This window comes from Rana temporaria, chromosome 1 (genome assembly GCF_905171775.1).
Source record: "Rana temporaria chromosome 1, aRanTem1.1, whole genome shotgun sequence".
Lineage (NCBI taxonomy): Eukaryota > Metazoa > Chordata > Amphibia > Anura > Ranidae > Rana > Rana temporaria.
Window position 1 is genome coordinate 453,362,140 of NC_053489.1, and position 72,089 is coordinate 453,434,228.

The window sequence follows — 72,089 nt, forward strand, 5'->3', positions numbered from 1 at the left end:
CCGTAATTTTCCTTTCCTGATGGACTCCATGGCAGACGGAGTTCCCACCCTGAAAATTATGGAGTCGTGATAGTTACGGAACACTGGTACTATCGGTGAGTTAACTTTTATGGGTATGGGGTCCTATCACATTGGAGAGGAGGCGGGATTAACCCACACGTAGGCTGCCATGGAGTCCATCAGGAAAGGAAAATTACGGTAAGTATGATAATAAATTTTCCCTTTTCATAATGGGGTCTCTAAAATTAGAAAACTCAGTATGGATGACAGCTAAGCGTATAGCTTAGTGAGAGCAATTTCAGATGGTAAGGAGAAAATAAATAACATTTAAAAAAAAATATATGTTTTCTTTTTTTATTTATAGTGAGATAAATATGAAACATTGCATAATATAATTTCGTACTTTCGTTAGACAGTAGGTAGAACTTTAGCTTTCTTTTCTCTTATTTACAGACCCTACAGCCTCGTTGATAAAAAAAATAAAAATAAAAAATAAAATAAAAAGCCTGTTGTTTATGGAGATTAGCAGCTCAAGCTGAAATTTACAAATAGGCGAACACACATGTGCTGTCCCTTTAGATAACCCACAATGCTCTTAGGATCCTTTATCATGCCATGTATAGTATACATATTTGTCAAAGATTGATTACATATATTCTATAAAACATGAGTTAAAAAACTTCAGTCAGACTAAGTAAAATGTAAGGTAATGGAGGTTTTCTTTAGGAAGAAACCACAGACTAAGAAGAACAGGCTTTTCCCTGCCAGCATGCTTTGGAGAAGAACCTTACTCTCTGTATGGAAGCAGTGGTCTATCTGCAGCAGTCTGACACACAGGGGTCCTTCTTTTTAGCATTCTGGCAGAGGATTTATTTTTCTAATGAGGCTGTGCATTCTTTCTAGAGTGAATGAACTGTAAGACATTGAACTTTATTTGTTTTGGTGCACCTAAAATACATTTAGCTGATTTAAACTGAAAGTTCAGTTTAGGCTTGAATGCCTGAATTACCTTGTAAAATCATAGTTTTTCACAGTTTGCTATTAATGTTATTTGGCACCAAAATATATTACAGATGTACACAGATGTAGGGTCTACTAAATAATGGAGAGGAAAGAAAATCTTTAGAATGCACAACAGACTGATTATTTTTTCTCTGATGCGTAAGCATGCACATTACATCACTCAGCCTCTAGAGGAGCCTTTCTCACCCTTTTCAACACACAGGAACCCCTGAAATAACTTTCCGGTGTCAGGGAACCCCTACTAAAACGTATTATATCTACAAAAATTAACCCCTAACAGCTAGCTAAAATGATGAATGGTGTCAGTGGGAACTTGTCCGAGAGGCAGACGTTGCTCATTGCTCAAATTACCCCTAGCAATGTCTGGGGGAACCCTAGTTGAATAAACCAGCTCTAGAGGAAGATCGCCTTTCCTGATTTGCAGCAAAGAGTTTGGGGACAGGTAACATCTCCTGAGGAAACAGAACGGTATTTAGTACAAATCCCAGTGTTCTGGAACCATAGGGAATCCTGGGAGAGTCTATAAATGTGACTGTTACTAGTGGGCCTGCTCCCCTGGCCCAGGAGACATCTGAGGGGTCAGTCAGCAGTGGCTGTCCTGCTTACAGCCATACAGAGATACAGCAATCCAAGCTCATACAAGCAGTAGCCTACAGATCGACCTGCACCAGCACCAGAAGTTCGGTGGCACCCCACATCCCAGTGCCAGACACCTAGCTACACACCTGTCCTTAGTGGCTGGAGGCATAGAGACAGCCACATTGATTGCCATCTGCAGGTTTCCACCAACACTACTGCAGTCCACTGCGCACTCGCCAATCTAACCTACTTCTGATCTGAAGCCTGCCCATCCCACCTTCTTGCACTGGAGTCCTATCTTCAATCAGATTGGTGAGAGGGCCGTTTTCCCAGCCTTTACCCTGTTCCATTTCATATGTGGACACTGCCATCAGACATCTTTACTCCTCCCATCACAGTTAAGGAGATCTTGCTACCTTGCCCACACTGCATGCGGATCTGACACAATTGCCAGCACCTACATTTCAAGTGTTACAGGGTCTCAGGAAATTGCCAGCAGAAGTCACAGCCTCAAACAGGAACTAAGGGCCAGATCCAAAGCCCTGCAGCGCAACGTAACTTAACAGATTTAAGTTACACTGCTGCAAATTTCCTAAGTTAGGTATCGATCCACAACACAATTACCTGGAAATCTGCGGCGGTGTAACTCAAATCCGTCCGGCGCAAGGCGTTCCTAATTTAATGGGGCGAGTCCCATTTAAATTAGGCGCGCTCCCGCGCCGGACGTACTGCGCATGCTTGTGACGCAAATTTCCCGACGTGCTTTGCGCAACGTGACGTCATTTTTTGATCGGCGCGTAGCGTATTTCCGTATTCCCGTACGGCTTACGCAATCGACGTAAAATTTTAAAATTTGACACGGGAAGTACGGCCATACTTTACACAGCAGTACGCCTGCTGTGTAAAAGTAGGGCTGCTTTACAAAAGTGTAACTAAGCGACGGGAAACTAACGTAGCGGCGACGTAGCGAACGCGAAAAAGCTTTGAGGATCGACGTAACTCCTCATTAGCATACCCGACGCGTAATTTCGACGATGAATGTCCCCAGCGGCGGTCGCGGTACTGCATCTTAAGATCCGGCAGTGTAAAACTATTACACCTGCCGGATCTTCTGTCTATCTCTTGGAAACTGATTCTGTGGATCAGTTCCAAAGATAGAAACAGGGATACGCAGGCGGAACAGCAGATCCGCATGCGTATCTCTTTTGAGGATCTGGCCCTAACTTTTTCCCTGTATAGATATCTGTCATACACCCAGGAGTGCCTCTCCTCTACCCATAGAGAACTACTGCCTTCCTTCCCAATCCTGCACCGGCGGCTGTGCAGAGCCTGACTGCATTGGTGGCAAGCCTCCCTTCCACAGTCAGCACTGAACCCTTAGAAAGAACCACTATAATCCATACTGCTTAACCCAGTGGTTCATTGTTATCTGTTTTAATCTGCCTATTCATTGTTTCCTACATTAACTCTGCCTACTTTTTAACATCATCTGACTGTGTATTGCTGCTAGCCGAATGTTTGTGTTACTGACCTGAACTACTACTACTACTCTTAATATGACAGTGTTTATTGAAATCCTTGTTCATTGTCATTAATTCATGCTGGGTACTGAAGGTTACTGAACAATGTATGCAAGGTCAGGGCATTGTTAGAGGACAAGCATCACTCAGTGGTCCTTACAGGGGTAGGGCTACACTGATAAAAAGTTTCTTGCAAAGAAATACATTCAGGTAAAAACAGCTTGATGTACAGTATATTTACAAAACCAGAAAGAGATACCTGAAGTGCTATGACTAGATGCTGAGTTGGATAAATGCTGAATAGACTGAGCCCTATTGGATTTGACCATACAGCCATCAAGTAGCCGAATTGCTGCATGCAGGCTCAACTGGAACTATTCTCATGGGCACCAACTGTTCAACTGGGCTCCAACGCTACCTGACTGGGGAATTAGGACAAAAGACTGTCCATTTGTAGCTGTTACACAGATTTTCACCTATTGCTTAGACCCCTTTCACACTGGGGTGGTTTGCAGGCGCTATTGTTCTAAAAATATCATCTGCAAATTGACACTGCTGTGTCTCCAGTGTGAAAGCCCAGGGGGCTTTCACACTGGAGTGTTGCACTAGCAGGACGGTAAAAAAAGTCCTGCTAGCCGCATCTTTGGATCGGTGAAGGAGCGGTGTGTATACCGCTCCTCCACCACTCCTGCCTATTGAAATCAATCGGACACTGCTGGCAATGCACCTCTGCAGTAAAATCGCCCCGCTAGCAGCTGAATAGCACCACAAAATTGGCGGTAAAGCGGCACTAAAACCAGTGGCCCTTTACCGCCGACGCCGCCCCGCCCCAGCCTAGCCATTGTCCTAGAGTGCACTCTAGACTATTTATAATATTCTTATTCACATTGCAGATAAAGGATAAGTTCACATTTTTTAGAAAAAAATTATAATTGCACATATTTTTGCTGAAAAAAATGTGCATTTGTTATTGCTCATGCAGGAGCCTAGAAAGCATTCCACTGGTGATCAGCTTCGCAATGTAAGGCTTCTTCAGACAAGCCCTGCAGCTTTCAGTCTGCACCTCTAGTTAGTTTGACAGCTGCAGGGCTTGAAAATGAACAACTACCATACTTGCATTCAGAACTACAAGCCATCTGCTAAAATGGCTGATGGTAATTATAGTTCATTGTTCTTGAATTGTGACAGCAGGTCCCCTGCCCACTGTCACACTGAGGGAGGGGAGCAGGGGGAGAGGCAACAGAACAGAGAACCTACATTACCAAGTGGCTCCCTTGGGGGTTGCACTACATCAATGCTTCATTAGCCCAAATTAGTTCTTAATTACTCCTTGCTCCCTTTTTTTCTTATTTTGTGGGTGGTTTTTTTCACTCATATATGCACATTTTTCGTTTTTATACATTCTGTTTGTGAAGCATTAAAATACACAAAGGGGTTGATTTACTAATGACAAATAGACGGTTCAATTTGCAATGGGATTTTTCACAGAGCTTAGTGAATGTGGTGATGAATACACAATCACGTGCAAGAAAAAAAAAATACATGATTTTTATTTGCACATGATTGGGGGATGGAAGTTAGCAGAGCTTCACCTTATTCGATCTGGGGTAAATTCCCTTGCAAATTAAAAAAACGATATTTGCCTTTAGAAAATCAAGCCCATAAGCCTCTACTTTATTTGTAAATAGCATCATAGCTTTTTCATTTTAATTTGTAAATAAATGTATGCTTCATAAATTAATATAATTGAAATAAAATTGAATTTAAATTTGTAGAATATCTTTTATTACATTTGAAGTGTTATAGGCTAACTTGGTTTCCAGACAGAATACATTTTGGATACCATTATATTGGATGAATGGAAACCTGGCTCTGTTTTACGATGTTCGTTATCACTTAATTTCAGCGATTTAACTACATTGCACAACCCATATCCTGTTCAGTTTTCCATAGCACCTTGCTGGTCATTGTATTTGAAAACACGATCCATTCAAAACCAATCCATTGATTTCAAGCACAATCCATGTTATCTTTGTCTTGGGTCCCAGAGTACCTTGTCCTTGCATTGTGTACATGGTAATCTTTTACAGGGGTTTAGCTATACCCCTTCCAGTGTTTTTTAAGCAATTTAGACATTTAGACATTTGTGATAAGAAAACAATAGAACATTTACTATAGAACTTGTTTATTAAGCAAGATAAAAGTATAAAGCATGAATATATGGAATATCAATAAAATTAAAGAAATATATGGACTGAGGTACATCACTATAAAAAAGAACACTACATTAAAGCTCTTTATTGCCTGTAACTGACGCTATATCAAAGCTCTGAAACATCATACTATTAAGAATACAAAATTGAAAACAATGCTAAATAATTTAATGTGCATGCATATGAAAAAGGTTGAATGTTTTTGACAGTTTACTGTTATTAATTTTAAAAACAAATAAATGAGGATGACACCATTTAGTGTTATTTGTTTTCCTTTCTCAGGTTTATTTAATATTTCCTGCTGCTTAAGGCTTGTTTATATGACCCATATCACAATTTTGAAGTAGGTTCTAGTGCAGTAAAAAAGTACCAAGACTTTTATTGTATATTAATATTATTTGAATGTTTAACCATTTCAGCCCTGGAAGGATTTACCCCCTTTCTGACCAGAGCACCTTTTGCGATACGACACTGCATCGCTTTAACTAACAATTGTGCGGTCATGCGACGTTGTACCCAAACAAAATTTAAATATTTTTTTCCCCATAAATAGAGCTTTCTTTTGGTGGTATTTGATCCCCTCTGCGGTTTTTATTTTTTGCGCTATGAACAAAAAAAGAGCGACAATTAAAAAAAAAAAAGCAATATTTTTAACTTTTTACTATAATAAATATCCCATATATATATATATAAATATATATATATATATATATATATGTATATATATATATATATATAAAAATTCCTCAGCCGATATGTATTCTTCTACATATTTTTGGTAAAAAATCGCAATAAGTGCATATTGATTGGCTTGCGCAAAAGTTATAGCGTCTACAAAATAGGGGATAGATTTATGGCATTTTTATTATAATTTTTTTTAATTAGTAATGGCGGCGATTTGTGTTTTTTATCGTGACTGTGACATTACGGCGGACACATCGGACACTTTTGACACTATTTTGGGACCATTGTCATTTATACAGTGATCAGTGCTATAGAAATGCACTGATTACTGTGTAAATGACACTGGCAGGAAAGGGGTTAAACCCTAGGGGGCAATCAAGGGGTTAAGTGTGTCCTAGGGAGTGATTCTAACTGTAGGGGGGGTGGTCGCACAACAACATGACAGAGATCCCTGTCATGTTGCTAGGCAAAACAGGGAAATGCCTTGTTTACATAGGCATCTCCCCGTTCTGCCTCTCTGTGCCACGATCGCGGGACACCGGTGGACATCGAGTTCGCCGGACCCATGGGCACAATCACGCAGTATGTGGCGAGTGCGTGCGCCCACTAGCCCACAAATTAAAGGGGACCTACAGGTACACCCATTTGCCCACCTCTGCCATTCTGCCGATGTATATCGGCGTGCAGCGGTCGGCAAGTGGTTAATGTTTTTATGCCCCTGGAAGCCCCTGTTTGCCTGACACTTTCAATACAGTTTTTAATTTATAGCACCACCTAGTTTAACAATAATATTTAATAGTTTTGTATGAGAAATTCCATCACTTACTGCTTAGAGTAGAAGTAGTCCAACACAAATTGTGACTATTGACAAGATATAGACCGCCTTTTATTTTATAAATAATGATGTGGAAATTAAACCCTATCATGTTACTACATCGAAGTACCTGGTCAGAAAGAGACAATTTCCTTACAAATCCCCTTTACAGCAGATTGGTGTCACCAAGCTTCAAGTAGGCATCTTAAGAGTTGTACCTCTCTCATCACACCAAGATAAGTACATGTATATTGTAGTGTACTAGCTATCTTTAAAGTGTATCTAAACCCAAAAACAAACATATAGCAGAATACCAATTCTTTGCTCTCTTTTGTAAGGCTTTTTCCCTTTATTACTACCTGGTAATTATGCGAGTAACACACTTCCTTTCCTAGGGTGGCTACATTTACTCAGTCCACTGTCTCTATGGGGGAAACCATGGTTTGGACCCTAGGATGCTCTCCTGATATGGACGACAAACACTCCTTCCGCTTCCTATTTCCATTATATTGATTTGATGGGACTTAGAGACTATTAGGTAGATTCAGTAAGGCCTCGTACATACCACCGGATCCGCGGATCAGTTCCAGCGGATAAATCCGGTCGTCTGTACGGCCTAGCGGATATTTATCCGCGGAGATTTCTCGGCCGGATCGATTTCAAGCGGATATAAATTTCTTAGCATGCTAAGAAATTTATCCGCTTGAATCGGGTCCAGCGGATTGATCCGGTGGTCTGTACAGACTCACGGTCGGCGTAGAATATGTAAATGAGTAGATACGCCGATTCACGAATGTACGCCCGGCCGACGCAGTACTTTTACGCCGTTTACGTTAGAGATAGGCACTAGTTGGAATAGTAATGTTAAGTATGGCCGCCGTTCCCGCGTCGAAATTCGAAATTTTTACGTCGTTTGCGTAAGTCGTCCGTGAATCGGGATTTACGTCGTTTACGTCCACGTCAAAATCAATAGGCCCGTGCGGCATACTTAGCCGCAATGCACACTGGGAAATGTAGGCGCCCGGCGCATGCGCAGTAAGAAAAAACTTCAAAAACGTAAGGTCAAGCCTTATTAACATAAAACACGCCCCCCTTACACACATTTGAATTCGGCGCCCTTACGCCCGCCCGCTTTAGGCTACGCCGCCGTAACATAGCAGGCAAGTACATTGTGAATCATGTACTTGCCTCGCTAACTTACGGCGGCATAGCTTAAATGCCTTAAGCTACGCCGCCGCAAAGTTGCGGCAACATACCTGAATCTAGGTAAAAAGATTGGAAGGAAGATAATATTTTTTACCTAGATTCAGGTCTAGGCGGCCTATCTCTAACATAAACGGCGTAAAAGTACTGCGTCGGCCGGGCGTACGTTCGTGAATCGGTGTATCTACTCATTTACATATTCTATGCCGACCGCAATGGAAGCGCCACCTAGCGGCCATCCGAAATATTGCAATCTAAGATAGGACGGCGCAAGCCGTCGTATCTTAGATATGTTTAAGCGTATCTCTGTTTGAGCATACACTTAAACATAAGTCGGCGTAGATTCTGAGTTAGGTCGGCTTATCTACTGATAAGCCGGCCTAACTCTTACTGAATCTACCTATTTGTCTTTTCAGGTAGCAGAAAGTGACAAGAACACTGGCAAAATAAACAGGCCATTTCTGCACTTGCTGAAAATGTTCTTAGCCTGAAAAAAAAAAGAAAAACAAATGCAGCCACCACATCTAAGAACTGGTAATCTACAATGAATTACATTTTAATTCTTGGGTTTAGATATCCTTTAATAAAAAAAAAACTGCCATATTTAATTTGATATATTCTTTTGCACTACATGTCCTGCTGCATTGTTTGCCTCTAAGTGGATATACCTCTTGTTTAGAAACTTCCTATGTACCATTTCAACTACTACTACTACAGAAAAATCCAACAGAAAACAAATGAATAAATGTGCACATTACATTGTTAGCTACTTAGATAATCTGTATGTCACTTGTGTGAAATGTTAGTGTTTTGACAGCTTCGAAGTCCTAACTTCCCATTAAGGTTCTTGGAAATAATGATTCTGTAGATGGATATCATTATGCATAATAGGGGAATCTATACCATTATTTCCATGGGCAAAGTCCATATTAGTAGGATTTTCTCTTTGAAAGCCAAACATTAAGGTTTCATCCATGGGATATGGAGCAAATCCTGCAGCTGTGTCGAGTGTTTGTTTGGGGACATTGGCTGGGGTTACAGGTGATGGACCCATGCTTTGTCCTAATGGATTAAGTCCCATATTAGGAAGATTGATGTTGGGAAATTGAAGGGTGTCAACTTGGCCTGGTGGTATTCCATCTAGGCCAGGGTTGAGAGGATTCAAACCACCATTTATTGGAGGATTTTCTGCTGGGATATGTGCAGCTCCGCGACCTGCTGATTTTACACCTGCTCCAGGAGAATCGTCTTCTAAAGTAAAGTCTCCAGCCATGGCTGGGTTCAGTGGATTGCCTCCAAAACTAGGTCCAACTCCTAGTAATCCTGGGAATAAGGGACTCAAAGGATGTGCAGCTCCGGCGGGACCACCCTATAATACATAGTATTCATAGTAATATGTAGGTAATGTTTTCAAAATGCGATATACAGTTTTCAATATATACATATAAAACTCCATTACTACATGCCTCTGTCAGGATTTTATTGCTGCCTGTGCCCTCACTAGGGAGATTCACTTTCTCTATTTTCGATGGTGACCCATGTCACCAAAACAAGAATTTAAAAGAGATCTTTTATTGAAACAAAAGTGGGAGGGAGTAAAGGAAAATCTTCCCAATAGGACACAGACAAAAAAACCTAGAATAAGGCTTACCTATAGGTAGTGGAAATATCTCCTAAACGTGCGCCGTTTAGGAGATATTTCACTTGTAGTCTGCCAAAAATCCCAATGGCGCATGCACGGGGAAGAAACGAAACCAAGTGCCGTTTCTTCCCCAGCCTGTGCAGTAAATGGGCGCTCTCGTGCGCATGTGCAGGAGAGACGTCACTTGGCTCTGGCAAATCACAGAGCCGGAGTCGGCAGCCCGGAAGGAAGAGGGGACAGAAGATGGACGCTGCCTACACAGGGGACATCGCTGGATTCTTTTGCAGGTAAAAACGAGACTAATGAAAAGAGTCATAAATGATTTTACAAAAATTTGGACATGGTTGGGAGATTTGGAGAAGGCCTAACATATACCTGCAACAACAGAAATATGGGGGCAGATCCTCGTACAGCGGCGCATCTGTACACCGGGCGCAGCGCATCTAAGATACACTACGCCGCCGTAACTTATTTATTTTATTTTGAATCCACAAAGAATTTGCACGTAAGTTACGGCGGCGTAGTGTATCTCTGTCGGCGTAAGGGGGTATCCCAGTGCGCATGCTTGAAATTTGACTGGAAGAAGCCAATGCTTACGACGGTGACGTCATTCTACGCAAATTCCTATTCGCGAACGACTTATGCATACAACGTAAAAAATTCAAAATTGTACGCGGGAACGATGGCCATACTTAACATTGAGTACGCCACCATATAGCAGCTTTAACTATACGCCGGAAAAAGCCGAACGCAAACGACGTAAAAAAATGCGCCGGCCGGACGTACGTTCGTGGATCGCCGTAAATAGCTCATTTGCATACTCGACACGGATTTAGACGGAAACGCCACCTAGCGGCCACTGAAAAATTGCATCTAAGATCCGACGGCGTACTAAGACGTACGCCTGTCGGATCGATCCCAGATGCTGTCGTATCTTGTTTTGTGGATACAAAACAAAGATACGATGCGGGAATTTTGAAATTACACCGGCGTATCAATAGATATGCCGGCGTAATCCTTTTGTGGATCTGCCCCACGGGCTCTGTCATTGCTAGTTTCTTTCTCAAAATGCTAGTTACCTGGCTATATCCAGAGTTCAATACTTCTGAGTCCCCAGAACAAATGAACAGCAAATGAAATTTAGAGAAAAGTCAGAACACATTATCTGTAAGTACGGAAGTCAAAGCCACAGCAGGACAGCCAAGCAACTATCATTTTCAGAAGGAGATATAAGTAACACATGCTTACATGTGTCTCTTATGACAGTTTTTTCTTATTTCGTATTCAATTTGTTTTTATTGAATTTTTTAAAACATAAATATAATTTACATTACATTATCGATAAGCATACAAAAGGATTCCACAATTAAAATAGATTCAACATTTCATACACATAAATCACAACAATAAACAATTACATATAACACAACAATATGGGTCAATCCTGCCTCCTCCTGATCTTTTACTCTCTCCTCCACCTTTGCCCTCTCCTCCCCGTCTCCCCCACCCCAGGAACAAAGACAAGAAAGGAAAAAAAAAGGGGGGGAGGGGGGGACAGATTTTTCTTACGGGGACCTACCTTTTCATAGAAACTGACAGTTTATATTTTTTCAGTATTTGTGCAAAATTGTTATTTTAAAAATAAACATTTGTTAGAGGTGCATCCACTCAATGTGCAAAGCATGCTGGGCTTGTCAATAAGAAAGTCAAGGCACTACCTGTTTGTTTTCTGACAGCATCTCTCAATTGATTAATATTGCTATGATTATCTATACTTTAGCACAGAACATACACATCTATACACAAAACATACTGATTCCCTTTAAAGCTTTACTTAATTTTCACCAAATATAGAAAGAACATTCTGCTTTATATTTTTTATGTGTTATGGATGTTTTTTTGTATGGTTTACCAAAGACTTCCAAAAAAACTGACTACTATGAACATATGAAAAAGAGGGGTGTACTGCGCTAATTCGATAAATAGTAAAGCGACAACTAAAATGTTATACAACACTAATAATAATGATCAAAGGAAGAGCTGCGCTGTTGTAAGCTAAAATGTGACACTAGTGATAATAAAGTGATAGATAAATATCAATTAAAATTATGAAAATAGCATAAAAAGAAGGGGTTAATTCCTAAATTAGGTAGAAACCTGAGAATAATCAAGTGAATAAATAGCAGTCCGTGTGAACAAACCAAAAAAAAAAAAACCCCTTAGGCCCCGTACACACGTCCGAGGAACTCGATGGGCAAAACTCATTGTTTTGCTCGTTGAGTTCTGTGTGAAGCCGCCAAGGATCTCGGCGAGCCAACTTTCCTCATTGAACAACGAGGAAATAGAGAACATGTTCTCTATTTGGCTCGACGAGGAACTCGTCGGCTTCCTCGGTCGAAAGTGTACACACGGCCGTGTTTCTCGACAGAATTCAGCTCCGATCGAGTTTCTGGCTGAATTCTGCCGAGAAACTCGGTCGTGTGTACGGGGCCTTAGGAATACCATTAACAAAGCGTCAAAGGTAAAAAATTTGAATATAATAAAAATTAATGCAGAGTGTCCATATAAACTTAAATATCCCCAGTTTTCAACAAATCCAATAGTCCAGGAAAAAGTGCTGACAGGATAGTGCCTCCACCAAACAATAACACTGCCGCTTACCAGATGGACGTGATCTCTAATTATAGGAGATCAATATGCGCGTGTGGTTGATATCCCAGCCTGGCGCATATTGATTTGACTATTTAATTCGTTGAACACTGGGGATATTTAAGAATATATGAACACTCTGAATTAATTTTTATTATATTCACATTTTTTACCTTTGACGCTTTGTTAATGGTATTCCTAAGGGTTTTTTTTTTTTTTTTTTTGGTTTGTTCACACAGACTGCTATTTATTCACTTGATTATTCTCAGGTTTCTACCTAATTTAGGAATTAACCTCTTCTTGTTATCCTATTGAGGTCTCACAGACCTATTTACAGATATCATTTTTTTCACTCAGTCGTGGTTTCATAATTTTAATTGATATTTATCTAGCACTTCATTATCACTAGTTTCACATTTTAGCTTACTATGAACATATGTAGCAATTAGCAATGAATACTCTATTTTAGTACCTGCATTTCTTCCGAACTCATCATTCCAAGCCTAGCTGGCGGTAACTGTAAAATATGTAACACTTAGTTATTAAATTTGAGAAAATTGGTTATTAATTATCAGCAAGTCCTAGTTACATACTATGGGCCAGATTCACGTAGAATCGCGGCGGCGTAACGTATCGTAGATACGTTACACCGCCGCAAGTTTTCATCGCAAGTGCCTGATTTACCAAGCACTTGCGTGAAAACTTACGCCGGCGGCCCGCCGTGCTTTGCGCGAAGTGACGTCATTTTTTCGAACGGCGACGTGCGTAGCGTACTTTCGTATTCCCGGACGTCTTACGCAAGAAGATTTTTTTTTTAATTTCGACGCGGGAACGATGGCCATACTTTATACAGCACATACGTGTGCTGTGTAAAGTTAGGGCAGGTAAAACGACGACTAAAATTGTGACAGGAAACTAGACTAGCGACGACGTACCGAACGCGAAAAACCGTCGTGGATCGCCGTAACTGCTAATTTGCATAGCCGACGCTGGAATACGATGCGAACTCCACCCAGCGGCGGCCGCGGTATTGCATCCTAAGATCCGACAGTGTAAAACAATTACACCTGTCGGATCTAAGGGCTATCTATGCGTAACTGATTCTATGAATCAGTCGCATAGATACTCTGAGAGATACGACGGAGTATCTGAGATACTCCGTCGTATCTCCGCTGTGAATCTGGCCCATAGTTACATAGTTAATCTGATTGTAAGTCCATCAAATTCAACCAAAAAAACTGCATTAAAGCAGTGATATGTTGTTAAAAAGGGAGGCAGGGTTCCAAGATGGCTGTCAGAGCACAGAGCACCACAATAATGTCATTATCATCAGAAAGACTGAGGTTTCACTATGCTCTAAAATAGCACCAGGGACAGGAGGACATCACAGATCCTTCAGCCTGTACATTTAAAGGGTTATGAAATAGTTTTTAAATCCTAATATCCTTTTAATTTACAGTAGGGTGTATATCAGGGGTGACCAACCTTTTGAAGAGTGAGGGCCACTTAAGCGACTTGGTAACCGGTCGCGGGCCACAATAAGCGGAGCGGGTGGATGGCATGTCCGTGTCTGCTCTGCTATACTCCTTTTTTTTTTCCGGATTGTATTGGAGGTAGAACACAAGTAGAATTATGTCTGCCACTACTTAGGGGTGAATGGAGGATCCAATTGGTTGTACTGTCGGACTGATCATGTGAAAGGGGCCCAAGGCTGCTTTCACACTGATGTGTTGTGGTTTACGCACACCGCGGGTACAACGTAGTGTACCTTTGGCTTTCTTGCACTTTGCAATAGATTTCTATTATAATCTGCAGGATAGGTGCACTTTCAGAAAGCTCACCAAACTTGCAGGTAATAACAGAAGTCTATGGCTCTGTGCAGGTAACCTGCAGGTAAACTGCTCTGCACCTACGGATCAGTTTGAAAGCAGCCCAGTAACCACTGCAGAACAGATATGCCTATATATATATATATATATATATATATATATATATATATATATATATATACTGTGATTTTAGTAAAAAACTGACCTTTAATAACAGTATTCTATTCTATTCCATCCCAGAGTAGGAGGTCGTGGGCCACATCAGAGGTCTCCGCGGGCCACATGTGGCCCCTGTGCCACTGGTTGGGCACCCCTTGTGTATATTTTCCCATATGTATCCCAGTCAATATTTATATTCACAGTCAGGTACTGTTGTAGAACCTCTACGATTTTAATGGACAAGTGTAATTTTTGCCACCTTTTAAAAGCAACACAGCTGATTTTTCAGAATGTTTAACATATACCGTATTTATCGGCGTATACCGCGCACTTTTTTGCCCTGAAAATCAGGGCAAAATCGTGGGTGCTCGGTATACACCAATACCCGCTTTCCCGCGCCGAGTTTGAATACTGCGCCGACATATACCGAGCGCAGTACACTCGTGTATTGTCGGGCAGTCTCGGCTCCTCCCGCGCTGACGTCCTGGACGTACAGGACGTCAGCGCGGGTAGCCGAGCATTGCCGACAATACACGAGTGTACTGCGCTCTGTATATGTCGGCGCAGTATTCAAACTCGGCGCGGGAAATGAGCGGGGAGGACGCGAGGACGCCGCAGAAGGACGCCGGACCCGACAAAGAGGACACCCAAAGCCGCAGACGGACGCCGGACCCGACGAAGAGGACACCCGAAGCCGCAGAAGGACGCCGGACCCGACGAAGAGAACACCCGAAGCCGCAGACGGACGAGGCCGCCGATGGACACCAAAACTGTAAGAACAAAAAAAAACGTTTTTTCCACAGGATTCGGGGCAACTTTAGGGGTGCGCGGTATACGCGGGAGCGCGTCATACCACGATAAATACGGTAGTTATAAAGAGTTGTTATCATGTATGAATGCTCTCTAAATCATCTGTTGCAATCATTCCATAATATGAACTAAGCTGTACAACTCCCAAAAAGCAGGAAATAACTGGGTTGAAACAACGTTTGTTTGAGGTTGTCATTTGAGGCTGTTAGCTTCTGGATTTTCTTTTGTGAGTGATGGTTTATCTGTGATCTATATTTTACCCCGGAAATCTAGACGGCTCACGTATAGCTGTTGCTAAATGTTAGGTAATGTCTCTGAAACAAAGGTTGTTTTATTTTATCATGAAAACCTTGACCTTTCGGAAGATGAATTAGGTGTTCTGTTCTTTTATAAGCATGTACTAATAAAATCTTTTTTTTTCTTTTCTTTTATTTATGGAAATGTCCTTGGCACTTTTACTTACTCCAGGTCCTCTCCCATAATTCATAAAGAAAAGATTTGGATATGGCTGAAATAAAAATATATGTGTTTAGAAAAAAATCAGACATAAGCTTTTACACAAAATAAAAATGTATTTTTTATCACTATAACTAAAGCATTATACTTCTGTTATCCAGGTCACCTTGACCACGCAGAGTGTGCACAGGATCACAGTGATAGCTGTGCCAGTAGCTTTATGTGTAATCATATGATTGGTTGTCATGGTAATCGTATGATCTGGAACCAATCAGTTTCTGATTGTTGCCGACTGATTTGTTGAATTTCCCCTATGTACTGCTAAACTCCACCCCCTTGCCATAAGTGCATTGTGGTTGGCGTAATAGCTGCACCACTACTTCACGTATCAGAGAAAGGGTATGAACTGTTCCTCTGCCTACATGCTGTCTAAAGAACTTTGACCACTCTGTGTTAGAACTTGCAACATTATAGTAATTCTTTTAGACACTTTATTAACCCTGTGTTCCCCAGAATCTATTTTATATAGTACTAAGATACTTACATTCTGTTGGTGAATATGTGGTACTCCTGCAGGGTCTGGTAAAGGGTCTGTGGCTCCTTGTTGCAATAACTTATTCATTATTGTCTGGTACTGGAGGAAATTTTAAGTAAAAAGATTAGCAAATGTTCACAGTTAATAATTCTTAAGTCTCACCCCATCTCATTGCATTTTTGAAAATCATTAGAAAGTTGAAGATAAAGATATGGTGATACATTTGAAGTTCATATTGTCTTTTGTACCACTTTGGAAGGAACTTTCCTCACTTCTTGTCCCAGAGAAGTATTCCAAAACCTGCCTAGTGGTCAGTTAGCCAACTATCACATTGCATGATCAATGAAGAGGTGGGAGCGGCAATGCCAAGCTTTACAAGATTTCTTTCTGTTTCAACAGACTATGGGCTGGATTCAGATACAATGGTGTATCTACCTGCCCGGCGTAACGTATCTCAGATACGTTACACCGCCGTAATTTAGGGCGCAAGTTCTGTATTCAGAAACAACTTGCGTCCTTAGTTACGGTGGTGTAACGTATCTGTGTCAGCTTAAGCCCGCCTAATTCAAATGTGGATGATGTGGGCGTGTTTTATGTATATTAACTGTGACCCTGCGTATTTGACATTTTTTACGAACGGCACATGCTCGAAATTCCGCCGCAAATCGTCATTGCTTTCGACGTGAATGTAAATTACGTCCAGCCCTATTCGCGAACGACTTACGCAAACGACGTAAAATGTTCAAAACTCGACGCGGGAACGACGACAATACTTAACATAGGATATGCCTCATATAGCAGGGGTAACTATATGCCGAAAAAAGCCTAATGTATACGGCGTAAAAATGCGCGGACGTACGTTTCTGAATCGGCGTATCTAGCTCATTTGCATATTCCTTGCGTAAATATACGGAAGCGCCACCTAGCGGCCAGCGTAAATATGCAGCCTAAGATATGACGGTGTAAGACACTTACGCCGGTCGGATCTTAGGAAAATCTATGCGTAACTGATTCTATGAATCAGGCACAAAAATACGACCCCGCACACTCAGAGATACGACGGCGTATCTGGAGATACGCCGTTGTATCTTCTCTGTGAATCTACCCCTAGGCAATTGAGTTAGAAGCATTTTTTGGAATGTAAAAAATGGGTTCAGACGGAAGTTCAGAGGCATTTGAAATGCCAAATTCCTGTAACAGCCTGTAAATTCTGCTAAACACATTAACTCTGATTTAGCAGCATTTTGTTTAGAGACGTTTTTCATTTTAACATTTTTTTTTACATACGATTCTAGATGCAAACGCGGCTAAAAGCGGCATGTAAACGTGGATGTTTTTAGATGCCGGTTTCTAGCTGTCAAGTTAAATTGTTCAGGGGAGGTTAAACAACGTCCTGTCTACATGAAGCCGTATGCCGCGTACACACAAACAAAACGCTGCGATTCGCGACGAGAAAAATTAAAACATGTTCTAAATTTTCTCGTTGTGATTCTCGGCAGTTTACTCATCGGGAAAAATGCTGGAAAAACCTACACACGGCCGGTTTTCTCGTCCAAGAGAAAACATGACAGTTTTCCCGATGAGAAAACTGATCGTGTGTACGTGGCATTACTCATCATTTTGACATGTTGTGTTGAATAAAGGTAATCTTACTGATATATTTTTTATTGTATACTCAGTTTTAATAGTTCGGTTCGGTGGCAGGTTTGTTTTACTATACTTTGTGGAGTTTTGGTGTCAGAATATCCACAGCAATCTTATGTTGCTCTATGTTTTAGGTACATAGGGCCAGATTCACAAAAGGGATCCGACGGCGTATCTGCTGATACGCCGTCGTATCCCTGTTTCTATCTATGCGACTGATTCATAGAATCAGTTACGCATAGATAGGCAGAAGATCCGACAGGTGTAATAGTTTAACACTGTCGGATCTTAGGATGCAGTACTGCGGCCGCCGCTGGGGGGAGTTTGCGTCGTAAACCAGCGTCGGGTATGCAAATTAGCAGTTACGGCGATCCACAAAACTTTTTCCCGTCGTTACGTTGCAAGTGTTAGTTTGCCGTCGCAAAGATAGGGCACCTTTTACAAAGTGTAAAATTAGTACACCATGTAAAAGTATACCTGTCTTTCCCGCGTCGCTTTTGAATTTTTTTTACATTTTTTTTCTCGGCGCAAGTCTTTTTTTCACGTCGCGATTCACAAAACGTTGGCGCGTCGTAATTTCGCGCAAAGCACGTCGGGAAATTTGCGTCGGGAGCATGCGCAGTACGTCCGGCGCGGGAGCGCGCCTAATTTAAATGGTACCCGCCCCATTTGAATTGGCCCGCCTTGTGCCGGACGGATTTAGGATACACCGCCGCAAATTTCCAGGTAAGTGCAGTAAATTATAACAAAATGAAGCATCTCAATGTTTTTTTTGTTTTTTTCTAGCACACCAGCACTCATTTAGCTGCACATGTAGCTACAGTTTAAGAACTGTAGATTGTCTTGCAACTTTTGTCTGCTGGTAATATGTCATTATATCCAGTGCAAATGATGACTGTTCATTGCAATGATATAGGATGTGTTATTTTGTAACACGGGTACTGGTAATGATGTAAATTTTCATAAAACCCAGGCTTCCTTTGAGCTTCACTGAGCTTCTGTCAGACAAGCCTATGGAGAAGATGATACAGGCAATAAAGCTATCGGTTATTACAACTGGTAGTACTGAAAATGATCTCTAATGGATAAAGTAGACATTTAAAAAGTCCATTGGTTGCTGTTATACTACTTAATAGTTCCATTGGATTTGCTTATATACAGTATCTCACAAAAGTGAGTACACCCCTCACATTTTTGTAAATATTTTATTATATCTTTTCATGTGACAACACTGAAGAAATTATACTTTGCTACAATGTAAATTAGTGAGTGTGCAGCTTGTATAACAGTGTAAATTTGCTGTCTCCTCAAAATAACTCAACACACAGCCATTAATGTCTAAACCGCTGGCAACAAAAGTGAGTACACCTCTTAGTGAAAATGTCCAAATTGGGCCCAAAGTGTCAATATTTTATGTGGCCACCATTATTTTCCAGCACTGCCTTAAAGGAGTTGTAAAGGAAAACATTTTTTTTGCTCAAATGATTGTTTACAGGGTATAGAGACATAGGCCCGGATTCAGAAAGACTTACGACGGGCGTATCAGTAGATACGCCGTCGTAAGTCTGAATCCGCGCCGTCGCAACTTTAAGCGTATGCTCAAACTGCGATACGCTTAAATGTTGCTAAGATACGACCGGCGTAAATCTCCTTCGCCGTCGTATCTTAACTGCATATTTACGCTGGCCGCTAGGGGCGTGTACGCTGATTTACGCCTAGAATATGTAAATCAGCTAGATACGCCTATTCACGAACGTACACCCGGCCGTCGCAGTACAGATACGCCGTTTACGTAAGGCTTTTTCCGGCGTAAAGTTACCCCTGCTATATGAGGCGCAGCCAATGTTAAGTATGGATGTCGGGCCAGCGTCAAATTCTCCGTTGATTACGTCGTTTGCGTAAGTCGTTCGCGAATAGGGCTGTGTTTAATTTACGTTCACGTCGAAAGCATTGACTTTTTGTGGGTTAATTTGGAGCATGCGCACTGGGATACTTTCACGGACGGCGCATGCGCCGTTCGTAAAAAGCGTAATTTACGTGGGATCACGATGATTTTACATAAAAGACGCCCACATCTTACACATTTGAATTAGGCGGGCTTACGCCGGCCAATTTACGCTACGCCGCCGCAACTTACGGAGCAAGTGCTTTGTGAATAATGTACTTGCCTGTCAAAGTTGCGGAGGCGTAGCGTAAATAGGATACGCTACGCCAGCACAGAGTTACGCGCTTCCCTACCTGAATCTGGCCCATAATAGTTAACTGATTCCTTTTAAAAACAATTAAAAATAGATAAAAATCAATCATATAATGTACCTGTAGTTTCAGTTTCATTTTTGCATGTTATCCTGCCTCTGTGCTGTATAGAGCCATAGAGAAGTGATGGTTTGGAAAACGAAACTAGAAGCTCCCAGTACTGTGGTCATCAGGAAACAGACAACCAGGAAGTGTCCAGAACAGAGCAGAATTACAGCAACATCAGAGCAAAAACGAACAATGAGGATATGAAACCAGGACTGCAGTAAGGTAAAGGAAGCTATTTAGCTAAAAAAAAAAATTCCTTTAGTGACCCTTTAACCCTTTTGGGCATGGAGTTCACCAGAGCTTCACAGGTTGCAACTGGATTCCTCTTCCACAGGAAGACATCACGGAGCTGGTGGATGTTAGAGACCTTGTGCTCCTCCACCTTCCATTTGAGGATGCCCCACAGATGCTCAATAGTGTTTAGGTCTGGAGATATTTAATAGTGTTTATAAGAAAAGCGATATGTAAACCCACCTAAGGCCACTTGCACACTGGAGCTTGAAAAAGCTCAATACAGCATTTATGTTTTACTGATCTAAAATGCATATTCTTAAAGCGGGGGTTCACCCAAAAATAAATTTTTAACATTACATTAGGCCGAGTTGTCCTAATGACAATCGGCTGTTTTTTTTGTTTTTTTCTCATACATACCGTATTTCACCGCCGCTTCCGGGTATGTCTTCTGCGGGAAATGTATTGTTTGGGTGAACCTCCACTTTAAGTAAAAAAATAAATGAAAAATCTGTATTCCCAGTCACTATTTTGCACCGATACATGCAAATACACCCACATGAGAATAAATATTAATTAATTTTCCCTAGGAATTTATTGTGTCCGCAAATGTGCAAACATGCAAATTTGCGCATAAATATGCACAAATCCGCACAAAACAAATGTCTGAAATTACATCCAAAAAGCAAATGCTCAAACATCAGTACCGTGTACAAGACGCCTAAAAAAGATGGGTCCTAAACAAACCAAATACTTTTTTAAAACTGATCCAGGAAAATGCCACCCCAACCACAGCAATGCATTTTCCAAGTTTCTTTAGCCTCGTACACACGCTCGGTTTACTCGACATGAACCAGCAAGAAAACTGCTGGCAGAGCTTTCTTGCCGAGTATACCGTGCGTGTGTACGAGGCTTTCAGGTTTCTCGTCAAGAAAACTTTCCTGCCGAGAAACCCAAGAGTGTGTATGCTTACCTGTCGCCATGAAAACCCGCGCATACTCAAAATGACTTTGACACATGCGCGGTAGCTTCCTAGGCATAGGTAGGGTGCAGCAAGATGGCGGCAACGGCATCAAATGTGACGAGCGCATGATCGTCGTACGCGATGACGTTACCGCGTTCTTACCTTTCAAAAGAACCGCGGTTCTTTTGAAAGGAGTGTCTGTACACTCGGGCGGCAAGAGATTCTTGCCAAGAATCTCGTCAGGAAAAACAATGTTTTTTTTCCTGACGAGATTCTGGCCCGTGTGTACAGGGCTTTATAGTAATCAATATACTTTTGAGATGCATTAAATAATGCACATAAGTATAATTGCATAATAATAATATATTAAACCTAAGCCAGGGTAATGATTACCATAAACAATGCTACCGTTTGGATTTGACCATCAGCTGGACCACCCTTTGTGGGAATCAGAGTTGGATCTGCTTGCTGTATATTTGGATACCCTAGTGGCAGTATAGGCTGGTGCATAAGCTGATCTGCCTTTGCTGATGTAGCTGTTGATTGTTGGGGAACCGTCTGTCCATCCTGTCCAGGTTTAGCTGGTTGACCTACAGATGGCATCCCTGGCAATGGTGGAGGATGTATGGGCAAGGCATACTCAAACTGCAAAAAATTCAAAATTCAAAATTACTTAACATGTCGTCATATGCATTTTATTTTTCTCTTAAATGAGATTTCTAATGCTTTTGCAAATTCAATTAATAATACAAGGAGCATGGTGCAGTAATCGAAAGCCAAATAAGAACAAGATGGAATCTGTTTACTTGCTATGGATACTGATCTCTGCTGTACTGCATGGCTTGCTCCTTTCATTGTTTAATTGAAAAAGCCCTTTCAAACTATAGAAGTGTGAAAGGAAAACAAAATGTAAATGTTAGGAAGAGGCTGGGTTGTTGCTCAAAGTGAGTGTGGTGATGGTGGTAGGGGGTAAGTTGTTTACCATTACTTATATATGAGATCCTGAGTGGCAGATTCTATAGTCATACTTAACAACATTTATGTGTATTTTCTATGTGCTATATATTAAAAATGAATAGACCACTAAATAATTTGCACAGCAGAGCATAAGCTCTAACAAGCAGGACCCTCTATAATTCCTACTGTATTATATTGTATAATTGTACTGTTTGCCCTAATGTTGTAAAGCACTCAATAAACTGTTGGTGCTATATAAATCCTATATGCTAATAATAATAATAATAATAATAATAATAATAATTTTAGACAAAATGCCTGGATGACATTACCTGCTGATTGTCTGGCATTTGTGACCGTTGATGTAACCAAGGATACATATGTGGCGGTAAAAGCCCATGTAGCCACAAAGTAGAATAGGGATCGTTATAACCAAATCTTGAAAGCTGCAATAAAAATTAGTTAGATACTGTTTACTCAGGCGTTGCAATTCAAAACAGCATATGAATCTATTACATAGAATTATGTAAATCTGAGCTTAAACAAGAGTTGCTTTCTAAGAAACAAGTTCTTAATTCGTTTTTGACAAACCTGTGAAGACATTACACAGGATAAACAGACATTTCTGCTGAAGTGAGGGTATGATTAGCAGTGATACTATTAGGCTGGGTTCACACCTCAGCACGGAGCGGCTCCCAGCAGGGGTCCAGTGCGTCCCTGTTCACCGTTTCAGGTTCGATTTCAGCCTGAAATTTTGTCTGAATTCGGACCTGAAACGGACCAGAAGATGCACAGGACTCCTGTGCAAATCGCACCAGAGTGGCTCCAGAGATGTGTGAACCAGCTCCATAGAGAGCCAGACGCAATCTCCTGACATACAAATTGGATGCAGGGGAAACCTGCATCCAATTCGCACTAGTGTGAACCCAGCCTTAGACCTTTAGGACGTCCGGTTCTGCAGGAACCATGTATGGGCAGGCTGAATGTACCCAAGTTGATCGATCGATCAACTTGGGTACAACCAGCCTGTTGGCTTTACATGTGAATATTGTTAGTGGCTGTTATAGCAGCTAACAATGATCACTGTGTTCTGCTGGCGGCTAATACCCCACTCCAGAGGCTGCAGGAAAGAAAATTGCTCCATCTATGGCCCACTTTAGTTTTATATGACAACATTCAGAGTTTCCTAGAAACCAGAAATAAAGCTGACAATTTGGCTTGCTTCCCACATGTCAAATCCCAGGCCTGTAGATAGATTGCTGAGGCACCAAGCATAGCACTTTAGAGTGCTTACACCAGGGACGTGCGGTGAGATCAGTGATTAGCTGGGGGGAGGGTAGGAAAGGCATATGATAGCCATGGTTCCCAAATTTTGAGGAACTTGACATGAGTGTTGCCACGGATGCTTGACACTTGTTCATTAGGCATCAACGTGATCATGCAATTTTTTACCCCCTGAAAGGGGACAGATGTTTTTTTCCAGGCTTGGACAATAGTTATTTTCTAACAGAAATAGGTAGGAGGCAAGTTTCCATTTATAAGAAAACAGGCCTGGAATTGGACAGTGTAATAAGGCAAACTTGGCCTTTTTTTTTGGTACGGGCCGGTGAAACAACGTGAATAGGAGGCCAAATACTCAAGACCAGAAGCCAATTAGTCTAGGACATTTCCACCATATATGTATAATGTCCCCGCGATGACCACAACCCTGGAAGCAGCGGTCACTGTGGGATGGATTGGCATGGGCAATGCGAGCAGGGACCCAATACCAGTGTAGAAGCACCTTATATGCCACCTCCAAGGTGGCTGGTTTAAATGAGCATTTGGCCACAGAAGACCAGGTCCGCTCCAGTCCACCAAGTCTATTTTGGTAGCCAAATCTCGTTTCCACTGAGCTATATAAGTGACAGAGGTATGAGATGAGTGATTATTTGGAGAAGCATAGAGGGCCGAGATGAGGCATCCTGTGGAATGCAGGCAAACAGGTTTAAATGTGGTTTTCTGGAATGGGTACCTAGCAGTCCTGCTCAGCGAGGTGAGCCCATGCTGAAGTTGGAGGTAGCGGAAGAGCTCCTCTTCAGGTATATCATGGGTCTCCCGAAGCGAAGCCCACGTGGGAAGTGATCTGGTGGTCAGGAAGTGTCAAACATGTGAGAACCCATTAGCGACCCACCAAGAGAATTCCCGTGGTTGGTCCAGACCCGGGGGAAAGATAGGATTATTAATGATTGGGAGCAGAAAGGGTGACATGAGGCAAGCGGAGTACCGCACAGAGTCCCAGACTTGTAAGCTATGATGCATGAGTGGACTCAAAGTTTATGGGCGAAGGTTATGGGGTAGCCAGAGGAGGGTTGGCATGGCGATGGGAGCACAGTTGGGTAGTTCCAAGAGAACCCACAAAGGAGTATCAAATGTAGCATGAAGCAGGGATAATTAGGTGATCTGGGCAGCCAGAAGTTTGGGCAAGATAGTCATTTTCACTGAATTAATACGACCTATCCATTATAAGTGTGGGAATTGCCAAGACTACATAAGGGAAGATAGGGTAGCAATGGGTAATAATTAGAGGCAAATAAGGAGGAGTATGAGGAGGTCAGCAGAATCCCGAGTTAGTCAGTGTGGGAGGACGTCCATTGGAAAGTGAAATGGGACTGTAGCCGAGTGACCAGGTCAGGGACCAAGGTCACGTTAAGGGCAACAGTTTTTGTTGAGACTGAGATTAATACATAAGCCCAATATTGATGTGAATCGTGAAAGGGCCAGCTGTAGATTGGGGAGTGTGATGAGAGCATTGGTGACGGTCAATAGGGCATCATCTGTGAAGCGGTTAAGCTTATACTTATTGCCTAAATAAAGGATTCTGGAGATATTCGGGTCAGCCCGGAGGGCCATTGCCAAAGGCTCCAGTGCCAGGATAAAGAGAGCTGGAGACAGGGGACAACCATGCCTTGTGCCCCGGAAAATGGTAATCAGGGACGTGAAGAACCCTGCATAGTTCACTGAAGCAGAGAGAGTCGAGTATAGGGCCTGGATCCAGGCTAAGATGGCCCAAACAAGACAGTACAAAGTGCAAATATTCCCATGACAAGGAGTCTAAGGCTTTGTAGAGGTCCAAAGAGAGTAGGAACCCAGGAATTTTCTGCTGATGTAGGAGGTGTATGAGGTGGACCAGGTGGCGCAAATATTTATTAATACAGAGGCTTAGGATCTTTATTAAAATCTTCATATCCTCATTTAGGAGAGAGATAGGACAGAAGACTTGTGGTTGAGTGTCCTCTGAAGTTTTAGGGAGCACAGTAATGTGTGCCCTGAGTGCGTCTAAAGAAGGCAGGGACCCCTGTTTCAAGGCATTGATGTAATTGACTAGGTGCGGTGCTAGAGGCCCAGCAAATTTGTTGTAATAAAGGCCAGAGAAGCCACCCGGGCCAGGAGCCGAGGAAGGCTTTCAGGACTTGATAGCCTGAAAGACTTCAGCCTTCGTGATACTAGCATTGACTGTGTGAGAAAAACATGGGATTATGGATAAATCTTCTACCCATAAACCCATGTATTTTCCTTGTAATTAAGAGGGCTGGGCTGGAAGGGAGCATACCCCCTTCTATGACACTGCAGCGAGAGGAGAGCCTCCACTGCAGCATTTTTATTGGACAGCTTGTTCTAATGGTGCTTTACTATTGCTCAAAGCTGTCCATTGAGCTCAGTGCCTCTGACAAGTAGTGAGAGGCACTATGAGCACTATGAGCGCATCCTCTCAGTCTGCTGCAAACAGCATGTGTTAGCTGCACAAGGAGCCCTGTATCTCCAGAACCATAGGTGGCAGGAGGCCCAAATTTCGATCCCAGGTCACCGAGCTACGACCCTTGAAGATCGGCCATTTTTTTTCTTTATTAAAAGTCAGCAGTTACAAGAAGTGTAGGTGCTGACTTTTAATAAACAGACACTTACCTGTCCCATGGTCCAGTGATGCGGCCATCCAGAGCTTTGCTTCTCTCCCCCTCCTCTCCACTGCGCCATCATAGCAACTGTGGGCACCCGACCATGACAACTTATGGCTTTACAGCCGGGCATGCCCTGCGCATGCACGAGTCCCACTGCGCTCTGCTATTGGCCAGTCAATCTTCTGGGACCTGTGACATGTCCCAGAAGATTTATGGCAGGAAGGGGCCACCTAGAGCGAGAGGAGAAGTCGCTTAGGCGGCTGAGAAGAGGACGTTTCACAGGAAGTCCCACTAAAAAGAAGTTACCCACCCCCCCAAAAAATTACATGCCAAATGAGGCATGTAAGGGGGCGGGAGTGCTTAAAGCGAAAGTTCCACTTTTGGGTGGAACTCTGCTTTAATACAGGGTGCTTCCATGATGCTGTGTTTGCAAAACAATCTAATAAGAAAGATTAGCAGTGTCTGCCTACTTGTGGATTGTCTTTGTCTAATTGTTACTCCATATAGTGGACAGGTGTGTGCCCCTCTTATGACTCATTTAGCTGTGTAATTGTTGGGTCAAATAATATTCTATATACAGCACAGAAACCTGCAATTTTCATTCAGCAGATTGTAGAGCTCTACCTGTTGAAATGGTGTGGGAAATACCCAATTTGTGTATATTTAAATTCTTACCTGAGGCAGAGCAGTAAGTTTATTGGCTGACTGTAGCTGTTGCATTGTCTTAATAACAAAAAAAAAAGACAACAAATATTACTATTACTATGACTTTTAAAGAGCAATTACATCAAAATACTATTACATGAAAATATGTTTGATGTATATGTGCTTTATTCTGCCTGGTTAAGATGTTATTACCTGCTCCAGGTTGTAAAAAAATGATCACATTCATCAAAAATGTTAAAAAAATAATAGGGGCAGATCCACAAAAGAATTACGCCGGCGTATCTATTAATACGCCAGCGTAATTTTAAGTTTCCTGCGTCGTATCTTTGTTTTGTATCTTCAAAACAAGATACGACGGCATCTCGGGTCGATCTGACAGGCGTACGTCTTAGTACACATCAGATCTAAGATGCAATTTTTCGGCAGTCGCTAGGTGGCGTTTCCGTCAAATTTCGTGTCGAATATGCAAATTAGCTAGTTACGGCGATCCACGAACGTACGTCCGGCACATTTTTTTACGTCGTTTGCGTTCGGCTTTTTCCGGCGTATAGTTAAAGCTACTGTTATGAGGCATACTTAATGTTAAGTATGGCCATCGTTCCCGCATAGAAATTTGAAATTTTTACGTCGTTTGCGTAAGTCGTTCGCGAATAGGGATTTGCGTAGAATGACGTCACCATCGGAAGCATTGGCTTGTTCCGGGTTAATTTCGAGTATGCGCACTGGGATACCCCTACGGACGGCGCATGCGCAGTTAAAAAAAAAACGTTGTTTACGTCGGGTCACAACGTATTTACATAAAACACGCCCCCATCACAGAGATTTGAATGTCGCGCCATTACGCCGCCAAAGATACACTACGCCGCCGTAAGTTACGGCGCGGGTTCTTTGTGGATTTGAAAAAAAAAGTAAGTTATGGCGGCGTAGTGTATCTTAGATACGCTACGCCCGGCGGAATAATGCGCCGCTGACTGTGGATCTACCCCATAAAGTTTGAAGGAAGTTTTACTAAGAAGGGATTGCTGCAACACATGGAGCTACTTGGTCCTTGGTGCAACACAGCTCTGGAAATCAATGGTTTAGTAGATAATCCCTCACTATGGAGAATTATTACATGTTGTTAGGGTGTCACAGTGTTTAGCACTTTCGACTTGCAGGGCTTGATTCACAACTACACAATATCAGTATGAAATGAATAAGAGATAGCGCTAATATCAACTAGTGCTGATTATATACAGTAATGTGAGTGATATTAATTCAATTCCAGTGAATAATATAAGTAAGAAACAACAACACTTATGAGATATAAACTCTCTCTAATGGTGTAACACAGTGAGTTCGTAATGGGTTAAGGAAACTGAACCCATATGCAGCCCTAAAGCCACTCAGCTGATGTCTCCTTCCCACTGCTTCTCATTAGATAGACAACGACCTTCTCAAGCAATTCAGTCAGAAACACTCCAACGGATATGTAAAAGAAAAAAAGAGAGGACAAGCCTCATAGTACAATACTGTATGGCCAGAAGGGTGGACAAGATACTACACCGACGGTGTATACACTCACACATCCGCCGATAAACACAGGCTCAGAGTCAAAAGTTGCCGCTCAGTGCGATGGTCTCCTCACAAGGATTGTAGTCCCGTCACATAGGCTAAGCCACGTGACGAGTGGTGTTACGCGTGGGGGAGGAGCCTATGTGACGGGACTACAATCCTTGTGAGGAGACCATCGCACTGAGCGGCAACTTTTGACTCTGAGCCTGTGTTTATCGGCGGATGTGTGAGTGTATACACCGTCGGTGTAGTATCTTGTCCACCCTTCTGGCCATACAGTATTGTACTATGAGGCTTGTCCTCTCTTTTTTCTTTTACATATCCGTTGGAGTGTTTCTGACTGAATTGCTTGAGAAGGTCGTTGTCTATCTAATGAGAAGCAGTGGGAAGGAGACATCAGCTGAGTGGCTTTAGGGCTGCATATGGGTTCAGTTTCCTTAACCCATTACGAACTCACTGTGTTACACCATAAGAGAGAGTTTATATCTCATAAGTGTTGTTGTTTCTTACTTATATTATTCACTGGAATTGAATTAATATCACTCACATTACTGTATTTAATCAGCACTAGTTGATATTAGCGCTATCTCTTATTCATTTTATATAATTTTTGGTTTTGTTCACCCTCTTGATACGCAGCTTTTATTATTTAATTATTTTTGTTGGTTTTTTCTTATATTAGTTTAATTTGGTAGCGCAGTAGTACCACTCTTTTTACAATATCAGTATGGTGTTTGTATGTGCTCCCCATTGTTGCATTTGTTTTCCTGATTTTGTACCCCTGTGGTTTATGAATAATCTGTATTTGTTTTCTACCTGAAAATCATCCCTGAAATGTCTTTGCCTATGGATTTAACATAGACATTAGAAATATGTAAGCTCTTCTGGGTCACTGACAATAATATATAGGCTTTATATAAGCTCATGCAGAGTAGAGATTGCAGTACAGACTTTAGATTGTTACAAAGCATCTTTGGAACAGTAACTATGGGATAAACATTAGATTGAAAATAAGCTCCTCTGGGGCAAAGACTGTGATATGGACATTACATTGTAAGTGGTATCTTCCACTTGTAAGTGAGGATCCTCATGGGTACTGACTATGGAGTAGATATTAGATTGTAAGTAAGCTTCTCTGGGGCAGAGTCTGTGATAAAGACATTAAATTGTAAGTAGAGTCTCCAAGGGCAGTGACCATGGAATATACATTAGATTGCAGACAAGCTCCTCTGGGGCAGAGACTGTGACATAGATGGTAGGTTGTAAGTAAGATCCTCAGGGACATTGACTGTGGAATAGGCATGGGATTGTAAGCAAGCTACTCTAGGGCACTGAATGAACTAGGCTGTCTGAGGCATTGACTGCCATATTGCAGTGTCAGTAAGCTTCCTTGGAGTAATGACTGTGGTATAGACATTAGATTGTTTGTATGCTCCTCTGGGGCACTGACTGAGACATAGACATTAGATTGCATGCAAATTGATTTACCTCAAGACTCATACTGGCCATTCCATGTGTCCCTCCTACTTGAGGATTCACCTAGATAAGTAAATAACACAGTTGATACACCTTGTTTACATTGTACTTTCCAATGGACAATGCCTCCCTGAACTGATATTTAGGTTTTGCAGGGCTACAGGAAATTTGTATCACATCCTGTCTTGGGCTTAGGGGCTCCAATATGTATATATCCCCACTAGAATTCCCAGCTTCATCCAACTGCTCCAGTCGAATAAATAAGTGGATATTGGGGCATGCCTCCTGATTATTTGTGCTGTTTAACTGCTCAAGATATTGTAGCGCCCTGCTCCCAATGACTGGGGCGCTATTCTAAATTTAGAGGGTGTCTGAGCCTATAGTGGGCTCAGACTTTGCTGAATTACATTGAAATTAGGCTCAGTTCTGGCTATGGTTGTGCTTGATGGGATTTCCCCTGATGCCTGTAGGTGGTGTTACCACCTCAGGCCCATGTTGGAACACAAGCGAACCATAGTGTGTTAAGTGACCCTTCTCGGCAGCAGCCCAGTGAGAGTGGTGCCCCGCTGTGCATGCCGGGAAGGGATACTTAAGGGGCAGACGCCGTTTTTCGGGGTCCTTCGCCTTGTGGCCCTCCTGGCGCGAGGCACGTGTGTGATCTAGACCTTGGGACCACGTTGGCCCAAGGTCGCATCTCCATGGAGTAGGCCCAGTTATGCTGACTGGGGCCTACGATTAAAAAGGGGATCCCAAGCTGTCCATACAAATGGGGGAAGCTGCTTAACGAAGGAAACCGGGGGAGGACCTGCCCTAGAGGAGACCAAGCTAATGTCTCGGGATAGGCCTGGTGACTTTGTTATAAAGGGATCCACTACTCTATTTGTCTTAAAGTCCACTGGATCAGCTTAAAGCTGTGGCAGAGACTGTTCTTATACTGTTCGTTTCTCATCCCGGTTGCTAGGTAATGTGAGAGGGGTCTATCCGGGTGAGCAATACCCACTCAGGAGAGAGTGGTGAATACTGGAACTTTTTGGTGTGCTCTGTCCCGCGTACCTGAACCTTCCCCCTTCTCTCCTTCTACCTTCTACTTTCTCCACAAGTTTTACTGCAGCAAAAATAAAACCTAACAGTTGAAGGTTTTACATCTTGTGTGGACATTGCAATTTCTACAGACTTTCCTCCCCTGACAACGAATCTTGAGGTAACGTGCAAGACCCAAATCTAAACCAGAAGCTCCTACGGGGGTAGTGCTACACTATTATAAAGCTAAATGATGGTGGCACTGTACTATTTGATAAACAGAAAGCCAGTAGAGGAAAACTCACCATATCTCCAGATAAGACCAGAATATCAAAGTACAGCACACAAAAAATTACACAATTTACCCTACATCGAGCTTTACCAAGCTAGCCTCATCTCTGCTGGTCTCTAAAAACTCATAAATTCATTACATATTTAGAGGGAAAACCGATATTGTTATAGATATAAATAATAAAGGTGTTTTGTGGATAGGTACACTGCAACTAGAAGGTGTACTTGGGTGTTCCATCGTGCATGTTCAAAGATGACCAGGTTCAGTCAGTCATTGTACTCATAAGGAATAACTTCAAGTGGGCCCTATTAAGATTGTAACTTGTTCTACTTATATGTGGGCTCAGAAAATGTAACAGGAAGTGCTTTTTGTTATGTGAAGGTATTGTGGACATTTAAAAAATATATATAAATTCATACATTCTAGTTAAACTTTGCATGTCTGCTATGCTGGCATTGCAGATAGCTTAACCACTTCTCGCCCGGTCAATAGTATATTGACGTTCAGGAAGTTGTTGTGTTATCCTGACTGGAGGCTCTTTACCACGTGATCAGCTGTGTCCAATCACGGCTGATCACGATGTAAACAGGAAGAGCCGTTGATCGGCTCTTCCTCACTCGCGTCTGACAGACGCGAGTAGAGGAGAGACGATTGGTGGCTCCCCTGACAGGGGGGGTTCGCGCTGATTGTTTATCAGCGCAGCCCCCCCTCGGATGCCCACACTGGACCACCAGGGAAGGGGGCAACCATAAAAAAATACCAGGGAAGGGGGCAACCATAAAAAAAAAACAATAAAAAAAATGAGCACAATAGATGCCAATTAGTGCCCACAAATGGGCACTGACTAGCAACATGGGCACTGACTGGCACAAATTGGTAAATAAATAAGTGATACCCAGCAATGCCATCAGTGCCACCCCTCAGTGTCCATCAGTGTTACCCCTCAGTGTCCATCAGTGCCACCTCTCAGTGCCCATCCGTGCCCAGTGCCCACCTATCAGTGTCCATCTGTGCCACCCATAAGTACCCATCAGTGCCACCCATAAGTGCCACCCATGAGTGCCCATTAGTGCCGCCTATGAGTGCCCAGTGCCGCCTATGAGTGCCCATCAGTACCGCCTATGAGTGCCCATCAGTGCCGCATACCAGCGCCGCCTTTCAGTGCCCATCAGTGGCGCCTCATTGGTGCCTATCAGTGCCACCTCATCGGTGCCCATTAGTGCCACCATATCAGTGCCCATAATTGAAGAAGAAAACTTACTTATTTACAAAAAAAATTTACAGAAGAAAATAAAAACTTTTTTTTTTTCTAAATTTCCGGTCTTTTTTTAGTTGCTGCGCAAAAAATAAAAATTGCAGAGGTGATCAAATACCACCAAAAAAAAGCTCTATTTGTGGGAACAAAATTATAAAAAAAACATGGGTACAGTGTAGCATGACCGCGCAATTGTCATTCAAAATGCAAAAGGGCTGAAAGCTGAAAATTGGCTTGGGCAGGAAGGTGCGTAAGTGCCTGGTATGGAAGTGGTTAAATAATAAATTATGTAAACTTTTTTTTTCTGTTTTAAATGTAGTGATGAAGGCCTAGACTAGAGCAATGTTGGTATTTTACTGGTGTTTGTTTAACTTTTTGAGAGATTGCACCTCACATTCTGTCTTGGTAACAGATGGTCACTGTGACAGGAAGTGATTGAAAACCTCTTCATGTTAAAGTTTTTCCTTCACTTGCAGTTTTTGTTGATAAAAGGAAGTAATGGTGGTGATTGGTGGAACATATAGCAATAACAACTTTACAAAGGTTCTAACGTTTTACCTACACCATATGAAGCTAAAGAAATGCCACTTTGCAAACCACTGAGACCATTGTGCCTGCTTTGGTTTAATTAATACATGAAACAAATATTCCATGTGTGTTTTTTTTTTTTAAACATGATCCTTTATCATTAACAGAAACATTAAAAAGGGAAATGTTAAGTACTTACTGGATAGGAGAGAACAAAGCCAAGCATAGATAAAACCAATGCCAGTTTCTCCATCTTTCAGAGCAGGAACTGTTTAAGAAAATAGAGTTTCTAATAATGTTTAAATATTTTAGGAATCTCCAATGTGACATCACAAATTATGGTAAACTAACTGACACTGCGCTGATATTATTAAAAGTACATTTCTGTATCAAAGTCTAATCTAAAAAAGGGATACTGTCATATCATTTCTAAAAGATGAGCTATTACTGTTAATATTAGAAATCCTTACATTTGGATACGTGTGCTTTGAAAGGCTTTACGAGCTAGCAAGGTTTTGTCAGAATAACACATTTGCATGAACTATGCATGTGGAAATGTAAACCAAAACCTACCTTGTAGTCTCTCTGACTTCTTCAATAGCAGAGGTCTGTTTAATGGTAATCAAACATTATCCAAACTCTTTTTTGACTACAATTTAAACCACATTTAAATAGAAAACAGCCAATCAGGTGAAAGAAAAAGAATGTATCCCTTGTGTAATTAGTTGAGGGATTTTTATTGTCTACAAAGCATTTCACACAACCTTATTACACTTAATTGCACAGTAAAGTTTCAGGCTGGCTTAATATCCCCTATAATCTGTATTTTCACAACAAACACTACAAGAAGGTGAACAGCCTCCTGAAATAAGAGTGGTGTGGATCTTGTAATTAAGGTAGCCAAATGTGCTTGGATTCCCCAGACAGTAATGTTAAGCCTCGTACACACGATCGGTCCATCGGATGAGAACGGACCGATGGACCGTTTTCATCGGTTAACCGATGAAGCTGACTGATGGTCCGTCGCGCCTACACACCATCGGATAAAAAAACGATCGTGTCAGAACGCGGTGACATAAAACACAACGACGTGCTGAAAAAAACGAAGTTCAATGCTTCCAAGCATGCGTCGACTTGATTCTGAGCATGCGTGGGTTTTTAACCGATGGTTGTGCCTACTAACGATCGTTTTTTTTCCCATCGGTTAGGAATCCATCGGTTAAATTTAAAGCAAGTTGGCTTTTTTTTAACCAATGGTTAAATAACCTATGGGGCCCACACCCGATCGGTTTTGACTTATGAAAACGGTCCATCAGACCGTTGTCCTCTGGTTAACCTATCGTGTGTATGAGGCCTAAGTGAGTGCGCACACATATGTAATACTTCAGTTCTCATAAAAAGCCAGGGCCAAGCTGTGGTTAAACACATGGGCCCGGATTCAGATAGAATTGTCTATCTATGGGCGGGCGTAACGTATCGCAGATACGTTAGGCCGCCGTAAATTAGGGCGCAAGTTCCGTATTCAGAAAGAACTTGCGCCCTAAGTTACGGTGGCGTAAATCTGGATGATGTGGGCGTGTTTTATTTAAATTTCAGATGACCCCGCGTATTTTACGTTTGTGAAAGAGCATGCTCCGTTCGTGAAAGAATCCCAGTGCGCATGCTCGAAATTACGCCGCAAATCGTCATTGCTTTAGACGTGAACCTAACTTACGTACAGCCCTATTCGCGAACGCGGGAACTCGACGCGGGAACGACGTCCATACTTAACATTGGCTACACCTCATATAGCAGGGGTAACTTTACGCCGGAAAAAGCCTAACGTAAACGACGTAAAAAAATGCGCCGGCCGGACGTACATTTCTGAATCGGCGTATCTACCTAATTAGCATAATAATTGCGTAAATATACGGAAGCGCCACCTAGCGGCCAGCGTAAATATGCAGCCTAAGATACGACGGTGTAAGACACTTACGCCGGTTGGATCTTAGGGAAATCTATGCGTAACTGATTCTATGAATCAGTCGCATAGATACGACCCCGAAACTCAGAGATACGACAGCATATCCGGAGATACGCCGTTGTATCTCCTTTCTGAATCCGGCCCATGGATTTCTACTGACTACTGCAGGTGCTGTGGAAATGAGGCTATGCCACCATGGCGCGAGAAAAATTGCTGTAAAAGAATAAATATCTCCATAGTCAAACTGCAGAAAGATGTGCTAGGGGACATGTACTGCATTTGTTATTAGAACAGCAACAGTAATCATTTTTATCCCTTGTGCCACACAAATTATTGTCACAGAACCTCAAAATATACAGGGCATATCCAAATTTTGGTAAGGTTTTTAAATTTTCTTCATGTTTTGACCATTTTTATTTTGTAGCACTGTAGGCCATGGTAATTATTCTAGAAATAAAACTACAATCCCAACCTACCCATCAGCCATGTAGACAAGTCTCACAGATATTTCGAGAGTTATATTACTCATTCTGTTCTCTCTACATTATATACAGCAACCTTGCCTTAGTGTCACCTATAGTGTATCCCTAAAGAATTATTATTTGCAGCAGAAATAAAAACACTAGTTGTAACCCCGTTCAGATCAGCTCTGGAGCTGAAGCAGCCCAATATCTAATGTCCCTTCCACATTCATACATTCATACATTCACACTCATACACATTTGGGACAGTTTGATCAGCCACTAGTTAAAGCCCAACTCCATGCAAAAATCTAATTTCAACAGTGCTTTGTGCATGAATTACTGCATCTTAGGCCTTGTACACACGGTCGGACCAAACCGATGAGACTGGTCCGTCGGTTCGTTTTCAGCGGTTCACCTCTGAAGTGGCCTGACGGCCTGATATGTGTACACACCATCAGTCCAAAATCCGAGCGGGTCAGAACGCGGTGACGTCAAACACACGACGTGCTGAATAAAACGAAGTTCAATGCTTCCAAGCATGCGTCGACTTGATTCTGAGCATGCGCGGGTTTTGAACCAATGCTTTTCTGTACTAACCATCGGTTTGGTCCGATCGCCCAGCGGTCCAGCGGTTCGGTTTTGAAGCATGTTTAGAAATTTTGGACCGAAGGAAACCAGACCGCTAGCCTATACACACGGTCGGTTTGGTCCGATGAAAATGAACTTCGGTTCATTCTCAGCAAACCAAACCGACCATGTGCACGAGGCCTTACTCCTCAGTCTTGATTCCAAGCATCTTCCCATAAACCATCCTGTAGTGTAATGATTCAAAGTCAGTTTCCTCTGAGCCATGTTAATTCCCTGCCTGGGGACCAGACATTTCTCTTTACTAGTGTTTTTTTTGGACAGTGGTCATCTAACCACTCCTGGTAGGCCCCATACACACATAGGACCAGATTCATAAACAATGTACGCCGGCGTATCTCCAGATATGCCGCCGTAATTTCAAATGTGCGCCGTCGCATCTTTACGCCGATTCACAAAGCGAGATACGTCCAAAAACATGGCTTCAGCCGTCTGACGTAACTTGCCTACGCCGGCGTATCGTGGGAGCATAGTTACGCTGGACGCATTCGGCGTTCCCATTATAAATATGCAAATGAGCTAGATATGGCGATTCACGAACGTACTTGCGCCCGGCGTATTAATATACGCTGTTTACGTAAGGCGTACGACCGCGTAACTTTACCCCTCATAAAGCAGGGGTAAGTCATGTTAAGGTATGGACGTCGGAAACGTCGGAACAGCGTAGGTTACGTTCACATCGACTAAGCATTGAGCCGGTGTAACTTAGGGAGAAAATTCGACGTGATACTGAGCATGCGCGCGCATGTGCCGTTGGTTAGGTGCATCATTTACGTGGGGTCACGATTCATTTTTATACAACACGCCCCCTACCAGCCTACTTGGAATTAGGCCGGCATTACGCTGGCCAATTTACGCTACGCCGCCGCAACTTACGGAACAAGTGCTTTGTGAATACTGCACTTGCCTGTCTAAGATGCGGCGGCATAGCGTAAATAGGATACGCTACGCCCGCACAAAGATGCGCCCAGGTACGTGAATCTGGCCCTATCAGTTTTCCTGCAGGTTTTTCTCTTCAGGTTTACCAAAACCATGTAATGCAAGGGCCTGCCTAATTGCATACAAATTGAAACTCTTAAGGTTTGACCTCATATTAGATGGTTTTGTTAAACCTGAAGAGAAAAACCTGCAGGAAAACTGATAGTGTGTATGGGGCTTTAGTTTTCCTGCCCCTGGAGCCTATGAGAGAGGACCTAGCTGCTGGAAATGTTGCCTTAACCAATATAGGGTGTCCACTTCATGCAGACAGTGATGGGGACACCCAAAGAAGGACCCCCATGAGGTAAAACAGAATAAAAGACAGGAGGATCTCAATCTGTCCCTGGTTCAGATAAGTAAAGTGAGCATTTTGATAGTTTTTTTTTCTCATAGCAGTAGTCAGTTCGGGGGAGCAGATTGCTAACATCCTGGAGTTGGACTTTTACCTAACAGTATGATTTTGTGCTGTGTATAGGGATTCACACGAACATAGGTGGAACATATAAACTAAATGTAAATTGTGCCTTAATGGAGATAATACCCACACACACTGTGCCTATAGGTTCTCAGATACATGTGGGATCCTTCATCCTATGTGTTCTGAGGCTGCTTGATCCTTTATTTTATTTTGTGACTACAAAAGGAGAAATATTACTTATCATAGCACTTTATAATAGAAGCCTATTGGGACCTGAATTGGGGTTTGAATTGAACAAGCATAGTTTTTTTTTACATCAATACATTCAGAATCTCTCCCCAGATATCCAACAGGAATGGCTTTCATCTCAAAATAGGCTGAATGAACTGCTAGAATCTAGAGCTAGGAATTAACTATTTTTCCAGAAGAGACTTAGATGGGCTGAGGGAGAGGCGAATGGTATACTATTGGCTAAGATAGTAAGGTCTCAATCCAACCCTACACATGTCTCAGCTCTAATGAATGTAGAGGGGGAGGTTTTCAATCAGACTAGCCCTATTATATACATTTGTAAGTCCTATTATTAGGACTTGTATACTTCTAGGGCTGACTATACCCCAGCAGAGCTATGTAGTTATTTTGCCAGTATTAATCTTCTGGTTATCCCGCAAGAAGAGAGAGAAATTCTTAATGCTGCACTCACCTGACTGGAAATGGAAAGTGCGGTGGCTAGCTTCCCTAACTCCAAGGCCCCAGGGATTGATGGTCTCCCTATAGAGATCTATAAAAAATGTAATAAAGAGATGCTTCCCGTCCTCAGTACATTAAATGAGTCTTTTTATCTAGGCCAGCTTCCAGACACTATGGGTCAATTTGTAATTGTAGTCATACCTAAAAAGGATAAAAACTTTGAAAAAAACTTGCTACATCCTGAATCTTACAGACCAATCTCTCTACTATCCACAGATGTTAAAATTCTTGCTAAGATACTACTAGATTAAATAAGGTTATTAAATATATTATCCATTCAGATCAAGTAGGATTCATGCCCAATAAGTCAACCGCATTCAATATCAGACGCGCATATTTAAATATGCAGGTTCTGTCTACAGGCCACTCAAATCGTGCCTTTTTGGCGTTAGACACAATCAAGGCCTTCGATAGTGTCGAATGGCCATACCTATGGGCCATACCTATGGGCCATCCTCGAAACATTTGGGCTTGGCTCTAGCTTCTGCCAGTGGGTGCCGTTGTTATACTCTGCTCCGGTGGCATCGGTTAGGGTCAATGGCCATCAATCTCCCAGTTTTAGACTCTTCCGGGGCACTAGACAGGGATGTCCATTGTCCCCCCTGCTTTTTTCCCTGGCTATAGAGCCTTTGGCATGTCTTATGCAGGCCTCTTCCGATGTTACCGGTTTGATTAGGGGAGATATGGAGGAAAAGATATCATTATATGCAGATGATCTTTTTTTTTTTACCAATATCTGTTCATGCCTGCCGGCGATAATGAAATATATTAAGGAGTTTGGCAGGTTTTCCGGGTTAGGCATAAACTGGGAGAAATCCATGCTAATGCCTCTGGATCACCTTCCAGATTCATTGCCATCTACACTTTCTCATCTTAAGGTTATTTCTTCTATAAAATATTTGGGTATAGTTACCGTATTTATCTTCCTATAGAATTTCTTACAGTTTGTCGGTGTCTTGCCCGGCATCCATCGATGGCCTTGTCCGGTCCGGCGTCCGTCTGCGGCCTCGGTGGTGTCCTCCCCGCTTCTCCCGTGCTGTCTCTTAGCTCTCCAGCGCTGTCTCTGAGCGCCGCCGCCGACATATACACAGCACAGTACACTCGGGTACACTCGGCTATGCTCGGCCACGCTCGGCTCCTCTTGCATAAAGGCTAGGAGGCGGCACAGGGCGTGACCGCGAGCGGAGCTGAGCACGGCCGAGCATAGCCGAGTGTACCCGAGTGTACTGCGCTCGGTATATGTCGGCGGTGGCGCTCAGAGACAGCGGATCGGCGTATAACGCGCACCCACGATTTCCCCCTGATTTTAAGGACAAAAAAGTGCGCGGTATTGTCAGATAGGTTTCTACTGAACTTTCCCATCCGCTCTAGGGCTGGCTGGGAAAAAGATATCGGTTCTATCCCTGAGGAGGTCTGGGATGATATTCTTCGGTCCTCGCCCCGGGTGTCTCTTTCTCCATCACACAGACTGACACAGATCTTTGTTCCCCATAGAGTCTATAGAACTCCCCAATTTCTGTATGCAATTGGATTGAAATCTGAGCCAGCCTGTGCTAGATGTGGTAATACAGGTACGCTAATTCATCTTTTGTGGCGGTATCCGAAACTTCAAAGATACTGAGCGGAGGTGATTGGTACCCTAAATGGGCTATTGGATACTAATATTCTGGTTGAACCACTCATATGTCTATTGGGATACTGCGATACACCTATTTATACCTCCTCTATTGGTAACACTATAAGACGCGCACTTTTTGTTGCCCGTACACAGATTGCTCTTAAGTGGACCTCTCCCTACCCGCCGACCGTATCTGAGTGGATTTTAGATCTCAAGAGAATTATTCTTTTTGAAAAACATACATACATCCCTAAGGAATTCCATAAGTGAGTTTGATGCTACCTGGTCAAGATGGCTTCAATTCGTGACCTACTGTATTTATCGGCGTATACCGCGCACTTTTTTCCCCTTAAAATAAGGGGGAAATCGTGGGTGCACGATATACGCCGATACCCACTTCCCGCGCTCAGTTTGAAGGCCTCCGCCGACATATACCGAGCGCAGTACACTCGGGTACATTCGGCCAGGCTCGGCTTCGCTCGTGGTCACGCTCGGTGACGTTTATGCGTGAGAAGCCGAGCGTGGCCGAGCGTGGCCGAGTGTACTGCGCTCGGTATATGTCGGCGGAAGCGTTCAAACTGAGCGCGGGAATCGGGGATTCGACTCGGAGACAGCGCGGGAGAAGCCGGGAGGACACCACCGAGGCCGCAGATGGACGCCGGACCAGACAAGGCCGCCGATGGACGCCGGGCAAGACACCAAAACTGTAAGTGATAAAATGTTTTTTTACAGGAATTTCGGATCTACATTAGGGGTGTACGCTATACGCCGGAGCGCGCAATACCCAATAAATACGGTAGGTATTATGTAAACTAATAGGTACTCAGGGCCAGATTCACATACAAATATGTTACGCTGCGGCGGCGTAACATATCCCATTTACATTACACCGCCGCAAGTTTACAGCGTAAGTGCCTGATTCACAAAGCACTTACCTGCAAACTTGCGGCGGCGTAGCGTAAATCCGCCCGGCGCAAGCCCGCCTAATTCAAATGGGGCGGGGACCATTTAAATTAGGCGCGTTCCCGCACCGAACATGCTGCACATGCCCCGTCCCTAAAATTTTCCGATGTGTATTGTGCTAAATGACGTCGCAAGGACGTCATTGGTTTCGACGTTAACGTAAATGGCATCCAGCGCCATTCACGGATGACTTACGCAAACGACGTGAAATTTCAAAATTTGACGCGGGAACGACGGCCATACTTAATATTGGTTAGACCACCTAGAGGGCATGCTTAGTTTTATGCGACGTATCTCTACCGAAACAACGTAAATTTAGAGCGACGGGCAAAGCGGACGTTCGTGAATCGGCGTAACTAGTCATTTGCATATTCTACGCCGACCGCAATGGAATCGCCACCTAGCGGCCGCCCTAGAATTGCAGCCTAAGATCCGACGGTGTAAGCCACTTACACCTGTCGGATCTTAGGGCTATCTATGCGTAACCTGATTCTATGAATCAGGCGCATAGATACGACAATCGTATCTCAGAGATACAACGGCGTATCAGGAGATACGCCGTCGTATGTCTTTTGTGAATCTGGCCCTATATACTTTGTAATATTGGATGCTGTTTATTTTAATTTTATTTTATTTTTCTCCTTTTTTTTCTTCCGTATATACTCCAAGAACAGCGTGGAGTGGTTCGGGGTCCCCCTTTTTTTTTTCTTGGGTTGTGATTTTGTTTGTATAATTTGTCCGTATTGTCTTAATGTTTGCATATAAAAATAAAAAAAAGGATCTGATTTAAAAAAATATATTTTCTATTATTATTTTCAGCAGTTAAAAAAATCCAAACCTTATCTTGAAACATATATGTGACGGAACTCTGATACCCCAGCTGGGCACCTCTGCCAGACCTGTGTCTTCTGTTCTCTAAACGCACCCGCAGCCAGCAGACTCGCCATAACCAACCCTTAACCCACCAATCACGAGTCAAGCCACACAGGTGTTGAGGGTTAAACATGCAGAGCATAAAACTGTTAGGTACAAAACATACACCTTTAAACACAGTTATGGACACTCCTCTTAGCCTTGACATAGAGGGGGTAGGGGACAAGGAAGAACCAATGTAAACTCGACACTTGTATATTCAAACAACTACAGTTGAAACACACCAAGGGATTATGATAAGCAGTCAGCCCCTCCTTACACATCCCCTGCTGGGATGTGTCTCCACATCCTTTGTCTACATGCCATGACCCAACGCAATTAAACACAGCAACAAGATGGGGAGAAGGGATGTAGCATTACATTACATTACATTATCTCAATGCAATTTTGTCCCCAAGTCTCTCATTCTCTGCTGGGCCATAGTCTTTGGGTAGGAGGCCACCCCAAAGCCCTCTCCAAAACACACAGTGACAGTGGGTTCTGTCACAATATACAATGCAAAACAAAAAAGGAAAAATAAAAAAAGAGGAAGAAAATGTAAATATAGAACTGTCAGGAAGGTACAGAAACTATAAAGTTCAATATTAATATTAATTAATAAGTCATACTCTGATTTACCATCAGGGTCTGATATCATTTCATAATATAGTTTAGTTTCCCTAAATTCAAACCATTTTGCCCATGTCTTAATATATTTCCTGGTCAGCCCTTTATTTCTACAGGTTACTTCTTTCATTAGACAGAGCTTGTCAACCCTTTGTAGCCACTGTGAGATAGTAGGTATTAACCTTTCCCCCCAGTATAGTGGAATCAAAGATTTACAAGCATTTAACAAATATGGGGTCAAAGACATCCCACATTGCTCTGTTGTATTGTTCGTACAATGAAGTAAAAACATTAATGGTTTAGGTTTAATTACTCGGCCCAGTATCAGAGAGATCACCTTCGCCACTTCTTCACAAAATGGGCAGATCTTAGGTCTAGTCTTTTTAGCATGTTTCCAGTCTGCCATACGGGCTAGTGCAAATGCCTGATAGTATAATTTAATATTGGTAAATCCAGTCCCCCTAGCTTTTTAGAATGGTATAAGATGTTTCGAGATATTCTAATACCCCATCCCTTCCAAATATAATGTGCTATAGATGATTGTAGCATCGAAAAAATCCTATAGGGACACCAAATGGTATAATTAGGAATACATATAATACCCAGGGTAGAACATTCATTTTAACAACATTGGGCCAGATTCATAAAATAGATACGACGGCGTATCTCCTGATACGCCATCGTATCTCTGAGATACGATTGTCGTATCTATGCGCCTGATTCATAGAATCAGGTTACGCATAGATATCCCTATGATCCGACAGGTGTAAGTGACTTACACCGTCGGATCTTAGGTTGCAATTCTAGGCTGGCCGCTAGGTGGCGATTCCATTGTGTTCGGCGTAGAATATGCAAATGACTAGTTACGCCGATTCACGAACGTACGCTTTGCCGGTCGCTGTAAATTTACGTTGTTTCCGTAGAGATACGCGGCGTAAAACTAAACCTGCCCTCTAGGTGGTCTAGCCAATGTTAAGTATGGCCGTCGTTCCCGCGTCGAAATTTGAAATTTCACGTCGTTTGCGTAAGTCGTCCGTGAATGGCGTTGGACGCCATTTACGTTAACATCGAAACCAATGACGTCCTTTAGCGCAATGCATGTCGGTAAATTTTAGGGACAGAGCATGCGCAGTACGTTCGGCGTGGGAATGCGCCTAATTTAAATGGTCCCCGCTCCATTTGAATTAGGCGGGCTTGCGCCGGGCGGATTTACGCTACGCCGCCGCAAGTTTACAGGCAAGTGCTTTGTGAATCAAGCACTTAGGCTGAAAACTTGTGGCGGTATAATGTAAATGTAATACGTTATGCCGCCACAGTGTAGGGCGATTCTACCTGAATCTGGCCCATTGATTTTACCCAGCCAGGAATGGCAAAGGGAAGTCCATTTATGTAAATCTAGTTTAATTTTTTTTTAAGATAATTGTATTGAAAGAAATTGATAAGGCTAGGTGTAAGAAATGATACCTAAAAACTTTAAGGTGGCTGGTTGCCAAGTAAAAGGGAATGATGTTTTTAAAATATCAACTTTGTGCTTAGGTATTAGAATACAGTATTTAGTAAAAACTCAATTTGCTTGGTCTCCATGGCTGCACTCTCCGTTGGTTTGAATCTTACCTATCTCACCGCACCTGCAGTGTTACTTACAACTCCACTTCCTCCTCTCCAACTCCTCTTAACGTTGGGGGCCCCCAAGGTTCTGTCCTTGGACCCCTGCTATTCTCGATCTACACATCCTCCCTGGGTCAGCTGATAGCCTCCCAGCGCTTCCACTACCATTTATATGCTGACGACACCCAAATCTATCTCTCTGCCCCTCAGCTCACCCCATCAATCTCCTCACGCATCACTGATTTACTAACAGATATATCACCCTGGATGTGAAACCACTTCCTCAAACTGTATCTGTATCTAAAACTCTTAATATTTCCTATCCCACGTGCCCTCTCCCCTGACTTCTCTATCAAGATCAATGGCACATCTATCAGTCTGTCCCCACATGCCAGGGTGCTAGGGGTAACCTTAAACTCTGAACTGTCCTTTCAGGCCCACATCCAATCCCTGTCCAAATCATGCCGCCTTAGCCTACTACTAAATTATTATATTAAAATTATAACATGCGCTTACAGATGAAGATATTCTGCATAGTATTAGACCTTAAGGGTCCTACATAAATAAATAGTTAGTAAAAAGTTACAAAAAAATTACCAAAAAAATATATTATGTAATTCCATCATATATAGAAGTTGTTCATTATTTCTTAAAAATAAACAGATTAGGACTAAAAACACTAAACACTGATGCCATAAATAAGGAAAGAAGAGAAGAAAAGAGATGACAAGTAAAGCTGATGTATGCATCTTAGGATGAACTATAAACCTAAGGCCCCTTTCACACTTGTGCGACTTGTCCTGTGACTTGGGACTGCAAAGTTGCATGACAAGTCGTTCCACCATGATTTCCAATGACAACCATTCATATGTGTGCGACTTCAAGTTGTGCTGACTTCAAAGTAGTCCCTGTACTACTTTGGTCTGACTTTCGTGCAAGTTGAGGTCCATAGACCTCAAATTTACACAGGCATTCCCTGATATTACATGGAAATCGTGGCCAAAACACAGCAGTGTGAAAAGGGCCTAAATTAGATTTATGTATATGCTGTATGTGGACACAGACAGCGGGACTTGGCCCTGCCCCCCTGCTCCCGCATAGCTTTATCTGACAGTCCTTGGCTCTCGCTGTCTCAGCAAAACCAATGATAGCAGAAAGTGAGGGAAGAGAAGAGCTACAGATGTGCACAGCCCTGGATCGAATGAGGGCTCAGGTTAGTAAAAGGGAGGGTGAGGGTGGATAATGATGCCTAAATATTTTTTACCTTAATTGCTATTTGTTATATGTATTTTTTTTATCGACCCTTTGCTTGCTTGCCCTGAAGAAGGGGGAGTCCTAAGCATAAAGCATATTTATTACCTTTAGTGAGCTATTTCCCTAGTGCTGTTTTGCCTTCATTTAGCAGAAATCTTCATCCTTGGTCCCTTCTTCACCCCCCCTCTGCCATAATCTTCCAGTGCAGGGGGCTAAATAAGCTAAGGCCTCTTTCACACTTGTGCGACTTGTCCTGCAAATTGGGACAGCAAAGTTGCATGACAAGTCGTACCACATTATTTCCAATGAGTACCATTCGTACCTGTGCAACTTCAAGTCATACCGACTTCAAAGTAGTTCCTGTACTACTTTGTTCCGACTTTAATGTGAGTTGAGATTCAAAGACCTCGAGTTTACACAGGCATTTCCTGAAATTTGCGCCAGAATCGTGTCAAGGTGGCGGCCGCGAAATCATGTGACTTTCAAGTCACTGCAGTGTGAAAGGGGCCTAAGGCAGCTTTTACAGGCTTTTATCAAGAGTGCCTGACTATGACTGACCTTTCCACCCACCTTCTCCATTCCATATAGGCCATTACTATAGCTTCTATGAATGAAACACAATTTATGAATAAAGGGAATGGACCCTTCAATCTTCCACCCATCTTCCATTCATAGATCACGTTTCATTCATAGAACTGATAGTTTGGCTTCTATGAATGAAGGAGCAGGGTGGAAAGGGCAGGCATAGTTGAGCACTCTTGATAAGAGCCTGTGACAGCTCCCTTAGTTTAAAGCGGAGTTCTGGCCACAATTTCACTTTTTAAATATAAATACCCCTGTAATACACAAGCTTAATGTATTCTAGTAAAGTTAGTCTGTAAACTAAGGTCCGTTTTGTTAGGTTGTTACAGCATTTAGACACTTTCTAAAATAGAAATTGACTGGGGCCATCTTAAGTGTGGGCATCATGAAGCCAGACTGTATGACTTCCTGGATTTCAGCCTTGCAAATCTCACACATGCTCAGTGCTGCCCAAGCAGTGTCAGATCAGGTTTCAGCACCTGTGCTGTCCAAGTCACATGATTCTTTGAGACTGGGGAGTGCACAGACTCCTGGAAAGTTACACCCACTACATTCCCAGGAGTCTGTGCGGTGAAGCTTAAGCACCAAGGTGCAGGAAGTGGGAAGATTAACTATTCTGCCTAGCAACAACACTTTGAAGGCATCTAAAAAAAAAAAAAAAATCATAAAGGACTAATGACATTTTTTTAAAACTACTGATGTAATGTTATAATTATGGGTGGAACTCCACTTTAAATAACCCACGGTGCACCAGAATAATATGATGGGGTGGGAGGTTTATCGGAGGAGAGAGATTTCTGCTAAATGAGGACACACTAGCTTATTCTTTTATGTTTTAATTAAACGTAGGCTCTATCTTTATTGAAAGGTCACAAAGGTTACATTCTATTCATTTTAATGCACAGCAGCATATTCTAATGTGGTGTAGTGTGTCACAACATCCTGGGCTGTCTAAAAATTCCCTATTTCCAGTGCCCACCAACTTAGTGCATTGATGTGAACTGCAATGTTAGGATAAAAGGCAAATTGCCTAGTCAATGAGTTGGGACTGTGTTCCACAACACTGCCCAATGCATATAGTATTAATGCAAGGAAGAGTTTTTGTGCTCCTTTACATTTCATACAAACATACTATATGTTTAATTGATATTAGTGAGTGTTATTTTATCCCTGTTGGCTCTTTATGTGTAATTATGGTTGGATCATATCATAGTCTTTTTCTTGCCTAGACGCTGTTGGAAAAAACGTATTTATACTGAGTTCAGGCAATCTTTGTCAAGTTAACTTGTATACTATGATAATGTAACTTGTTGCACTGTAATTACTGGGCAACCGTTAGGATAATTGCAAAGGAGACGTAGACTGTGCTGAATTGTGTAATGACAAGCTTTGTGGTTGGTTTAAATTTCAGCTCCTACTCAGCAATACTGGTCTAGACCGTACGTTGTAGCAATTGTCTGCAAAAACCTCCCAGTTACTTCTTGTTTTATCTTTAGTTGTTAGTAATCATTGCCCAGGAACCTGGTTGTATTATACTGATGTCCTTGGAGATTCATATTGGAAAACTGGAAAAATCATGGACTTTAAAGGCACATATGTATAAAAATAACACATTCCTTTGATCTGAATTAAAATGTTTTGTATACAATATAACAAGTAAATCACTTTTTCTATTTAAAATAATGCCGTCACAGAAGTGTCAATCCCCTCTAAAGAACAGTATAGCATATTTTTGTGTATTTTAAAATGTATTTGAACCATCAACATGGACAGGCATTCACAAGACTCTTTTACCTCCAACACAGACATACAGGAACCAATACATAGCTATAACAGAACAATAAAGAAGTGACCATATTTACAATGTTTCCACATACTGGATGGAGAGCAGTATAACACACTAATACATAACACTGTTTCCCCCTAGACCTCAAGGTCTTTGAGAAAACTGGGAGGGTGAATATTTCTCCTTGGACGCCTAAGGACCACTGTTTGAGATAGTTCCCTGGGACCCTCAGTTGGGTGCAGTTCTTCTACTTGTGCTATGGGACTGAGAGAAACTAGCTTTGCAACAACATTTCCTGGAGGAATAGAACCTGAATGAACCAATGGTTCACCATCATCTGAAATCACTGGAATCCTAGTACCACTAGAACCAGCAGCAGGTACAATTTCACTACTTCTTTCTCGGATGTGATTAACGTGCCTCAGTAATTTTTTACTTTGTATGACAAAGGTCCTGTAACCATAAGCACCTTTGCCGGTATCCAACAAGGCCCAGAAGCATAGTTTCTGACATAGACAGCACTGTGAGGCTCAAGCACTCTCACAGAAACATTAGTATTGTTTTTTTAAATGCAATTCTTGCTTTTCTTGTAACTTCGACGTCAGATCAGGGTATAAACGATCCAGACATGTTTTTTTTTTTTTTTTTCATTCAAATTTAAAGTTTATTTTCAATAAAAGTAGAAGATACAAGTACATTAAAATATCGGAAGGTATATCATTAGCATACATAAATATAATTATTAAAATACAATTCATATCTAATATTCCCACTTTATTATTATCCTTCTACACCCAACAAGTCTATAGACTCAGTACCATGTGAAATGAGAATGGGAATATAAATATTGAAAAGGACTTCAGTCACCTAAAACAATAAATTATATTCAAAAAGAGTGTCTTCATATATCAAGGAATCCCCAGATATATCATGAACACCCAATATACTGTATTATAAGATATAATGTATACACCAGATTAAATAATGGAATCCATTTAAAGGATAGATTTCTAGAATATTTCCACCTCTCTGACACCCCCAATGGGAACATCCTGTGTCTAAGAAGTAGAGCAATCCTTTCAATCTCTCCTCCCTCCAAGTATTAATATTGGAACAATCTGGCATCCAAAAATACAAAAAAGAAACAAACATATTCTTAAAGTCTTCAACCAACCGAAATTCCCAAGAGGAAAAAAAGGAATTTTACAATCATGTCCATATAAGCATAACTTTTCTAGACAAAACGTACCGAGGATGATTTAACCTAAGGAAATCATCCCCGAAGGACAAATAAACAATATATAAAATAAAAAAAAAGAAGAATTAAAGACTTGAAGAAGAAAGAAGAATGAAAGTAAGAAAGAGGAGTGAAAGAAACAAGAAGATAAAGAGAAACATTCAACCTGCCCGCCAACCTTTCATTGCAATCTGGAGCCACAATTATCATCAGTATATTCATGGGGTATAAGATATCCCCATGTATTTCCTTGTCAAAATTATTTTATTTAGTAATTGCAACATGAAAACATACAAGTAGCATTTGATTGATACAATGTTTAAAAAGGAATAACATTTTGTCTCCTTGACATTTTATAATCGCTATAATCACTATTAGTATGTAAAATTAAGGAGAAAAGAATTTGATCAACATTTTTTGGCAACAACAGGAAGGATTTACGCTGTTATAACTTGTTATACAGGGGTTCTACCTGTGTTGCCAAGTAAACATATTAGCAGTTTCTTAACATCAACTAGTGTCTTATTTAATGCATTTTTTAAACACGTAGGAATACAGGATCTAAAGTATGCTACTTTATCTGTATCGTTCATATAAAATGTAGTGAGAAAAACGATTCACACATATGAACTTACGGGGGGGGGGCAGAAAAAAGGGGGAAGGAGGGGGGTAAAAAAAAAAAAAGGTCTGCAGGAATGGGCCAGGATCCATTATCATTAATTGTACCGTACAATGGTTGAGTACAATGGGCAAGCTACCATGGCATCATTACCCCGTCATTAAAACTATCAGGTATTGTATACGAAATCCACGGTTTCCAAAGTTTTTCAAAATTGATAATCGTGTCTGAATCTAGCGCCTCCATTTTGGCATGTGTCATCGCATTGCTCATTCTATTCTTTACTTCTTTGACTGACAGGTTTGGGGTTTTCCATGCTTTAGCAAGGGTCTGTTTTGCAGCTGTAAAGAGTTGCATTAGTAGTTTGAATTGTAGGCGTGTTGTAGTAATGGGTTTCAAATTCAATAGGGCTAATTTAGGGTCCTTAGGGATTTTTAATTTTGTTAATTTATTTGCTATGTTAAAAATCCCTGTCCAGAATGTTTGCGCTTTCGGACACGTCCACCAAGTATGATAGTATGTACCCATTTCAGAGCATCCTCTGTAGCATTGTCCTGAGTAATTTGGTACATATTTTGCTATTTTGGCAGGCACCAGGTACCATCTAGTTAACACTTTATAGTTTGTTTCCAACGCTGTTATGTTTGAGGAGGCTGCTTTGGTATTTAGCCATATTTGGTTCCAATCGGAAGTATTGAGCTCTGCATTTAAGTCTTCCTCCCATTTCTGGACATATGATAGTTTCACCATGCTAGTATGGGTTAGAGACTGCAAATACAGAGCCGATATTATTCCTCTTGCATGCGGGTCTTTTCTGCAAATGAACTCAAAGGAGGACATCTGTACCTGTGATGGTGTTGAAATCATAAGCGACTGTATGAAGTTTTTTATTTGGAGATATCTAAACTGTTCCGTATGTGGAATACCGTATTTTTTGCATACTAATGAAAAAGGCATGATATCAGCTGAATCCAAGAATTTATATACATATATACAATCCTTTTTTACCCATTCCTTGTATTGGGGTAGACCCATGCTGGGTAGAATGCCGGATTCTTATAAAATGAGAGCATTGGATGGTGTGGTGATAGTAGGAGGTATTTTGTTTTGAATCTGTCCCATAGAGAGAGTGAGTGCTTGATAATGGGATTGCTTATGTGTCTACGTAGTTTAAGGTGAACCCATAGCAAGTTAGCTGGTGGGATGGGGTCGCTTTCAGACGCTTCTATCAGTACCCATAGAGGCAATTCATTGGTTGCGTGATATTTGGTGAGGGTTGAAATTTGTGCTGCTCTGTAATAATTTGTAAAGTTTGGGTGTCCTAGCCCTCCATGTGTTTTGGGGAGATGTAGAATTTGCGCTTTTAACCTTGGCCTGGAAGAACCCCATACAAACTACGACACTCTTTTCTGTATTATTCTCAAGAAATAAGCTGGAATTGGGATAGGAAGTACTCTGAAAAGGTATAAAAATTTAGGAAGTATCGTCATCTTTATTGCATTAATTCTTCCAAGCCAAGACAGTGGTAGTCGGGACCACGAATTCAAAAGGTTAGTTACGTGCTTCAGTAGAGTTGGATAGTTATGCGAAAATAGGTCAGAAGTATCTGCCGTTAAGTGTATTCCTAGGTATGGGATACTTTTTTCCGGCCATACAAATGGGAGACCTGTTTTGGCTGCATTTAGTTCTATTTTTGAGAGGGATATATTTAAAGCCATACATTTTTTGGAGTTTATGACTAGACCTGAAAATGTTGCAAATTTATTTAGAATAGGGATGAGATTAGGGCCCGTTACTTGTGGGGAAGATATGAATAAAAGAATGTCGTCCGCAAATAAACATAATTTGTGTTTGTGGCCACCTAGTTCGATGCCTAAAATAGTGGGATCTGATCTAATTTTTTCCGCGAGCGGCTCGATGAGTAGGGCAAATAGTAATGGGGACAATTGGCACCCCTGTCGTGTTCCCCTCCCGATATCAAAGGTGTCCGATTTATATCCCGCATATTTGACATATGCTTTTGGTTTATTGTAGAGTTCCATAATCCATTTAGTGAAGTGTGGGCCAAAGCCCCATTTCTGGAGAGTGTAGTTTAGATACGACCAGGAGATGGAATCAAAAGCTTGTTTAATATCTAGGGAGAGGAAACACGCCGGGATGCCTCTTTTTTTTGCTATGTGCGCCAGTAGACATGCTCTTCGTACATTGTCGCCTGCTTGTCGAGAGGGCATGAAGCCCACTTGATCCCGATGGATCAATTTGCCTATAATTTTATTGAGACGGGTAGCTAATATCTTGCCTAATAATTTTATGTCTATATTTAACATGGATATGGGACGATAGTTTGCGCTGAGAGTGTCATCTGTGTGTGGTTTAGGGATCATGCATATCGTAGCTAGTAGTGATTCTGGTCTGAAAGTTTTTTTGCTCTAGAAGGTTGTTAAATGCATCTGCTAGTCTTGGGGATATTAATTCCTTGAAGTTTTTGAAGTATCGCGTTGAGAAACCATCTGGGCCTGGCCTTTTGTTTATTTTGAGTTCCTGAATGGCATTAGCTACTTCGTCTTGGGTAATTGGTTCTTCTAATTGTGCTTTTTGTGACTGGTTTATTTGTGGGAGATTGATTTGTGAAAAGAAGGTATTTGCTTCCAATTCGTCGAATGTACCAGTTTCCGAATATAATGTTTTCAGATGTGAACTAAATTTCTGTACAATTTTGAGTGGATTGCTGGAGACGACATTGTTTGCTATCTTTAGTTTGATGGGTTTAAAAGTTTTGTTGAGAGAATTTAATGCTCGAGCTAAGTATGTCCCCGGTTTGTTTGCGTGTTTGTAAAAAGCATGCCTAGATCTTATCTGCACCCTATTCGCAGAATCTGATAGGAACAGATCATACTCCAGACGTGCCTTGTCCAAACGACTTCTATTACTAGTATTTTGATTGCTTTGCAGGGCCAGAAAAGCTGAGTTGTATTCTATTTCCAATTTCCTCGCCATTTGTATTCTTTCTTTTTTGAGTATCCCTAGTTGGCGCTGGAATGTTCCCCTAAGAACTGGCTTGTGTGCCTCCCATAGAGTGAGTGGGGATATATCCGGGCTCGTGTTGAGGTCTAGGTATTCTTTTAGGGCTTGTTCAATTAACTGACAATGAGCTGGGTGTTTAAGTAAGATTTCAGGAAGGTACCAAGTGGGATCATGTTTTTTTGGGATTGCCGAAGCTATCGTAGTGAACACTGCGTCATGGTCCGACCATGGAATGGGTATGATTTTTGAATGTAGTATTTCCGGTGCCATACCTATTGTCACAAATATGTGGTCAATTCGGCTAAATGATCGGTGTGGATTGGAGTAATATGTGTAATTTCGTTTTGTGGGATTGGATTCCCTCCAGGAATCTACCAAATTGAATTTGGATAGGAGATTGGAAAGGGTCTGTTTGGCTTGATGTTTAGGTGGGGTGTATGGGGTTTTGTCCAAAAATGGGAGAAGAACCTGGTTGGAATCACCGCAAATGAGGAGAGTGCCTATTTTATGAGTGCTGATTGTTTGAAGGAGGTGTGATAGAAAGGGTAATGGATTGAGATTGGGGGCGTAGTAAGAAACTATTGTGATTGCTGTGTCCATTATGTGGCCTGTTAGAATGAGGTATCTACCTTCTGGGTCTTTGATTTCGGAATTTAGTGTGAAAGGTGTGGTTCTATGAAATGCAATTAGGGTTCCCCTTTTTTTGACTGAAGCGGAGGCTGTATATACTTGGGGGTAAAAAGGATTGTAAAATTTGGGAGTCGTGTTAGTGGTAAAGTGTGTCTCCTGTAGGCAGACAATATGAGCTTTTTTGGCCTGAAAAGATCTAAAAGCCTTGGTTCTCTTTTGTGGTACATTTAGGCCCTGCACATTTAGAGACAATAAATTTAATGGTGCCATGGTAGCCTGACCTCCCCGCCTGTCTTACCTTTATCCTTTGTGGATTGGCTGGGCGGCCCATGTCCTGCAGACTTAGGGAAAGAATAAGGGTGAGGGGTTCCGGAAAAAGCAACCTTGAAGAGGGGGTGAAATACAAAACAGGTTAGTGGATATGCAATCAATAATAAGCAAATAAATTTCATTTTGTTTGCCCGTGGCGGGGGAGAAAAGCTCCCGCCAGGGGAAAAGGGGATCTCGTCAAGTCCCCACATAATATTATGGGGACCCGAGGAGATCTTGGAGAGGCACATGTTGTTTCCATGCGCTGGAGAACCGCTTTTTAAAGTATTCTGATAACACCCTACTGGGTGTTAGTCATTCTTATCTACATGTAACCAAAATAAGAACAGGATGAGAATAGTGTCCTGCATAATATGGTGCAAGAAAGAGGGAGAGAGAGAGAATTGTTATGATGGATTACTAGGAAAGATTGTAGATTGTGTTGACCTATATGCATGTCTAATGGTGGTGCTGTATCAGGGGGGTGTTACAGATAAGGATCCCTGAGATACAGGGGATAGATGAGCTTCTTAGGTGAGAAGGAAGGAGGCATAAGTAATTAAGGTATGAAGGAAAGAAAGGAGAGAAAGACTAAATGTTGAAGGTGTTTACAACCTGAAGAGAAAGGAATGGAGTGTGAAAACCCCTAAGGGTATAGGATAGGCTTGGTACCCTTCCCCCCCCCCTCACCCTAAAGCTAGGTGGGGAGTAAGAAAGGAGAGAGGAGATGCAGGCATAGTAAGTAAAATAAGCATAACAAGTAGAGAGGTTTCCAATTCTCTCAAGTTGCAGGTGTCTTCACTTGGGTTGATCTTGTAGCACGGAGGAAGTGGAATATGGAAGATCTTCTAGAAAAATGGTCAGTCCATTGTGTCCTCTTGGTCTTGGGGTTGGGGTGCAAATCTGCCCCTTTTGTTGGTGTGTTGTATACCGTTGTACTTTTCAGGGTGGGTTGAATTGCTGTGAGAATAAACCGACGCTGCTCTTCTGCGGGAGGAATTTGATGTGGTGTTACGTTCGATGAGCTTGAGATCAAGTAGGGCTTGATGCAATTGGTCAGGCGATCTGCATATTATTTTGGTTCCCTGGTATGTGAACCGTAGGGAAAAGGGGAATCCCCATTGGTACTTAATTTGATGATTTTGAAGTTCCATTAAGAGGGGTTTCATTGCTCGCCTTTTAGTAATTGTTAGCTGTGAGATGTCAGCGAATATCTGGTAGCTGTGCCCTTGGAATGTCAGGCTGTTCTTTACTCTGGCTGCTTCCAAGATTTGTTCTTTTGTTCTATAATAGTGGAATTTGGCGATGATATCTCTAGGGGGTCCCTCTGGTTTCTTTGGGGCTAGTGCCCTATGAACCCTGTCAAATTCCAACCGCTCTATTGCAATTCCTGGCAATAATTCATGACATATTGCAAGCGTAGTACCTGGAAGATCTATTATTGACTCTGGAATACCTCTGAACCTCAAATTTGACCTTCTGGCGCGGTTTTCATAATCTTCCAGTTTATTTTGAAGCGTCAAATTTTCCTCCTTGAGGGTGTCTATTTCAGATTGGCAGTCCTGCGTTATAATCTCTATTTCTTCCACTTTTGACTCCAAGGTCTCAGTGCGGCTTCCCAAGTCCCTTATCTCTTTGGTAAGGTTTGAGGTGATTTGGTCTGAGGTGCGCTTCAATGCTTTGTTCAGCATTCTCTCAAATTGTTGTAACAACTCTGAGGGGACAGATGCGCTTTGTACAGCAGCCTGTGAGGTGTCTAATAAATCTTCATCTTCACTATCTGTGCTTTGGGCTCCTGGGAGAATAGCAGGCTTCATTTGTTTAATGATGCGCCTTTTATCTTTCCCTGTGAGGAGATTCTCTGAGGTGGCTGAGGTGGCTGAGGTGATTCCCGCCTTTTTGGATGCTCCCTTTGCCTGCTGGGCACTGCTGCAGGGATTGGGTTTTGTCTTATTTCTGGCGCCTCCCAGCACCATTTTAATTTTAAATGTTCCCCCTCACCTTCCTGTGATATTTTCGTTGTGTCCCGTTCTTCCGCGGCTCCGTTGTCAGCTATTTATCAGCGGTTTTTCTCCCTCATGGAGCAGAGCTCTAGCCCGGCATGTCCGTTCAGCTAGACCCCGCCCAGTGCCTCCATCCCCATGTATTTCAACCAAGGTTCCCAAATGTCATAGAAAAGAGTAGATTTATCTAACATGGAACATACCCTCTTTTCTTGTTCCATAATCCATGAAACTTTTCTTTTCATGCATAAGATGGAAACATTTGGTTTTTTCCATGCAGCTGCGATAGTGATTCTGGCTCCAGTCATAATAAATAGGATGAGCTGTCTAGTGACCTTGGAAATTTGAGGTAACAGCCCATTAAGTAAAGCAATTGTAGGAGATTGATGTAAGTTACAGCCCGTGACTCGTCTAACAATAGTAAACACCTTATTCCAGTATCCCCTTATCTTAGGACATTCCCACCAAATATGTATCATAGATCCCAATCCTTGGCAATCCCTAAAACATAATGGTGAAGATGACGGATACATGGAGACCAGTTTAAGAGGGACCAAATACCACCTAGTATAAATTTTTGCATTAGCTTCAATAAGAGATATATTCATAAAGCCTTTAACAGATCTGGTATAATTTTTACACCAGTCTGTGAAGTCCCATTCATCATTAAGTTCTCTTTCCCAAGCGAGCATATGAGGTAATTTGGTGTCATTTACAGCAAGTGATTTATATATAACTGAAATATTACCTTTTCTGAGTAAATCCTGGTCACATTTAGTTTCATAAGGGGTCATAAGTCCAGAGATCAAATCTCTATTCCATAGACTGTGAGCGTGGTCACTCAATTGAGAAAATCTTATTTTCTCTGAAAGAGGAAGGCCATAATTATCAATAAAATGTTGTTCAGGAAGGGGACCTGAACGTGAAAAAAGACGCCCTATACGGTACAACCCCTTATCATGCCACCATTTGAAAGAATCCTTGTCAATTTTAGAAATAAAGGATGGATCTTGAAAAATACTTGATAAAGGTCGACCCTTAGAGATTAGAGAAGGATTGTTTCTAAGTGAGTCCCATAAAACTAAAGTTTGAGATAGAGTCGGCGATAATATAGAAGGTCTATTTTTGGTAGAACTCCACATTAAATCCTCTATCGTAAGATTCGGCGAAGCCTGTTCTTCAATTTCAATCCAATCTGGACGGTCATGCTTGAGATAAATTTCTGATAATTGCGCTAATCTCGCCGATTGATAGTACCAAAACAAATTTGGAACCCCCAGTCCACCCTGTTCAGGTAAATTAAAAAGAGTACGAGATGGAAGGCGAGGGCCTTTTTTGTTCCAAATAAATTTTGTAATCTTACCTTGAAAGGACTTTAAGTGACCTTTTATTATTGGTATAGATAATGATCGAAAAAGATATAAAAGCCTAGGGAGAAGAGTCATCTTGACCGAATTAATTCTACCTATCCAGCTTATATTTTGAGCACCCCATTCATTTAGATCCTTCTCAAGTTTCCTATACATAGGGGGATAATTGGCCAAATATAAATTCTGAATATTGGGGGTCAAATTAATACCCAGATACTTGATATAAGAGGTGTCCCATTTAAATCTATATTTGTCTTTTAATAGAGAAACTGTAGATTCAGAGAGCGATATATTAAGGGCTCTAGATTTGGTTAAATTCACAGCAAGTCCCGAAACCATAGAGAATTTATCCAGAAGAGAATATACTTCGGGCAAGGATGTTTCAGGGGTGGTCAAAAAAAGTAAAAGGTCGTCCGCAAACAAAGCGCATTTATGTTCCCTTTTGGCACAACTTACTCCCCTGATATTTGAGTTTTCACGAATAGCTATAGCCAGAGATTCAATAACAATCGCAAATATCAGAGGAGATAGAGGACATCCCTGCCTTGTGCCCCTATGGATCCCTATAGGTTCCGAAAAATACCCTGTAAGCGTATCTTAGCCTCAGAGGCAGAATAAAGTGCAGATAGGATACCTAAAAATTTAGTTCCAAATCCCCAACGTTTCATCACTGTGAACATATATGGCCAAGATACCGAATCAAAGGCTTTCTGGAGATCAATGGAGAGAAGCATACCTTTTTGACTATTATCTCCAGTCCACCCTGAATTCAATATAGAAATCAGATCAACAGCTCTCCTGACCTGATCCGGGCCTTGCCTTCCAGTAATGAAACCCACTTGATCTTTACCAACATACTGACTAATGAAAGAAGATAATCTATTGGCCATTATCTTAGTAAGTATCTTAAGATCATTATTGATAAGAGATATTGGTCTATAGTTTTCCACCAGGCTATGATCCTTTTCCGGTTTAGGGATTACCGATATATAAGCCGAATTGAGTTGTCTATCTATAGGTATACCCTCAGTCATGTGATTGAAAAATCTCACAAGGTAGGGTATCAAAATGCTCGAATATGTTTTGTAATATGAACTTGAAAATCCATCAGGACCTGGGGCTTTATCTAATTTTAAGTTTTTAATCACTGACAAAACTTCTTCAGCCGATATTGGAGTCTCCATCACCTCCTTATGTATTATAGACAATTTAGGAAGGTGTAAATTACGAAAAAATTCATCCATCTTCTCTGAAGAAGAATTATCAGTGAAAGCATAAAGATTGGAGTAAAAGTCATGGAAGACCCCCAATATCCGCTTAGGATTCAAAGTGGGAGAGAAGATCACCGCTCAAGGTAGGTCTATTGTAGGGTCGTTTCAAAAATATAGGACTCCAAGGGTGCAGGCAATGCACTAAGGCAAATATTGGTAAAAAGATGAGGGATGGACAGCCGCACTCCAAACCAAACAGGTTGTCTTTATTCAAATCAACAGCAAGAACACAGCAGATCACAGCAATAGGAACAGGAGAATACCGACGTTTCGCACTGGCTTCAGTGCTTATTCATGGCTAACATGCATTGAAACTGTTCAGTATATATAGAGATCAGAGGCTAGTGTGTGACCTGATTGAATAATTGGCTGAGGGTTGTCCGCAATCATTGGGCACACCAGAAGTCAATATCAGATCACAAACTGACTATACATATCCAAGGGAACATAAAAAGAAAAAAAAAAAAAAAAAGTGAAATGTTGTTGAACAAAAATCCAAGGTGCCAAAAAACAGATGTGGATCACATCTGTTTTTTGGCACCTTGGATTTTTGTTCAACAACATTTCACTTTTTTTTTCTTTTTATGTTCCCTTGGATATGTATATGCAGTTTGTGATCTGATATTGACTTCTGGTGTGCCCAATGATTGCGGACAACCCTCAGCCAATTATTCAATCAGGTCACACACTAGCCTCTGATCTCTATATATACTGAACAGTTTCAATGCATGTTAGCCATGAATAAGCACTGAAGCCAGTGCGAAACGTCGGTATTCTCCTGTTCCTATTGCTGTGATCTGCTGTGTTCTTGCTGTTGATTTGAATAAAGACAACCTGTTTGGTTTGGAGTGCGGCTGTCCATCCCTCATCTTTTTACCAATATTAGGATTCAAAGTGAATGACCCATCAACCATCTTTATTTTAGGGAGTGTTCTCGACTGAAATCTAGGCGACAATTTATGTGCTAACATAGGACCTATTTTATCTTTCAATTTATAGAATTTAGCTCCAGTCCATTTCATATCTTCCCCTGCTTTTGTCTTAAGCGCCAAGTTTAGAGCTGTTCTGGCAGCATCAAGTGCGTGAGTAGGGAAGCCAGAAGGGTCAGATTTATGTTTTTTACACAAGTCCAAATAGGCAATTTCCAATCTTTTAACTTCTAGGTTCTTTTGTTTCTTGAGATAGGCGGCAACTTGTATTATTTTGCCCCTAATAGAAACTTTGTGGGCAGCCCACAAAGTTTCAGGGGATACATCATCCGTATCATTGAGAACAAAATATTCCTGTAGAGATCGTCCAATATCCTTCACCAGGACAGGATCTTTTAAAATTGACCGATTAAGTGTCCAATGAGACTCTTTAGGAGAAGTATCCTCTTTCCTCATTGACAAAAGAACCATTGCGTGATCAGACCAAGAAACATCCACTATATCAGATTTGATTGCCGCCGGGACATGATGATTAGAAATCAATATATGATCTATACGAGAATAAGAACTGTGAGGATTAGAATAATGAGTATAGTCTCTAGTTTTTGGGTTCAATTCCCTCCATATGTCGGTTAATCTAAATTGATGCAAAATACGCGCTACTTGCAAACTAGCTTTAGTCGGCCTGATGACTCTGTTGGCATTTGGTTTAGACTTATCTAATCCAATGTCGAATGCCAAGTTGGAGTCTCCCCCCATGATAATGATACCCTCCATAAATGGTCGGAGGGTATCAAGCATCTGAGAAAAAAAAACCTTTTGACCTCTGTTAGGTGCATAATAAGAAACAAATGTGTACAGTTTTTCATCAAGGGTACCTTTTACTAAGACAAACCTACCTTCCTGGTCTTTATATTCCTTGATCAAGTTAAAATTACAATACCTAGAGAACAAAATGGCCACACCCTTTGTTTTGTTTTCTGCTTTAGCTAGATAAAATAATGGAAAGTGAGCATGCAAAAAAGAGGGGTTGTATCGTCTAGGGAAGTGGGTTTCCTGAAGGAGGACCACATCTACATGGAGAGATTTATAAACCTGAAGAGCTTTACGCCTCTTAATAGGAGAGTTCAACCCCTGAGTGTTGTGAGTAACAACACTAAGGGGTGTAGAAACATTACCTGATCCAGCCATATGTTTCGATGACATCGATATTCAGGCACGTAAGTGAGGAAATCAACTGTAACCCCGTTAGTACACACATTGGCAGGCAGGTTGAAGAGAAGTAGAAGATGAAGGGACAATAAAAGGAATAGAGAGAAGAGACAGAAAAATAAAAATAAAAATACAAACTACACATCAAACTGCACGATAAAAAACAATATCGTGCAAGGTCAATTAGTGACCCAGAATGAGGGAAGAGAATGATACTCCTTCCCTCATTCAAACAAAAAATCCTAGAATAGTCCATTAAAAGTACTATTTTCTAACCCATTGGGTCGACAAAGTGTCGCTCCAAGAGGTAAGTCGAGGTTCCAAAACCTCACCGTCGTCAGCACGTGACAAATCGAAATTAACATTTTAAAATATTATCAAGAAAAAGACAGTCTATCCCTGAGTTACATAAAAAATGGTAATCAACCATAACTGAGATCCCAGAATGGAAAGGAAAAAAAAAAATTTCCCTTTCTTTTTCTTTTCTCTTTCCTACAAACACTCTGAACTGTATACCACCCCCATTAAATTAACCAGACAAATAAATTAGTTGTCCAAAAATCGATGAGGGGGAGAAAAAGAAAAAAAAAAAATTCTGAGACGTATCAAGAGCGATTTCTTCTGGGATGAATTAAACCAATTCTCAGGTGACGGAGTCATTTCCAACTTTTCTGTACTTGACTTTATTCCATGGATTCTGAGTCGGACTAGTAGGTGTATTTCTTTTGGCTGAGGGTTGTTGAGGTGGGGTAGTGTCCATAGCCGGTCCTAGTGAGATAATTTTCAGATCAAGCAAAAGTTTTTCACCATCTTGGAAATTATGCACCACATGGTGTCTGCCATTAAAATTGAATTTCAATGCAAAAGGGAAGGCCCAATTATATTTGATGTCATTGCTTATGAGGGCAGACAACAGCGGTTTCATCGCTCTCCTCCTCTGAATGGTGTAAGGTGAAATGTCGGAAAATATTTGTATCTTAGCACCTTGGTATTGGAGATTCTCCTGTTGTCTAGACATTTTCATAATGTCCACTTTAGTTGAGTAATAGTGGGGCTTGACCACCACATCTCTAGGTAAACCATCTCTTCTCAGTGGGCCTAATGATCTATGAGCCCTGTCCAGTTCCATTTTCGGAGCAGGCAGAGATGGAATCAGGATTCTCATAATGTCCTGTATAGCCGAGTGAACGTCTATAATGGATTCAGGAAGACCCCTAACTCTGAAATTATCTCTCCTCGAACGATTTTCCAAATCATCAATCCTAGCTTGAGCAGCCTCCAGTTGTTCTTGCATGAAATGTAGCTGGTCATCATGCTGATCAATTTTTGAAACGTTAACATCCAACTTATGCTCTATAGAATCAATCCTGTTGCCAAGAGATTGAAAGTCAGCCCTAATATCTTTAGTGATTTTCTCGGCAGTTTGTGTTAAACCTCTGTCCAGCATTTCAGAAATCCTGTTATACAGGTCAGTAACATTGAAAGAAACTTCAGGAGCAAGTTCAGCGTTAGCATTTACATGTACAGGGTTTTGAGAGGGAGTTACAACAGGAATCATGTGGTCAGCCATTGTAGGTATTATTACCCCCCTAACCACAGAGGAATATAGAGCCGTAGGCGTGGCTGAACCCAAAGAAGGTGGTGACGTGGTAGGCAGCAATTGAGATGAGAATTGTTCGCTGGACTTAAAATCACCAGTAGGTGTCTGAGTACATGCATAGGGAGGGGTTCCCATATCAAAAAGACATTCGTTGATGACTGAATTCTTGTTTTTCTTGCCTTGTTTCCCCTTCATGTATAATAAGAGCAATAATGTGTTAGTATCAACAGGCGTTAAGCCGCAATATATTAAAACATCAGCAGCACAGTCCCATAACAGTCACTAAAGGAGCAACCCCACCATATCAACAACAGACAGTTGGTGTCAATCCAATGTGCAATTCAGACTCAGCTGTTATTTAACTGAGCACAGTGAGAAGTTCAGCAGCATGAAAATGCCATAAATTAAGTAACATACATGTGTCCTATTTGTGGTAAAGTCTGCATTTATTGTCAACACACATCAGACGGTGAGCAGGAATACCTCTTTAAGTTTTCATCGTAGGAATTACCTCAGAGTTGTACATCTGTGTATAGCACCGACCCCGAGCACCGCATCCAATCAGATTAAATGGCATGGAAACCAGTTAAAACTATGGTTATGCACTTCTTGCCCTGGGAGATCCTAAAATGGCTTTGGATTCCTCCCGGCCTCAGACACCCTTATAACCGTGTCTGGTATTTAACAAATATTACTGTTCACTAAAGGAAATAAATGTTCCATCCACTGTGAAGGGTAAAGGGGAAGCCACACTGAGCCTTGAGGAGAAAGGACTGATCGTGAGGTAAAACAGTGGGTGAAGCAAGATGGCCGCCGGGCCTCCGTAGGTAGGCCGAGACCACGGGTCTCGAGTATCTGAGGGGGAAGGAGATATGCCTCCTGTCACTTCCGACGGCTTGCTGAGGAGCAAGGGATCGAATCCTAGGTAAGGATGTTCTCCCAGAAAGCAGTATTTTCAGCTGCAAGTAGCTGAGTCCTATGGAGCCCGCGGAACGCGGAGTGATTACAGGCCTCAGGAACAAGGAATCCGGCGGTGATCACTGGAGGGATCGAGACTAAAGGTACCAATGTCTGTCCTTGATCCCCGAGCCGATGGCCGTATCGGACTCTCAGTACAGAGCAATGTATCCTGGGTGAACGGAGGGGTGGATACCGCTAAATCGGCACCGCGATCCGCACTCGAGACCGGGGATGTCCGTGCAGCCGTAGGCCTCAAAATGGCGATGACGCCACAGAGTGTAGAGGAGGCCCCGGGTCACAGCAACGGATAAGTATACCACCAAACAGCTCAATAATGGTATCTCCTTGTTCAGGTATACATCCTGATACGGGATGGGGTGAATTCAGAACCAAAACTGCAATACCGGTAACAGATTGCTCCAGATTAGGTTCGGCTACACGGAGCTCATCTAAAAGGCATCCAACGCCATCCCCATCCGGCCACGCCCCCCCAGACATGTTTTTAGACAACGGTTCATTAGGAGCTCTGCTGGGCTATAACCAGTGCTTGAGCATGGTGTCACATGTTGCAGAAGGAAATCTGTGTAAGTCTGTGATTCCAATCTCCTTTAACAATTATATTCAATGAGTCTATGGTGGTCTGAACCATACGTTCAGCTTGACCATTTGATGACGGGTGAAATGGTGCAATCATAACATGTCGAATAAGATTGGTTGCCATAAAAGTTTTGAATACTGAGGAAGTAAATTGCGTTCCATTATCAGACACGATTGTATCTGGCAACCCATGTGTAGTAAACAGCCTCCTTAAGACCCCATTCACACCTGAGCGTTTTGTAGCTTGAAGCCTGAAGCTACAAAACGCTGGAGGGTAAAAAAAATCAATTATTCTCTATGGAGATGGTTCATATTCTCCACTACAAAACGCCTGAAGCCAGAAGTTCAAAAACGCCTGAAGCTCAAACAAGTTCTGGAACTTTTTTTTGGGCGTATTTGGGCGTTTTTCTGCTTTTAACATTGGTAACCCTAGACCTGTCCAAAATCGCAATAAAAAAACGCCGCAAAAATCGCGGCAAATCGCGGTAAAAAACGCTGCAAGTATCGCGGCAAAACGTGGTAAAAAACACCGCAAAATTGCGGCAAAACGCTACGCTACGCTAACCTAACCCTCTAACCCTAACTCCTAAACCCTAACCACCTAACCCTCTAACCCTAACCCTAACTGCTAACCCTAAGCCCAAACCCTAACCCTTAACCAAAACCCTAGCCCCCAACCCTAACCCTATCCCTAACTCCTAACCCTTTAACCCTAACCCCTACCCTAACCAACTAACCTTAACCCTATAATCCCAACCCTCTAACCCTAACCCTCTAACCCTGAGCCTAACACTAAGCCCAAACCCTAACTCCTAACCCTAACCTCCAACCCTAACCCCTTACCCTCCAACCCTAACCCTCTAACCCTAACACCCTAAACACCCCAATCCTAAACCTTAACTCCTAACCCTAAGCCCAAACCCTAACCCCTAATCCCTAACCCTCTAACCCTAACACTAAGAATTTCCTAACTTTGAATTTTGATTGTTCAAGTATAGCGAATTTCCCATTTTGGAATTAATTTTTTTTTAAATGATCTAATGTCAAATTTTCTAATTTCCGAATTTGGAATTTTCGCATTTTACAATACCGAATTTTCACATTTTCGAATTTCCAAATGATTGGATTTTCGAATTTTCAAATTATTGAATTTTTGAATTTTCGATTTTTGAATTTTTGAATTTCCAAATCTCCGAAATTTCCAAATTTCTGAAATTTCGATTTTCCGAAATCTCTGAAATTTCAGAATATCCAATTTTCCAATTCCCCAAATTTTTTAAATTTGGAATTTTGCAATTTCGTATTTTCAAATCTCTTTTTTTCAGAAAATTGCACATGTGTACTCCTCACCTTGTTGCCACCACACACGCTTGACACCATCTGAACCATATAAATTTATCTTGGTCTCATCAGACTACAGAACATGGTTTCAGTAATCCATGTCCTTAGTCTGCTTGTCTTCAGCAAACTGTTTGCTGGCTTTCTTGTGCATCACCGTTAGAAGAGGCTTCCTTCTGGGACGACAGCCATGCAGACCAATTTGATGCAGTGTGTGGCGTATGGTCTGAGCACTGACAAGCTGACCCCCCACACCTTTAACCTCTGCAGCAATGCTGGCAGCACTCATACGTCACATTTCCCAAAGACAGCCTCTGGATATGATGCTGAGCGGGTGCACTCGACATATTTGGTCGACCATGGTGAGGCCTGTTCTGAGTGAAACCTGTCCGGTTAAACCGCTGTATGGTCTTGGCCACTGTACTGCAGCTCAGGGTCTTGGAAAAAGATAGGCCATCTTTATGTAGTGCAACAATTACTTTTTTCAGATCCTCAGAGAGTTCTTTGCCATGTAGCAGTGTCATTTCCTCAGTGTTGTCACATGAAAAGATATAATAAAATATTAACAAAAATGTGAGGGGTGTACTTACTTTTGTGAGATACTGTACATTATGAACTTCCAATGAAATTCTAAAGGGTTCAAACCACTCTCTACCAAGCAAACTTGCTTTTTGTCCCTATGGTAATTATTAAGCGTAATCATCCTCTGAAATTACCATATTTCACTGGTACAAAGCAAGCACCCTTAACTTCCACAACTTGTTTGTTGTAATCTAACAACTGGATATCACAGGGTGCTATTGAAGGAGCATTGTGAGGCCATAATGAGGTAAACGTTTCCTCTGAAATCAAGCAATATGCCCATCCTGAATCTACTTCCATTTTGCATGGAACATCTTGTAACACAATCTCAGTGTAAATCTTCAGTCATGATGAAGAGTTTTCCACTTTATATACATAGTCATTTGGATAAACACCTGTAGAGGTTTCATCATTCGGAATAACAATTGGCGCATTAATGGAGTGTGCTGCCGTTGATATGGTATTCACATTTGTAGACTGATCTTTAGTCTGACAGACTGTATGTGACCTCTACGTTTGCACGAGTGACAAACTGCATTTCTAAAACAACGTATTACGCCTGTGTTTCCCACGGCAGCTGTAATACTTCCCTGTAAATTGAACTGCAACATCAGTGTGTGGTGGAAAGTCCTTTGATTCAACATTAAATTTTGACACTCGATTTATGTCCAGTGAATTATCTTTGCTGGAGGAAGATTGTATTTATTTTGAATGAAGGTATGCAGCCTTATATGCAAGCGCTTCCTCTTGTGCAGTAATACAAATTAAGTTCTGTTTGGCAAGCAGTCTCCTCTGCAGTGCTTTATCTTGTACTCCACACACTAGCCTGTCCCTTAGCAAGGATTCTAAACTGGCACCAAAATTGAAATTTTTAGATACAGTAGCTTGCGCAGTTCTGCCATATATGCTGCAATGTTCTCACCTGGTTATTGGTTTTGTCTGATGAAATGGAAACGCCACACTGTTTCAGATGCAGTGGGTGAAAAAAAGATTTTTTAGTCATGTCGGTATTTCGTCATTTGGTCAGTCTTTTGGTTTAGCTGGAGATATCAGTGAGCGGACAATATCAAAAGTCTTATGCCCAGTATACACGATCTGAGTTTCCGTCGGAACAAACTCCGATGGGATTTTCCGATGGAATTCCATTCAAGCTGTCTTGCATACACACGGACACACCAAATTTCGACTGTCAAAAACGAGGTGACGTACAACACTACGACGAGCCTAGAAAAATGAAGTTCAATGCTTCCAAGCATGCGTCAAATTGTTTCCAAGCATGCGTGGCTTTTTCTCCGTCGGAGTTCCATACAGACGAATAGAATTTCCAATAGAAAATTTTATCGGCAAAAAAGAGAACATGTTCTCTTTCTAACTCTGTCTGAATTTCCGACGGAAAAACTCTGATGAGGCATACACACGGTCAGAATATTAGATGAAAAAGTTCCGTCTGACTTTTTCCATCGGAAACTCTGATCGTGTGTACGAGGCATATGATCCAATAACACTCAGTAACACAGCTTTTTTCTGCACAGCATCGATCACCTTATTAGCTTCCAGAAAAAACTCGAACCTGTCAGCATACGAGTCCCATGAGGAAGGATTAGCCACATCAAATTCCTTCATGTGTCCCAGAGAAGCCATGCTGGAGATATTTATAGATGACACAAATTATGATTCTTCACTCAAGCTGATTCTATGTGTTCCTGCAGTGTCCATTTACTGAAATCCCACCCTCGTCAGCAGTTTTGTGTATTTTAAAACATATTTCAACCATTGACATGGACAGGACTCTTTTACTTAATCCAATACAGGAACCATACATGCTCAATAATACATAGCTCTACCAGCTCTTTACTTCCGGCCACACCCTACGCGTTACGTCACATCGCATGACGTCGAGTGACTTCATCACCCTGATAAAGTCACATGACGTAACGCGTAGAGCAGCCTGGAAGTGATGAAAAAGGCATCTGGAGCGCCGTTTGTTGCGCTTTTAAATTTTTTCTATGTAAGATTCCATTTGGCTTTTAAATAAATATTTGGTTATTTAAGCGTTTTACACTATGGGAGGCATTTATTTTATTCTAACATGACACCCTGGATCTTTGAGTGACCTGGTAATTGTGAGTCTGGAAGTGGAAGTCTGCCACCACCATAGATACCTATAAGGTTGATTCACCATGACACAGAGGACACCCTTGATCTTTGAGTGACCTGGGAATCAGGAGTCTGGAATTGGAAGCTTGCCATCACAATAGATACCTATAAGGCTGATTCACCATTACATATAGGTGAGAGTTCTGCGAGCACTAAGCAATTGTGTGAAGTCACAGGAACATTGTTTGCTTGTACGGAAATATATAATATTTGGACTTTAATAATTTTTGCACTATATTGTGTGTAACATTAAGTACATCACTATTATTTAATATGTGTATATTTTTTCATTGTTATTGATGTCTATGATTAAGAAATTGCGCTGATCACTTTTTATTTACATTCATCTATATGCACTGTGTACACTATAGGTCTAGCAGCAATTTTATTTATCATTATTTTGTTTTATTCGCTTGGTAGCCCGAGAGACTACACTTCATATGAAGTAGCTGGTGTCCAATTGTCAATATTAGCCGCTAACGTTGAGGTTGTTCTGTGAGATGGTGCAAATTAAGTTGTCCCTTTAATACGGTGCAATGGATGGCTGATGAGCTGCTAAGTAAGGAGTAGTATCTATTTACATTCACTGTGTGCAGCAAGGGATTAAGCTAGGTAGTTCTGCTCACCACTCCTGGCTCACAACAGGTTTGGTCCAGATCACTTGGTGGTCTGCTGTCCCAAAAGTGATTAGGTCCTCACTAGGGATGAGCTTTATGTTTGAATCGAACATGAGTTCGACTCGAACATTGGCTGTTCGCCCGTTCAGTGAACAGTGAACAATTTGGGGTGTTCATGGCAAATTCGAAAAGCGGAACACCCTTCAAAAGTCTAGGGGAGAAATCAAAGTGCTAATTTTAAAGTGTTTGGGGACCGGGGTCCTGCTCCAGGGGACATGTATCAATGCAAAAAAAGTTTTAAAAACTGAATTTTATTTGGGAGCACTTATTTTAATAATGCTTAAAGTGAAAAAATAAAAGTGAAATATTCCTTTAAATTTCGTACCTGGGGGGTGTCTAGTATGCCTGTATGGTAGCGCATGTTTCCTGTGTTTAGAACTGTCCCTGCACAAAATGTCATTTCCAAAGGAAAAAAAGTTTAGGCTATTCATGAATACAGATCAAAGTTATAAAAAAAACGGCAGGGGTCCCCACGGGTCCCCACCCACCCCCAGTCCATTACCAGGCCCTTTGTGTCTGGTATGAATATTAAGGGTCTGAAAGAGATTGCTCTGTCACTGCAGAGGACACTGGGCAGTGGCATGCATAAGGCTGGGGTCACACTGGTGCAATGCAGGAAGCCTGCGAATCCAGTGCGGGGTCCCGCATCACACAGTGGTTCACACTGGGATCTGCAAACCGCTGGGGATGTCAATTTAAAGTTAATGACACCCCCAAATCGGTTCGCAGATCGCACTGTAAACTGTGAAATGGTGCAGGAATCAGATCGCATAGGCGTGAACACCCATGTGATCAGATTCCAGTGCGGACCAAAAAGTCTGCACCATTTTGGTGTGAATGCGATGCAATTTCAGCCATACAGTTTGTACATCTAGGGTTGCCACCTCATCCCTTTAAAACCAAACACATATTAATTACACAGGTTCTGTGGCTTAAGGTGGTAATTAAACTTACTTGGTGCCTTGTCTGCAATAAATTGGCTTCAGAACCTGTGTAATTCATGTGTGTTCGGGTTTAAAGGGATGAGGTGGCAACCCTATGTACATCGCATGTAATCTGAACAGCAATGCAGGGCAAATCACATGTGATGTCTGTCATCGCACTAGTGTGAACCGGAACTCAATCAACTGAAACAGGCTGCAGATTAAGCTGGCTCTGACCACAAGCCCCCCTTCCCCCACCCTTGAACCTCCCTGCCACTGTATTACCTTTTCTTGAGCCCTTGCACACAAACTCATGACAAACCTGCCAACTTATCTCCCCTCCTGTAGCCTGCATCCCTTCCAACGAGATCTCTGAGGGAGCGTAGCCATCTTTAATATTGATTTGACCCTGGGAAAAAAAATTCTTGATATGACTCTATTTTGCGAACATACAATATAGTTTGTTTTAGAGACTGCCTCCCAGTATTTCCAACTGCTGAGATTTTGTGGGCCACAACTGCAGCCCCTGACACGCCAAAGGGTTGTGCCTATTATTTAGAGTAAGACATACTACAGGAGATGGTCAGAGACTGCAGGCATACTACAGGAGATGGTCAGGGTGTTTCTTTTTTTAATAAAATCGTTTTTCATGGATGTTGCACAATGAGGTGTCCCTTCCTTTTTCCATGTGCTATGCTTAAAGGTACTGAACTGAGGAGTGAATACATGGTGCTGGCTTGAGGAGATGTGGTGAGTGCCCGGATTTGCCAAGAATTGTCATTCTATGCCTGTGGGGGTTTGCTTGTCTAAAGGCTTTTTCTGACCTGCAAGGGTCAGATTCTCTGGTAAGAGGCGAATCCTCTATTGTTTGTAGCAGTGGTTGCCAAACTATTAGAGGCGCAGGGGTGCCGTCCCCCTAATTCATGTGTCCGGCCCCTAATCTACATGTAGGGCACCGGATGCATGCATTCAAATTATTTTTTTTAAGCATGTGATTTTTGGGGGGCGTCATTTTTGGTTTAAGGGGTCATATGAGATATGTACCCCTGAACCATGCACACTGTATGTAGCGCACCCCTAAACCCTGCATTCTTTACGCAGAGCACCTCTGAACCGTGCACTCTGTACATAGTGCACCCCTAAACTCTGTACGTTTTGCACCTTTAAACCCTGCACTCTGTACATTGTGCACCCCTGAACCCTGCATTCTTTATGTAGCATACACCTAAAGCTTGCATTATTTCCACAGAGCACCTCTGAACCCTGCACTCTGTATATAGCACACCCCTGAACCCCGTACTCTGTACGTAGCCCACACCAGAACCCTGCACTCTGTACAGAATGCACTCCTGAACCCTGCACTCTGTACAGAAAGCAAACCTGAACTCTGCACTCTTTATGTAAAGCACCTCTGAACCCTGCACTCTGAAAGTAGCACACTGCTTTGGAAAGCTATGTGTGCCACATACTGCTCTCCTTGGGGCACCCAAAGGGGTCCCAGGTCTTTTCCAATCCTATAGTGTTCCTATAATTTCAAGCTTCACCTGTGCAGCAGATTAGAAAACCCATAGCTGGGAAGGAAGAAGAGCACACAGAAGCAAGCCTTGGCTCACTTCTTTTTCCAGTGGCGCCCCTCCTAATCTGCTTTGGGAACGAAGCTTGAAAATTCTCAAACCTCACCTACGTGATAAATGCGTAGACCTTATCTCTCTCCAGTGGGAGTGGGGGGTGCCAAACTGAGTTTTTGCTCCGGATGAAAGAATTTCCAGCTTTGCCACTGTTTTCCACCAAAAATTTAACTTCATCAGGGGTAATATAACATAATTAAATAAAAATATCAACCAATGTTTAATGCACTATGCAGAGGTATGTGTGGGACAACGGCCCCATTGACAGTTTGTCTGTTTCAGCTATTTGTGCATGGGACAACAGAGATCGTGTCTGTAACAAATGAAAGCCATCATAATGGGTCACTTTTAATAAAATATTTCAGTGATTTCAGTGATTTCAAAAAGTGTTTTTTTTTAGCTTGCTTTAACTTTGGATTTACACACGTTTACCACACTACACAAACAGGAATAGTATTGTATTGCTTCCTAGTTCCGCTGGCAATGATGCTGATTTATAGTTCAGGTCAGCATCCTTAGAAAGGTGGCATGGTAAGCTGCATTGTTGGACCAGGAAATACACGTGTTTTCTGCTTATTTGGCACAGAGGGGCACATCAAAATACTATCTAGACAGAAATACTCATGTTTTAGCAGGTAAAAAATAGTAAACATATGTGTGAATGAAGCTTAGCTTATATATATACGGTACTTTTATTTTCATTGTATAAAATTAACAGATCTAGGCAACAGCTTCATCATTTTGGTTTTCATTAAACAGGTTTGGAATAAGGAAATATTCTGGTGCATTAATAGGAACATGGTCATCTCCTCTTGTCAGACCTTGATAATCTTCATGATCAGGCATGTACGAGTTACATAAAATCCAGTCTTCAGTTACTGTACTTGGATTCTCCGGCATATCTCCTCTAATGATTTCTGAGGGCACAGTGGGTTCAGGATATGATGTAGTCTGCCGAAGGCCAATAGGAGGTGAATATGCCGGCTTTATAATTCCAGCTCCAGGGGAATCATCTCTACCCCATTCTGGCTGCACAACTCTTGGCAGATCACTGGCTAATAATACTGTTTCATTTTCCTGAATTGTGATGTTTATTCCTTGCTGGCCTATAGGATTCAATGCTGGTTGAATGGCTACACTGCCACTATCAGTGCCACTAATGCTGACTCCAGCTTGGTGTATAGCAATTACATTTCCTTGGAGTCCGGGGTCAACAGGCATCATGAGGACTCCTGTCACAAGCTGCAAAAAAAGTCCCATTAATTACCATCAGGAAAACTATAGTTATAACTGTTAGCAACTTTTTTTTGTTTTGCAAATGTTTTGCTACTGCTTCTGTCCCCTGATCAGTGGCGTCACTAGGGTTAGTGTCACCCGGTGCGGTAAAACATGGTGTCACCCCCCCTCTGTCTAGGCTGCCCAGCACCAAGCAGGCAGCGCACGGGCACAGGGCCCACCCCAAACCAGCCCCTGTAAATGATAGTATAGGGCAGTATAGTGGCAGGTTAGG

General features: G+C 41.9%; 1 protein-coding gene across 2 annotated transcripts; it reads right to left on the reverse strand.

Annotated features, from left to right (window-relative positions):
- Positions 1-8,373: 8,373 nt before the first annotated feature.
- Positions 8,374-33,579, reverse strand: AMBN (ameloblastin). 2 transcript variants are annotated; one of them, XM_040327812.1, is made up of 10 exons: positions 33,519-33,579; positions 33,145-33,213; positions 29,863-29,913; positions 26,830-26,877; positions 22,549-22,662; positions 21,668-21,904; positions 16,126-16,215; positions 15,589-15,633; positions 12,800-12,844; positions 8,374-9,405 (listed from the first exon to the last, which is right to left on the reverse strand). In XM_040327812.1, the coding sequence occupies exons 2-10, from the start codon at positions 33,196-33,198 to the stop codon at positions 8,875-8,877; spliced, it is 1,215 nt and encodes a 404-aa protein (XP_040183746.1). In that variant the 5' UTR covers positions 33,199-33,213; positions 33,519-33,579; the 3' UTR covers positions 8,374-8,874. The 2 variants fall into 2 exon arrangements, with proteins under 2 accessions (XP_040183746.1, XP_040183738.1); XM_040327804.1 differs by having other exon boundaries at positions 21,653-21,904.
- Between the last annotated feature and the right edge of the window lie 38,510 nt (positions 33,580-72,089).

Bases quoted from the DNA above. Each gene is read 5' to 3' on its own strand.
- AMBN (XM_040327804.1), bottom strand. From the start codon at position 33,198: ATGGAGAAACTGGCATTGGTTTTATCTATGCTTGGCTTTGTTCTCTCC. The intron at 21,905-22,548 runs GTAATGTCATCC...AATTTTTTGCAG, and splicing joins AAATGCCAGACAATCAGCAG to TTTGAGTATGCCTTGCCCAT. The intron at 16,216-21,652 runs GTAATCATTACC...AATTTCCTCCAG, and splicing joins AAACGGTAGCATTGTTTATG to TACCAGACAATAATGAATAA.